We start from the raw sequence: 72,089 nt of genomic DNA on the forward strand, positions 1-72,089 counted from the left end.
GGAGGTGGTTAGAGTTGCTAAAGGATTATGATGTTACTATCTTATACCACCCGGGGAAGGCCAATGTGGTGGCCGATGCATTGAGCAGGAAGTCCGCCAGCATGGGTAGTCTTGCTTATATTCCAGTCAGCCAGAGATCGCTTGCTTTGGATGTTCAGGCCTTGGCCAATCGTCTTGTGAGGTTGGATATTTCTGAGCCTAGCAGAGTGTTAGCTTGCACGGTTGCTCGTTCCTCACTATTAGAGCGTATCCGCGAGCGGCAGTTTGAGGATCCCCATTTGTGTGTCTTGAGAGACACGGTGCAGCGTGGAGGTGCCAAGAAAGTAACCTTAGATGATGATGGTGTATTGAGATTGCAGGGGCGAGTTTGTGTGCCCAATGTTGATGGGATTCGAGAGTTGATCTTAGCGGAGGCCCACAGTTCTCGGTATTCTATTCACCCGGGCGCCGCGAAGATGTATCAGGATCTGAGGCAGCACTATTGGTGGCGTAAGATGAAGAAAGACATCGTTGTGCATGTGGCTCGGTGTTTGAATTGTCAGCAGGTTAAGTACGAGCATCAAAGACCTGGTGGTCTATTTCAGAGGATTGCACTTCCCGAGTGGAAGTGGGAGAGGATTACGATGGATTTCGTTACTGGACTTCCGATGACTCGGAAAAAGTTTGATGCAGTTTGGGTCATTGTTGATAGGCTGACCAAGTCAGCGCATTTTGTTCCTGTTGCAGCCACCTATTCGTCCGAAAGGTTAGCCGAGATTTATATCAGGGAGATTGTTCACCTTCAGGGGTGCCGTTATCTATCATTTCGGATCGGAGTACGCAGTTTACCTCGCATTTCTGGAGAGCGGTTCAGCGAGAGTTGGGCACCCAGGTTGAGTTGAGTACAACATTTCATCCCCAGACGGACGGTCAGTCCGAGAGGACTATTCAGATTCTTGAGGACATGCTCCGAGCCTGTGTCATTGATTTTGGAGGCTCGTGGGACCAGTTTTTGCCTTTAGCAGAGTTCGCCTACAACAACAGCTACCAGTCCAGCATTCAGATGGATCCGTATGAGGCGTTGTATGGTAGGCGATGTCGGTCTCCAGTTGGATGGTTTGAGCCGGGAGAGGCTCGATTATTGGGTACGGATCTGGTTCAGGAAGCCTTGGACAAGGTCAGGATTATTCAGGATAGACTTCGTACAGCTCAGTCCAGATAGAAGAGTTACGCAGACCGCAAGGTCAGAGATGTTGCCTTCATGGTTGGTGAGCGGGTATTGCTCCGTGTATCGCCTATGAAGGGCGTGATGAGATTTGGGAAGAAGGGCAAGCTCAGCCCTAGGTTCATCGGTCCATTTGAGATTCTTGATCGTGTGGGAGAGGTGGCTTATAGACTTGCCTTGCCACCTAGCTTGTCAGCTGTGCATCCCGTGTTTCATGTATCTATGCTCCGGAAGTATCGCGGAGATCCATCGCACGTGTTAGATTTCAGCACTGTCCAATTGGACAAGGATCTGTCATATGAGGAGGAGCCAGTGGCTATTCTAGACCGGCAGGTTCGACAGTTGAGGTCGAAGAGTTTTCCTTCGGTGCGTGTTCAGTGGAGAGGTCAGCCTCCTGAGGCATCGACTTGGGAGTCCGAATCCGATATGCGGAGCCGTTATCCTCAATTATTTCCCGACTCAGGTACTTCTTTCTTTTGTCCGTTCGAGGACGAACGGTTGTTTTAGAGGTGGAGAATGTGGCGACCCGAAGGGTCATCACCGTAGTTCTTCCTTGTTTCGTGCTTTCGAGGCCTTGAAAACCTCGCTTTTAGTTGCCTCGATTGGCGTGCACAGTTCGAGCGCGTAGCCGGAAAGTTTTTATGTTAGAATATGTGAATTATGTGAAACATTTGATGATTTTTGGTATTAATATGCATAATGTTGACTTCGGTCAACATTTTGGGTAAACGGACCCGGACCTGTGATTCGACGGTCCTAGAGGGTCCGTAGAAAATATGGGACTTGGGCGTGTGCCCGGAATTAAATTCCGAGGTCCCAAGCCCGAGAAATAAATTTTTGAAAGAAATTGTTTTTCTGAAATTTGATATGAAAATTTGAAATGAAAAGGGGTTAGAAAATATAGGTATCGGGCTCGTATTTTGGTTCTGACGCCCGGTACAAGTCTTAAATATGTGTTAAGCACTATCTGTAAAGTTTGGCTAAACACGGACGTCATATGACGTGTTTCGGACTTAAAATGGGAAATTTGAGTTTTTATGAAAGTTGAAAGAAAATCATGTGTGTGAGGCTTGATCCTATGTATATGATGTTATTTTGGCGATTTGATCGCACGAGTAAGTCCGTAAGATGTTTTTAAGGTTGTGTGCATGTTTGGTTTGGAGCCCCGAGGGCTCGGGTGAGTTTTGAATGGGGCACGGGAGGTCTTGGACTTAAGAAAATGCAGGTTCAGGTGTTGCAGACACCAGCGCGGCCGCGGTCATTTCCGCGCGGTCCTCGCTGGAGCCGCGTGGCCGTGATGCCTTTCTATGCGGTCCGCGTGGCTGAGTCTGAGGGCTAGGGTTTCAGGTTAACCAGCGCGGCCGCGCACCAAAACAGTGCGGTCCGCGCTGGAAGGGTTCAGAGAAGCCCCAATTTTTCTCCCACTCGGCGCGGCCGCAACACATTTTTGTGCGGTCCGCGCCAGGTCCTCAGAAAGGTATACAAGTTCGGAAAATCTCAGTCATTTTTCACTTTTCAAAAACCCAAAACCTAAGAGGCGATTTTCCAAACAACTTTTCTTCTCCAAAACGATTGGTAAGTGATTTCTAACTTAATTTCTTTATTCCATAACATCTTTTAACATAATTTCAACTTCAAATCAAAGATTTTCAGGGGTGAAATTGGGTGTTTTGGGTAGAACCTAGGTTTGTACAAATTGAGAAGTTGGACCTCAATTTGGGGTCCGATTTCAAAACAAATCATATATTTGGATTCATGGGGGAATGGGTAACCGGGTTTTGGTCCGAACCTCGAGTTTCGACCATGTGGGTCCGGGGGTATTTTTGACCTTTTTGAAAAAAACCTTGAAAAATCTATTTTCATGCATTGGGGATGATTCATTTAGTAATTATTAATGTGATTAAGTAACTTATGACTAGATTCGAGCGTATTAGTGGTGGAATTAAGAGGTAAAGCTATACTTGAAGCGTGAGTTGAGTTTGGAGCATTCGAGGTAAGTGTCTGTTCTAACTTTGGCTTGAGGGATTAGGATTTGGATGTTATTTTCTACGTGTTAACTGTGGAGTACGGTGTATAGGCATGGTGACGGTTATCTATGCACCGGAGTCTAGCATGACCGTGAGTCGTAGTTGCTTTTAAATTCGAAAGATGTGAAACAGTTGAGCTAATTACTTGCTAATATAATTATGAAGTGATAGTTGAGAAGCAGATGAGTTAAAGAAAGAAGTGTGGTATTTTTCCCTTGTCGGGACTTATTGTTGATTTATTTTCCCTTACCGGGATGTTTAATCTTATTGTATATTCCCTTTCCCGATTGGTTGTGACTGATGATTGGGTGAGGAAGAGCGATTATGCACGAAGGGTCTTTCCGTGCCATGTTTTGATAATTATGCACGAAGGGTCTTTCCGTGCCATGTCTCTAATTATTTATGCACGAAGGGTTTTTCTGTGCCATGTCTCTAATTATTTGAGCACGAAGGGTCATTTCGTGCCTTGATGTGAGAGTTATGTGAGGAAAAGCACGAAGGGTGATGCCGTGCACCATATTTGACAGTTTTGGTGAGAATTGAGAGTAAAAGCACGAAGGTTGGTGTCGTGCAGTTGTTGATTCACTTGCTCTCTTTCATAGATGCTAATTATTCAGTTTCCATCTCTCTGTTCGTTGGTCTTATATCTAAATTGTTACACCCCACAACATGTCCCCTCCCTATTATCTATTTAAATTCTGTATATCTTTCCGTTGTTACACATATATCTGTACAGGTTATTGAGGTAGGTCCGGTCTAGCCTCGTCACTACCTCGCCGGGGTTAGGCCAGGCACTTACCAGCTCATGGGGTCGGTTGTGCTGATGCTACACTTCTGTGCCCTTTTTGTGCACAGATTCAGGAGTAGTTTACGGACCGCAGTAGCAGTAGATGGGGAGCGTGCCTTCAGTCTAGAGACTCCTAGGTAGTTCGCTGGCGTGCGTGGGCCCTGAGTCTCATCTATTTCATTTCTGTTTGTTTTTATTGTATCGAAGCAGACTCCTTATGTATTTTCTTTCAAACTCTTATTTGTAGTATCTTATAGTAGTCCGTGAGTATTGTGACACTAAATCTTGGGTAGAGGATGATGTTAATTTTTTCGCATTTTCGTTCATTAAATATTAAATTAAGGCTTCCGCTTGAATTTATTATTTTTATTATTATCTTGTTGAAAATTAGTTGAAAAGGTATGTTAAGGTTGGCTTGCCTAGCTCCGACAGTAGGCGCCATCACGACTCCCAATGGTGGGGAATTCGGGTCGTGACAATTAATTCTTATTGTTATCTTTTAACTGTATTGCTTTATCATATATTGTCATACCTTATGTTTCATTTAATCTTAGTAGGGCCTTGACCTTTTTCGTCACTACCCGACCGAGGTTAGGCTTGGCACTTACTGAGTACCGTTGTGGTGTACTCATGCCCTTTATGTACATATTTTTTATGTGCAGATCCAGGTACCTCCACTCAGACTTATTGCGCTTGAGATGAGGCGCTTGTAGAGACTCAGAGGTATATCTGCCGCGTCCGCAGACCTAAGAGTCCCTTTCTACTCTCTCTTTTAAGTGTTAGCCCTTCTGTATTTTTTTTCCTTTGTTAGATATTCTAGAGTTAGATACTTGTAGACATTCAAAGGCTTGTGATTATGAGATTCCGGGTTTTGAAAAATGTATTTAGTTTTTCGAGAGTTGATATTGTGTATGCCGAGCGTCATTTTAAACACTGTTTTATATCACTATTTCGGTTTTTATTATTTTTCCGCAAATTAATTTATTTTCCGCACTGTTAGCTTAGGTGCTGTCACGATGGTTCATGGAGGGCGAACCGGAGTCGTGACACAAAAATATTATATATGTGGTATTAGTAATTGTTTAAATGTTAATTAATATATCATTCAGTATAAATTAAAAATTTATTTCAAAAATTATTATATAAAAAAGGATCTATTTATGGTGGAGATACCATTCCAAAGAGGATTATAAGAAGGAGACAAAAAATATGTTGGAAATAAAATAGAGAAGAGAGGGATGGTAGAAACAAAAAAAGAAAAGGAAAAAGAACAAGTACAATTAACGAAGGATAATTCGAAAAGTATAAATTTATGATAAAGATATTTTTGTCTTAAAAATAATTCAAAAGTATAAATTTATGATAAAATTTTAATTTTTTGCTTCTTTTTTTGATTCATGGAAGAAGTTAAAATTTTTAGCTTCTTCCCAAAAATAAAAATATTACTTCTACTGTTGCCAGAAAACACTTATCTCTCTGGGTCGGATACCTCAAATATCATTTCTTAACAAATAATTTTTTTTATAAAAAAAAATGCTTTTGGTCTCCCAGAAATTTGTAATAGGCTATCAATACTTTTGTTACTTTCCTAACAAAAGTAATTCCTAATTTCTCTGCTTATGTTGCATTTAAAGAGCATATAAAAGAGGAAAGCAATGTACACAAAAAGATCATCATGTTTTTTATGGTTGTAAATAGAAACATTTTATTAAAATCTAAGTAGCATTACATAGATCATTCTCAGTCATCCTATTGGGATCGAAATTGAGAGAATTTATAAAAGTGCTAGAGTTATGAACTGCATTGATGTTCCCCATACTAGCTAATCTATTACAAGCTTCCTCCGATATTAGCCTAAAGTAGGATTTACCAACAGCGTCATGTTGCATATATATGTCTCTACTATAATTAGTTCATATTAAACCCAGACTGGTTGATCAAGACTGATATTTTAACGGAAAAATAAATTAAAAAAAAGTATATGCTCCTAAAATGTTTATTCTTTGATAATGAATTAAGTTTATTAACTAATTCGTGAACTCGAAATTTGAAAAGAGTTAAACTTTAATGCTACCAAATATCTAGCAATATTAAGGCAATCTTAAGTAAAAATGCAGGTAAAGTCTATACAATTATACAAAGATGAGATAAAGCAGAACTTAATTCCATAAATGCCATGTCTACACTATATATTTGTACTTTTTGTTTTGTCGTTAACTTTGAGGTTTGACCTTTTTTTCCTTTCACATAAACATTCAAGATTTTTACCAGGTTTCTACTACGAGTTCATACTAAACTCGAGTTATTGGCTTAATCACAACTGTATTTTTCTTAATAAACCCAAAAAAAGATGTCTTATCAGGGATGACCCAACGAATTTTGTGGCCTAAAGCCAAACTCTATGAGGGGCCTTAACTTTTTTTTATTATTATTTATTTGACTTTTTTTTTAGATTTTCTTAAATACAAAGTTATTAATAATTTTCTTATAATCAATAACTCCTAATAAGTATTTTTCAATGGACAATATAGCTAATCCATTTAACATTTCTTGTGATATTGTTGTTCTTAGGTAAGATTTTATTAATTTTAATTTTGAAAACTTCTTTCTGCTGAAGCAACGGTAACATGAGTTATGAACATAATTCCATAAGCAATTTAGGCATTTGGAAAAGAATTAAATCTTTTTATTTGATTAAGTGTATCAATTAAACTATTATGTTCTAATTGTATTATTTTTCTTAATACTTTTAATTCAGAAAATAAATCTTTACCATCAATATCGAATTGATTATTATGCTTTAAGGAACATTCAAGATTAAGGCAATACTTTTTCAAATTTCCAACATCTAGTGATCTTAGTTTTTACTGTCAAATAGAAAACCAAAAATATTTTCATATACTTCGAATTGTTCAAATCTATTTTGAAGTGAAAAAAATAGCCTTGTCTATTATGTATAAAAGTAATCAACTCTAAAGGACTCTTCGAAAGATTTTGAGATTACATTATCAACATTCGTATCAAATTGTTACTTCCTATATATCACACGTTTCTTACGAAATTCGGGTTCGATATTCATTTCAAGTGCAATTTCCTTGGTAGAAATCATAGTAGTTGCAAATCTTTCTCCTCAAATTAAAAGAAAGAAATCAAACTTTTTACATTACAAAACTCTTTTTTAAACTTATAAATAGTTTATTAGGTGTAACAAAAAATGGGGCCCCACAAATATGGGGCCTAAAGCGGTTGCTTTATTTGATGGGATTTTTACCTATCTATACCATATATCAAACCTTATTACCCTCAATGTTTAAGGTTTGTGTTTATTACATTTAAGCATACCAAATTACCATTTCTATACCATAATTCAAATTAGGGATATAATTAAGGGTTCATTTATATTAGGCATAATTATAGGACTGTATCTTCCCACTTTCTCTTTCCTTTCATCTCAACTGTTCACAACACATACACAACTCACGATGCTCCTATGCTTCCTCTCGTTGATCATCCCCAACTGCCCACCACCGTCGAAGAATATCATATTTTCAGATTCACAAAAAAATTTTAAATTCTTTGATCCAACCGCTTGAATTCCCACTGGAAATAATAATGGCAGAGAGTTCGAAATTATTTGACCTCTTTTTTTTTGGGCAGTGGTTGAAGGTTACTGGTTAACACAGTCGATTGAAATTCGAAGAAGAAGAAGAAGAAGACATATTTCCGGAATTTGTAGATATTTTGTAGTCAAATTATAGTCAAATTAGAAAAATTGTAGATAAATTGTAGACTATTTTTTGTAGAAGATTTTGTAGAAGCTTTAGTCATTTTGGATTTGTGAAAACAGAAAATAATGCATCTACAATCAGAATACAAATAATCTACAATTTATCTACAAGATATCTACAAAATAGATACATTGAATTTTAATATCCAAATTCTCATTTCAATTGTAGCATAATTGGCATTTTCGACATAATTGTAGAAGATTTGTAGAAGTTTTAGTCTTCCCAATCTACAATTCATCTACAATTTATCTACAATATATCTACAATTCTACAATTTAACTACAATTTATCTACAATTTCTTCTTCTTCTTCTTCTTCTTCTTCTTCTTCTTCTTCTTCTTCTTCTTCTTCTTCTTCTTCGAGTTTCAATCTAAAATTCAGTCAAAACCAAGTCTAATCTTCACCAAAACCCCTCAAAATTGAGATATAAACTCCTAAACATATTTCCGAATTATTTACAACAACACCCAATCCAAACAAATAATGATTTTTGAAAACCCAAATTTGAATTCAAAGCTTTCAAGCTTTTTAATGGCTATCAATGGTGGAAAATATATGGAAGAACAGATGAAGATGAAGATGAAGATGAAGAACAGAAATCTCCTTTCCGTTTGATTACTGGAGCTTCAGTAGCTTGCGTTTTTTGAGAATTGTAGTTGAGTGAGAGAAGAGAGATCTCTTTCCGTTGAGGAAGGAGAGAATTACGCAGCAATTCGAATTTGATGTTGACAGAATCACACGCAGATCTGGTGCCTTCATTTTAGCGCGTTTTTTATGGCAAAATCTACCTATTTTTGGATTGGTATATAATTTGTAGTAAAAGTGTGGACTACACGGGTAAATAACAAATTATGAACATTTTTGGTAATAAAATTTGATATATAGTATAGATAGGTAAAAATCCCTTATTTGATTTATGAAAGGGCCGCCCATGTGTCTTATCATATACGGCCTTAGTATTTCTTCAATTAAACATTTTAAAATAGCACTTATAATTTAATGCTACCAAACGTCCAGCAAGATTGAGGCAATTTTGATTAAATGCAGGTAAATACAAAACAAAGAGGAGATAAAGAAGAATTTAATTCCACAACACCATTCTTCTACCATATAAGCCACTGTTTTATTCATACTTTTTCACCATTGAAGTATCTCTATCACAACTAAGTGATTTACAAAAATGGCCACTTCATATTCACATTTTTCTCTTGTAGTCCTTGGTCTTGTTTTGATGTTTTCTACTCCAACTCTCTCCGTAAGAAGAGACTTCTTTAAAATCTCAAAAATTTCACCTTCTTTTGATGATCTTCCAATTTCCACACCTTCTCCTGAAGAAGCTCCAGCTCCAGATATCTCTTCTACAACCACAAATGCTCCTCTTATATCACCAACTTCTTCAGAAAATATTTCACCTTCTTCTTCAGACGTTGTCTCTAGTAGTACTCCAGCTGTTTCGCCATCTCCTGAAGAAGCCACGATTGGTTCACCTGCACCTTCAGAAGAAACACCAGTTGTCTCACCATCTGCACCACCTACAGCTCCTGAGCATGGTCATGACCACCATCATCATCATCATCATCACCGCCATCATCATCATGGCCATCACCATCATCATTCACACCATCATGGTCATACCGGCCATCATCATCATGATCAACATCACCATGAACATGATCAACCTTCTCATGAACCAGCACAGGCTGCACCAGCTCCTTCTCCTGAAGTTTCAACTCAAGCTCCTGAATCCATGACCTTGGACTATATCATTAATAATTAGTTACTGCCTTGTAAGGCTTAGAATATCAATCAAAATTATAAATAAAAGCGTAAAATATTTTAATTTGCTATACCTTTTGTTCCATAATGTGAACATGCATGCAGCAAGTATGTTTTCAGTTTAGCTGGAATTTGTTTTGGCCTTGTTTTGATTACGTCATGCAAACGTTACAGATATGCCTAGTTTCTCCCTGCATTTCTTCCTTTTGACTTTGTAGTCTGCCTCCTCTCACAAAGAATGACAGAGTATAAATTACCAATAATTAAGCTGACTAATATTTCTTCATCTACATCGTTGTGGACTTGTGGTGGTGATCAAAATCCTACCTGGACTAGGCCTAGATGTGGCAATTTGAGCCCAAAACCAAATCTTACCTCGACTAGGCCTAGATATGGTAATTTGAGCCCAAACCCATTTGACTCACCCAAGGTTGGGATGATCATTGACCAGCCCATTTATTGAACTCAACCCATCTTAATTCAACATATTTCAGTCTATCCAAAGTTGGACTAATTTTTAGCGCAAATTGATCTATGAGTAACATTGCTAAAATATCTTTAATTTTTTTTGTTTGATATGTTATATATAACCATAACAAAAGAAAAGACTTATTTGATAACTAAACAATACATAAGAAATAATACACATTAATTAAAGTTTGGTAAGAGTTGGGCGAGAATCCAAATTTTAGCTCAACTTGACCCAGCCCATCTCAAGCCAAGCTAAATGACCCACCCATTTGACACCCCCCAACTAAGCCCAATATATGCAATAACAAGGGGAGAAATTCAAAAATAGCCAGATTTACAAGTGGTCATTCAAAAATAGCCACAATTTTAAAAGTAATCGAAATTTAACTACTTTTACATGTAAAGATAAATTTGAACGAAAATAGTGTTCAAAATCCGGAAAATACTCTAGTATAATATACTGGAGTTCCAACATAAGTATACTGGAGTTCCAGTATAATAGACCGGTCCAACATAATATGCGGGAAGTTTATACACAGGATCTCCAATCTCTAGTATATTATGTTGGCACTTTCCGCGTGTTGGAGCTCTAGCATAATATGCAGGAAGTTCATACACAGGTGCACCGATCTCCAGTATATTATACTGGAACTTTCCGTGTGCAGTAAAATAGTGGCGATTTTTTAATAATTTTGTAAATGCTGACTATTTTTGATTGACTAGTCCAAAAACTGGCTAACCCGTGCTATTTTTACAATAACAGGTCCAGCCCACAGGAGCCCAAGCCCAGCCCATGTGATGTTCCTTTGCATACGACCTTTAATTTGTCCTCCGGCCAGCCAAGACCAGGCCTTGACCTATCGTCCACTAGTGGATTGTTAGCATCCAAAATTGTGATATTGCATAAATTAAATTCAGATTTTTTTTATTTCTATATACTATTGGAAACTTTATTATCATAAATATTCATGTTTAGTAAATTACCCTACCTACACAAATTTTGTTTATAAAATATATGCATTCCACCTTAAAAGGCTCTCAATCCATTATTAGTGCCTTCAATTAAGGGATTTAGTTACTCCCTTTTCCTTTTTTTCTCCTCTTCTCTTTCCTTATGTTTCCACTCATATGTCACAATTAGGTGGATCTTTCCTCCTCTAATTTTTTGACGTTACGGGAAATAGGGCTTTTCTGACGGAGAAAATGTAAAACAATCGTTATAGCCATTGTCACAAGTATTAACAAAAATCACGTGAATTCGAACTCATACTTCATGGGCAAAAAGACATAAGAAACGAGGAATCTGGAACGAGAACAATCTGGAAGAGTTTTGCTTGCCATTTTTCTTGTTTTTATCTCTAAACATGAAAAAATATCAGCTAAAATTTAATGCGAATAATTTTTTTGTTAATGAATCAATAGCAAATCTACCTTTGTGAACTTGTACACGTAACTTGTTGTCAGTCCCAAATTGAATGAAAGAAGAAGATTTCGACGGCTAGCATAAAACGTAGTACAAGTATGGTTAAATAAGTGAATACTATAGATAGAATGAATACATATTCCTTATTACACGAATACAATTTTTATACAATTTTATAAAATATATCTTTTTTATATTTTGTATCTGATTTATACATAGTAAAAATAAATTTCATACAACTAATTATATATTATACAACTTATCTACAACTTTCACACATTATTTCTATCCATTTAAATACAACTACAATAACATACAACTTAAATATAAATTTTATACAAAATTTATACAATATGTCTTTTGTATATTTTGTATCTGATTTATACATATTAAAAATAAATTTCATACAACTAATTATATATCATATAACTTATCTACAATTTTCATACATTATTTTTACTCAGTTATATACAACTACAATATCATACAACTTAAATATAATTTTTATACAATGTTGTTCAAGTTTCATATAATAGTTAAATAAATAAAAGAAAAATTTATAAACAACAGAATATAATTTTTCTACAATTTTACTATAATTTTGTAAATATAATGTATATCATGCCTCTTCTTCTTCTTCTTCTTCTTCATCTTCTTCTTCTTCTTCTTCTTCTTCTTCTTCTTCTTCTTCTTCTTCGAGTTTCAATCTGATATTCAGCCAAAATCAAGTCTAATCTTCACCAAAACCCCTCAAAATTGAGATATAAACTCCAAACCATATTACAAATTGTTTGCAACAACACCAAATCCAAACAAATAATGATTTTTGAAAACCCAAATTCGAATTCAAAGCTTCAAAGCTTTTTAATGGCTGTCTTTCTTTGCTTTACATTACTGAAATTAGGGATTGAGAGATAGAGAGAGACGTAGAGAGAATTCCCAATTCTTTGCAACAATATCCAATTCAAACAAATAATGTGTTTTAAAAATCCAAATTCGAATTCAAAACTTCAAAGCTTTTTAATGGTTGTCAATGGTGGAATCATGGGTGGGTGCAACATACATGGGGGAGGGGGTGGGATGTGGAGATAGAAACGTGGGGAGTGAAAGATATATTAGAGTAATTTTAGGACACTAATTATTTTCATTAATTCCCTTAAAATGTACATAAATGGTAAATGGGTATATAAAATATAATTATAGTAAAACTTGAGTAGGGAGGAATATAGTTTCATATAGTGTATAGGAAAAAAATTCCAATTAAATTTTGAAAAATAATGTTATCTTGAATTCATAATGTGATGACCCAAAAAGTCATCACTTGTTTTGGAAATAAATTCCGTATCCCGAGGCCTTAAAACCTCCCTTTTGTCTTACCTCGATATGCGTGCGTAATTCGTGCGTGAATCCAAAAAGCTATTATGTGAAAAATCTATAAAAATGATAAGTTTTGCTTTTAAAATTGAATAAAGTTGACTTCAGTCAATATTTTGGGTAAACGGACCTGGACCAGTGATTTGACAGTCCTGAAGGGTTTGTAGGAAAATATGGGACTTGGGCATATGCCCGGGATCGAATTTTGAGGTCCCAAGCCCGAGAAATAAATTTTTGAAGAAAATTGTATAACTGAAATTTTAAGATTTTTTGGAAATTTGAAGGTATAGTAATTTGATGGTATCGAGCCCGCATTTTTGTTCTGGGGCTCGGTACGGGTCTTATATGGTATTTAACTGAGCCTGTAAAATTTAGTAAGAAACGGACTTGAAATGATGTGAATCGGACCCTCGGTTGTTAAAATGGAACTTAAGAGTTCATAAAGTTTTTTTCTTTGATTTTGATGCTAAATTCGTTGTTAAAGGTGTTTATTTGGCGATTTGATCGCACGTGTAAGTCCATATGATGTTTTTGAGTTAGTAAGTCCATATGATGTTTTTGAGTTAGCATGCATGTTTGGTTTGGAACCCCGAGGGCTCCGGTGAGTTTCAGATAGGTTTTAGGGTGTTTTTACACTTAGGAAAAAGTTGCAGGTTCAGAGAAGTTGCAGGTCTTTGAAGCTAGGTCTCGCGGTCCACGGTGGAACCTTTGCGGCCGCGGTGGGGACTTCGCGACTGCAGTGGGATTTATGTGGCCGTGGTGAGCAAGGCCAAGCCTTCGCGGCCGCGCTCAATTTCTTACGATCCGCGGTGGAGCTCCATGGCCGCAGTTCCTTTTATGCGGTTCGCAGAGAGGGTCTGAGAGGAGTATATTTAAACGGGACTTTTAAGTTATTTTTCACTTTTCAAAACCCTAAAACATAAGAGGCGATTTTCCAAACACTCTTTCTTCTCTCAAAACACAAGTAAGTGATTTTTAACTTATTTCTCTCACTCCTTAACTTTTATTAACATGATTTCATCCTAGAATCTAGGGTTTTCATGGTGGAATTAGGAATTTTGGATAAAACCTAAGAATATTGAAATTTGGGGATTTTGACCTCAAATTGAGGTCGGATTTCAAAACCAATTATATATCTGGGCTCGGGGGTGAATGGATAATCGGGTTTTGGTCCGAATTTGGGGTTTAGACCAAGCGCGCCTAGGGTAGATTTTTAAATTTTTGGGAAAATCATTGGAAAACCTATTTTCATGCATTAGAATTGATTCATTTAGCATTTATTGATATCGTTAAGTAAATTGTGGCTAGATATAAGCGAGTTGGTGGTGAAAACAAGAGGTAAAGCAGTAGTTGAGGCTTAAATTGTATTCGTGGCATCGGGGTAGGTGTTTGGTCTAACCTTAGCTTGAGGAATTCGGAGTTGAGTCTTATTTGTTATATGTTAATTGTTGTGTACAACGTATAGGCATGGTAACGAGTATCTATACGTTGGTTTCAAGCATGCCCGTGAGTCTTATTTTATGATTAATGTGACTCCATTTCATATTGTTCCTACTTTATATGATGATTTCCATTGAGGAATATGATTTATGGAGGTATTATTGGTAATTGAACATTGTAGAGCGTTGGCTCAAGTTGAGAATTGAATTGTTGAATATTGTAGAGCGTTGGCTCAAGTTGAGAATTTTGTGAGGTAAATGTGGAAAGGAGAAGAGGTTTATGATATTATCTCCCTTGCCGGAATGCTATTTCTTTTGATATTATCTCCCTTGTCGGGACGTTATTATTCATGAATATTGTTTCCCTTGCCAGGATATTGATGTTGTACTATTGTTCCCTTGCCGGGATTTTATTGTAATCTTATTGATTCCCTTGGCCTTATTGCTTTGTGATTGTTGTTGGGTAAGGAAGAGTGTTAAAGCACGAAGGGTGATGCCGTGCAAGATATTTGTGAGAGAGTGTAAAGTACGAAGGATGATGCCGTGCATAATATTTGTGAGAGAGTGTAAAACACGAAGGGTGATGCCGTGCCAATATTGTGAGGTACAAGCACGAAGGGTGATGTCGTGCCGCACGATGTACAATTTTGTGCAGATTATATTGATTCTTATGGTGAGGACGAGTGTAAAAACATGAAGGGTGATGCCGTGAACTTGTCTTTTTTTCCCGATTCTTGTTGGTAATCGAACTTTGGTGATCCTTATATTTATTTGTTCTTCTTCGGTTATTTTTTTTGATGTTCCCCATAGCATGTTTCCCCTTCCCATCCTTAACTGTATATTTCTGGCTTTATTTCTGTGGTATATGATTTAACTGCATAGGTTTATTTGGTATTCCGGTCCTAGCCTCGTCACTACTTCGCCGAGGTTAGGCTAGACACTTACCAGCACATGGGGTCGGTTGTGCTGATACTACACTCTGCACTGTATGCAGATCCCAGAGCACCAATTTTTGGACCGCAGTGAGGGTGCTATCTTCAGTCCATTCAGGCGACCCGAGGTAACCCTGCAGGCGTCCGCAGGCCCTGGCGTCTTCTTCTATCTTTCTATATTGTTTCTTCTATGTATTTCTGAAACAACTTGTATTTACCTTTTGAACCCTTATTTGTAGTATTCTTAGACAGTCTGTGACATTGTAACACCAAATTTTGGGTAGAGTTGTACTTAGACTTCCGCAGTGTGTATTAATCCAACTGTCAAATTTTGTCTTCCGCACTATTTTTGTTATTATTATTTCTGCTATTTCTGTTATATTATTTTGGAATTTCTAAGGGATTAAAAATAAAAATGGTAAAACAATTGGACTGTTTGGCTTGCCAAGCTTTCACTAGTAGGCGCCATCACGACTCCCGAGGGTAGGAAATTCGGGTCGTGACAAGTTGGTATCAGAGCTCTAGGTTGCTTAGGTCTCACAATTCATAGACAAGCTTAGTAAAGTCTAAGGGATCGGTATGGAGACGTCTGTATTTATCCCCCAAAGGCTACAGAGTTAGGAAAAACTTCACATCTATTCTTTCTTGTCGTGTGGTTTGGTTTCTCAATGCTAATTGAATTTCTGCTCTGTTCTTTCGCAGATGGCGAGAATACGCGCTTCCTCATCCATCGATCAGCAACCCGAGCCCCCAGTAGTAGCTCCTACGAGGGGTAGAGGGTGAGGCCGAGGCCGTGCTAGAGGCCGAGGTAGGGGCAGAGATCAGCCCAGAGCAACAGCACCAGCGGTGGAGCCTCAGGCTGAGTTTGATGATGAGGTTCTGGCCTTGGCAGTTCCGGTGGGCCCAGCTCAGGTCCCAGAGGGGTTCATTGCTACCCTAGTACTCCAGGATGCTATGGTCCGTCTAGTGGGCCTTATGGAGAGTGTCACCCAGGCAGGCTTGCTACCTGTAGCACCAGCCGTCTCTTAGGCTAGAGGAGGAGCCCAGACTCCTGTTACTTGCACTCAGGAGCATATGGCTCCCCAGTTTTAGACTCCAGCAGCTCAGCCAGTTAGAGTAGTTCAGCCGAGTGTGGTAGCTCAGACCGATGATGGAGCAGCTATGTCTGCTGATGCTTTGTGGAGATTGGATAGGTTTACCAAGATCTTTACTACCACTTTCAGTAGTGCATCCTCTGAGGATTCCTAGGATTATTTAGACAACTGTCATGAGGTTCTCAGGAACATGGGGATAGTGGAGACCAATAGGGTCAAATTTTCTACTTTTTGCTTGTTTGGATCCGCCAAGACTTGGTGGAGAGATTATTGTTTGGCTAGACTAGTTGGGTCACCAACTTTGACTTGGGATCAATTTTCTTAGCTACTTCTGGAGAAGTTTCTTCCTATCACTTAGAAGGAGAACTATCGGAGGCAGTTTGAGCCTCTCCAGCAAGGTTCTATGACCGCCACTCAGTACGAGACCAGGTTTATTGATTTGGCCTATTATGCTCTTCTTATGCTCCCCACTGAGAGAGAGAGAGAGAGAGAGAGAGAGAGAGAGAGAGAGAGAGAGAGAGAGAGAGTGAGGAGGTTTATTGAGGGACTCGTTCAGCCTATCGACTTCAGATGGCCAAGGAGATGGGGATCGAGATCAATGTGGCCAGGAGAGTTGAGATGGTTCTATCGTAGGGGGGTGGTCAGGGGTATGATAAGAGACCTTATCATTCTGGTAGGTTTAGTGGAGCCTCGTCTGGAGGAAGGGATTCTTTTGTAGGGGCCATCCTCCCAGGCCGTTTCATTTAGCACTTCAGGCTTCTCACAATACTCTAGGTGATCGTGGTTCTTGTATGCAGTATGCCGATCAGTTGCCCTACAGTGCACCGCCAGCTCCTATTAGTTCACCTCCGCTCCAGAGTTTTTAGAGTGGTTATTCAGGCCGTCAAGGTCAGTAATCTCAGTCACCGAGGGCTTGTTATACATGTGGTGATACGGGGTATTTGCTAGATTTTGCCCTCGAGCACCGAGCATCTCTCAGCATCAGGGTTCCCATGCCATGGTTCGGGCACCGAGTGTTCCACCACCTACTCAGCCAGCTAGAGGTGGAGGTAGAGGTGTTAGAGGTAGAGGTCAGGCAGTATTTGCTAGATTTTGCCCTCGAGCACCGAGCATCTCTCAGCATCAGGGTTACCATGCCATGGTTCGGGCACCGAGTGTTCCACCACTTACTCAGCCAGCTAGAGGTGGAGGTAGAGGTGTTAGAGGTAGAGGTCAGGCAGATAAAGGTGGAGGCCAACCAGCAGGTGGCCGACCTAGAGATGTAGCTCAGAGTGGTGGGACCCAGCCCCAATGTTATGCTCTTCCAGCCAGGCCTGAGGCTGAGGATTCCGATGCAATTATCACAGGTATTGTTCTAGTTTATAGTAGAGATGCTTCAGTTCTATTTAATCTAGGGTCTACATACTCCTATGTGTCATCTTATTTTGCACCATATTTGGTCATGCCTAATGATTCTTTGAATGCCCCTGTATATATGTCTACACCGGTGGGTAATTCTATTATGGTAGATCGTGTCCATCGTTCATGTATAGTGGTGATTAGGGGTCTTGAGACTCGAATAGATTTGTTACTTTTGGACATGGTTGATTTTGATGTCATATTGGGGATGGATTGGTTATCACCTTACCACGCTATCTTGGACTGTCATGCCAAGACTGTAACCTTAGTCTTGCCGGGTTTACCTCATTTAGAGTGGAGAGGGACTCCTGGTCATTCTACTTGTAGTGTTATCTCATATATGAAAGCTCGGCATATGGTCGAGAAAGGGTGTTTGGCTTATTTGGCATATGCTCGTGATTCTATTGTTTAGGTTCCTTCCATGGATTCTGTTCCTGTAGTTTGTGAGTTTCTTGAGGTATTTTCTTCAAACCTGCCAAGTATGCCACCCAACAGGGACATTGACTTTTGCATTGATTTAGCTTCGGGCACTTAATCCATTTCTATTCCTCCGTATCGTATGGCCCTGCTTGAGTTGAAAGAATTGATGGAGCAGTTGCAAGACTTGCTTGTAAGGGATTTATTAGACCCAGTGTCTCACCTTGGGGTGCGCCGGTGTTGTTTGTTAAGAATAAGGATGGATCGATGAGGATGTGTATAGATTACGGGCAGTTAAACAGGGTTACGATCAAGAATAAGTATTCATTGCCGAGGATTGATGATTTGTTTGATCAGCTTCAGGGTGCCAAGGTATTTTCGAAGATTGACTTGAGGTCTGGCTACCATTAGTTGAGGATTAGGACATCTGATGTCCCTAAGACAACTTTTCGCACTCGGTACGAGCATTATGAGTTCTTGGTGATGTCATTTGGATTGACAAATGCCCCAGCAGCTTTTATGGATTTGATGAACCGAGTGTTCAGGCCTTACTTGGATTCATTTGTGATAGTCTTCATTGATGATATTTTGATCTATTCCCGCAGCCGGGAGGAGCATGAGCAGCATCTGAGAGTTGTTCTTCAGACTCTGAGAGATAGTCAATTGAACGCTAAGTTTTCGAAGTGTGAGTTCTGGTTGAGTTCAGTTGCATTATTGGGTTACGTTGTTTCAGCAGAGGGTATTCAAGTGGATCTGAAAAAGATCGAGGCAGTCAAGAACTAGCCTAGATCTGCGTTAGCTATAGATATCCGGAGTTTCTTGAGATTGGCTGGTTATTATTGTCGGTTTGTGGAGGGGTTCTCATTAATTGCAGCCCCGATGATCAGGTTGACCCAGAAGGGTTCCCAGTTCAGGTGGTCGAACGAGTGTGAGGCAAGCTTTCAGAAGCTCAAGACAGCTTTGACTACGGCGCCAGTGTTAGTTCTGCCCGCAGGTTTAGGGCCATATACAGTTTATTGTGATGCATCTCGTATTAGACTTGGTGCGGTGTTGATGCAAGATGGCAAGGTCATTGCTTATGCTTCGCGACAGTTAAAGATTCTTGAGAAAAACTATCTGGTTCATGATTTCGAGTTAGCATCCATTGTTCATGCATTGAAGATTTGGAGGCACTATCTGTATGGGGTGTCATGTGAGGTGTTCATGGATCATAAGAGTCTACAGTATTTGTTCAAGCAGAAGGAGCTAAATTTGAGGCAGAGAAGGTGGTTGGAGCTATTGAAAGACTATGATATCACCATCTTATACCATAATGGGAAGGCCAATGTAGTGGCTGATACTTTGAGTAGGAAGTCAGCTAGTATGGGCAGTCTTGCGTATATTCCGGTCGGTGAGAGACCGTTTGCCTTAGATGTTCAAGCTTTGGCCAATAAGTTCGTGAGGTTGGATATTTCTGAGCCCAGCCGTGTGTTAGCATGCACAGTTGCTCGTTTTTATTTATTTAGAGCGTATTCGAGATCGACAGTATGATGATCCTCATTTGTGTGTACTTAAGGACACGGTGCAGCACGGAGGTGCCAAGCAGGTCACATTAGGAGATGATGGAGTTTTGAGGCTGCAGGGTCAAGTTTGTGTGCCTAAAGTGGATGGACTTCGAGAGTTGATTTTAGAGGAGGCCCATAGTTCCCGGTACTCTATTCATCCGGGTGCCGCTAAGATGTATCAGGAATTGCGGAAGCATTATTGGTGGAGAAGGATGAATAAGGATATTGTTGCACATGTGGCTCGGTGTTTGAATTGTCAGTAGGTAAAGTACGAGCATCAGAGACCTGGTGGTTTATTCCAAAAGATTGAGATTCCTGAGTGTAAGTGGGAGCGTATCACTATGGACTTCATTGTTGGATTCCCACGGACTCAGAGGAAGTCCGATGTAGTGTGGCTTATTGTTGATAGGCTGACCACGTCAGCACATTTCATTTTTGTGGCAGTCTCCTATTCTTCCGAGAGGTTAGCCGAGATCTATATCTGGGAGATTGTTCGTCTTCATGGTGTGCCCGTGTCTATCATTTTGGATCGAGGCATGCATTTATCTCACATTTTTGGAGAGCAGTTCAGCGTGGGTTGTGCACATGGGTCAAGTTGAGCACAACATTTCATCCTCAGACGGGCGGACAATCCGAGCGCACTATCCAGATTTTGGAGGATATGCTCCAAGATTGTGTCATTGACTTTGGAGGCTCGTGGGATCAGTTCTTGCCCTTAACAGAGTTTGCTTACAACAACAGCTACCAGTCGAGCATCTGGATGGCTCCTTATGAGGCTTTATATGATAGGCAGTATCGGTCGCCGGTTGGGTGGCTTGAGCTGGGAGAGACTTGGTTGTTGGGTACGGATCTAGTACAGGATGCCTTGGACAAGGTCAGAATTATTCAGGATAGGCTTCATACAGCTCAGTCCAGGCAAAAGAGTTATGCCGACCGTATGGTTCGTGATGTGGCATTCATGGTCGGCGAGCGGGTGTTGCTTCGAGTGTCGCCTATGAAGGGCGTGATGAGATTTGGGGAGAGGGGCAAACTTAGCCCTAGGTTCAACGGTCCTTTTGAGATTCTTGATTGAGTGGGAGATGTGGCTTACAGACTTGCGTTGCCACAGTTTATCAGCTGTGCATCTAGTGTTTCATGTATCCATGCTTCAGAAGTATCATGGCAATCCATCCCATGTGTTAGACTTCAACACTGTCCAGTTGGACAAGGTCTTGTCCTATGAGGAGGAGCTGGTAGCTATTCTAGACCAGCAAGTTCGTCAGTTGAGATCAAAGTGTTTCCCTTCTGTTCATGTTCAGTGGAGAGGTCAGCCTGTTGAGGCAGTGACCTGGGAGTCCGAGTCCGATATACGGAGCCGATATCACAATCTTTTCTCCGACTCAGGTACTTCTTTCATATGTCTATTCGAGGACGAACAATTGTTTTAGAGGTGGAGAATGTGATGACCCAAAAGGTCATCACTTGTTTTGGAAATAAATTCCGTGTCCTAAAGCCTTAAAACCTCCTTTTTGTCTCACCTCGATATGCATGCGCAGTCCTGGCGTGAATCCGGAAAGCTATTATGTGAAAAATATGTGAAATATGATAATTTTTACTTTTAAAATTGAATAAAGTTGACTTCAGTTAACATTTTGGGTAAACGGACTCGGACTCGTGATTTGATGGTCCCGGAGGGTCTGTAGGAAATTATGGGACCTGGGCGTATACCTGAAATCGAATTCCGAGGTCCCATGCCCGAGAAATGAATTTTTGAAGAAAAGTGTTTAACTAAAATTTTAAGAGTTTTAGAAATTTGAAGGTATGGAAATTTGATGGTATCGGGCCCGTATTTTTGTTCCGCAGCCCGTTACGGGTCTTATATGGTATTTAAGCAGAGCCCGTAAAATTTCATAAGAAACGGACTTAAAATGATGTGAATCAGACCCTCAGTTGTTAAAAATGGAACTTAAGTTTCATGAGGTTTTTTTTCTTTGATTTTGATGCTAAATTCGTTGTTAAAGGTGTTAATTTGGCGATTTGATCGCACGAGTAAGTCCATATGATATTTTTGAGTTAGTATGCATATTTGGTTTGAAGTTCTGGCGGCTCGGGTGAGTTTCGTATAGGTTTCAGGATGTTTTTAAACTTAGGAAAAAGTTGTAGGTTCAGAGAAGTTGCACGTCTCTGAAACCAGGTCTCGCGGTACGCGGTGAAACCTTCACGGCTGCGGTGGGGACTTCGCGACTACGATGGGATTTATGCGGTCCGCGGTGAGCAAGGCCAAGCCTTCACGGCCGCGCTCGATTTCTTGCGGTCCGCGGTGGAGCTCCGCGGCCGTAGTCCCTTTTATGCGGTCCGCGAAGAGGGTCTAAGAGGAGTGTAAGCACGTGATTTTTGCCCTATATGAGAATTACTCCCAAAAAATTCAAAAATAAAATGATTTTCTTTGGTGTGCAATTTTGTGATATTTTGAATAATTATTTGTATTTGTCTATGCGTGTTTATTTGCTAAATTAATAAAAAATACAAAAATATGTCGCATTTTGCATGTAGGATTTAATTCTACAATTGTTAGTAATTAAATTTGTTTTACAAAAATTAAAAAACTACAAAAATAGGCATCGTTTGCATTTTTAGCATTTAATGTCCAAATATACAATTTTATGCTTAATTATTACTTAATTGGGCGTTAATTGATATTGGGAGTTAATTTGCGCTTTTATAACTTAATTTAATTCTTAATAATAGTTTAAGTATTTTTATAATTTAGTTTTAGAGAAATAAAAGAAGAAAAGAGAGCGAAAATATAAAGAAAGTCGGAATTGGGCCTCTTCTTCGATTTCAAGCCATAGGCCCAAAAAATGGCCCAATCTTCCCTACGACCCAGTCCATTTCGAACTGGGTCGACCCAGTCCATAACCCAAAAGACCCAAACCCCTTTGTCTTACATTTTACAAAACAAAACAAAATAAAAAGGAAGAAAAAACCCTAAAAAGACCTAAGTCATCCCCCCCCACTTTTGCTTCTTCTTCTCCAAAGTTTCTCTTTAGCATCAATGGCTTCCCTCTCAAAGCTCAATCATGGCTGCCCTTTCCCCCTCACCCTCATGCCACACACACACGTCAACACATACACACACATATACAACGGAAAAAGCACACACGCAGCGGCTGCTCTTCTTCGTTCTTCACTCCAAACGACTATCGTCGTCATGCCACTGTTGCTTCTTTTCTTCCAGCTGCTGCTGGCACGCGTCGACACTGCTGCTGCTCGACACCCTACTGCTGCTGTTGTTCAACGTCGACCAAACGCCATTGCTTCACCATAGTCCGTTGACAAAGCTCCTTCGTGGCCGCTGCTTCTCCTCCTTCCTCCGCCGCTGCTTCTGCTTCTCGATGTCGTGCTGCTGCTGCTCGTCGCAGCAGGTGTTGGACGGACTGCTTCTGCTGCTCGTCGCGGCAGTAGCTGCGGGCTGCTTCTACTTCTTCTTCGTCTTCGTCGTCCTTCGTTCGAGCTTTGGTCGAGGCTCGGACAGATTTGTTTACAATCAAAGTTCGTCGTTGTTCATCTTAGGTTAGTTGTTCTAAGTTTTATTTTTGTTCATATTTTTGTTGGATATTTTCCGGATCCAAAATCGTTAAATGATAATCCTTGTCTTGTTCGTTGATTCATCGTTGAAATAATTTTCTAGTGTGTTCATGTTGTTTTGTTAAATTAATTTTCAGATTTCAAAATAGAAGTTTAATTAGTTGTTTTCATATTCATTTCATGTTTGTATTATTGTTTAAGTGAATATTTGTTAGTTTGATGTTTGTTAGATTCAAATTGAAATTTAATTAACTATTTCTTCAATTTGTTTCATGAGTTTATGTATTGTTAGAAATTGTTAATATTGTTAAGTTCAAGCTTAAGTTCATAATTGTTTATTCGTCGATCTTGTTATTTGTCTAAAAAGAATTTAGTTGTGTTAAAGGAATATATTGATTTAATCGTTTAATCCGTCATGTTTGTTGTGTTAAAATAGATTCACTCATGTTCATACTTTGTTTGGATGGTCTTGAATCCGAATTTTGTATAGTTTGATTTCTTGTTTATCATTTATGATTATTTCTTGAATTTGTCTCATAATCTTGTTTAAGTTTAATATAGGAATTGTTTGTTGTAATGTTGTTAGAATTGATTTTAAGTTCAATATGATTGAAGTTAGAAATCTAAATATACTTGTTTGTTGTAGTTGTTGAATCCGAAAATAGGATTGTTTGTTGCTAAAATATTGTTCAATCAAATTTTAGTTGTTCTTTGTTGTTCAATTTGTGTTCATGTGATTTGTTGTTGAAATGTTGTTAAAATCGTGTTCATGTGATATTGTTGTTATGATGTTCATCCGTGTTCATATTGTTGTTTGAACATTGTTAGAAATTGATCATATTGTCTATATTTTGGTTAAGTTTGATTAATTGATGTGTTATAACTGATGGGTAGTTTGGTAATTTATAGTACTTTCGGGGGTAAAATAGTAATTTGCAATAGGGTCAGAGGGGTAGTTTAGGAATTGTACATTTTGTAATTGTTTATATGAAGCATGGGGGACAAAATAAAATGGGGTGGGTTGTGATATGGTTATTTAATATAAAGGGGGGACAAGATTTAATTTAAAGGGGGAATCTTGCATTATTTTATGTTAGGCATGAGGGACAAAATGAAATGGGGTGATGTGATATGTTTATTTAATGTAATGGCGATGAGTGGGAAGATAACGGGTTGGGTAGAGAAAAAGTGTTGATTTTAATTAATTGAAAGGTTTATGGGATGAGTTATAAGAAGAAGTCTTGAACACAAGACAAGAGAACAGAGAGAACAGATAAGAGAAAAATACACAGATACGAGAGAGAGAAACAAATCTGAAAATAAGAGATAGAAAAGGGCTGAACATTTAAGAGATAAAAAATTCCGAAAAATATTTAAGCTTTCAAATAAATAAAAAACCTAAAAAAAAACATTCTGCTTTCTTTGTTTGAAATCAGAATTAATTGTTGTTTCATCAAAGCTGGAAGCTTTTGTTTTTTTTGGGGATTACTACTCCACCGGTCTGTTACTGGGTTGTTACTGTTGCTGGGCTATTGTTGCTGTGTTGTACTGATTTTACTGCTGCTGCTGATTCTCATATTCATTTTCTTTTGCTTCCAATATCAGGTACACAACTGAAAAACTGGTTATTGTAATCCGAAATATGAAGCGTGAATACATATGAAGAATGAAAATTTGAAGTTTTAATTTCGTTTTTTTTTCTTTGTTCCTTTTGTTGATTTTATTTAAGCTATTTCATGAATTACTAAATAATAACTGGAATAAGAAAATAATATCATAAGTTAGTCTGTAATAAATCGGTTTGGCAAAATAGGTTAATTCACTAGTTATGAAGGCTTCAAGATTATAGGTTGATCATGAACAAGTAGCTAAATTTAGCTAAGACACGATTTTAAATTAAACATCGTAAATTAGGCATTAAGGCATGACTTGAGCTTAAGCAATATTAGAAGAACGTTTAAGTCTAATAAACTTTCTAATAAGCTTTAGTAATTATGGTTAAATTTAGTTTCAAATGATTGTGAATAATTAATCTCAATAATATTTTTTTAAAAAAAATAACAATGCTGAGTTTTAATCTAGCTATATTTGTTTATTTTGAATATTAGTTGTTGAATTTTTATTTAATTTATAATTTTCGAAATTAAGAATAAAATTCCTTTTTCATCAATATTTGTATTAACCAAGCAATTAGCGTGTCATGTTTTCTTAAATAATAATAATAATAAAAAAACGTAATTAATTAGGATTTTCTTTATTCATTTTAGAGACTAATTTTAAATAGCAAAATGTAGTCGCTTTAAGATTTATCCATTTAGGAAAATAAATGAGATGAGCCTCGCTTAATAAAATGTATAGATTGCGGGGCCCTCAATAAATGTACATTTAATTGCTTAGAATTAAGGAGGAGTCGTTTTAGCAAATTTCACGGCCCTACCCCAAAGTAATAAATCGCTAATTGCTTTAGGCGCGATATAATAATAATACATTCTTAAACACGGGTATGCATTTATGCGACCCAAATCCAAATCCCAAAACATTGAATAAAAATACGTTCCGGATCGTGGATGCATTTTATGTGACCCAATCCAAAGACATGTTTTTAAACGATGTTCACATTCTTTAAAAAATATAATAATGTAAGCGGTAAAAAGATAAAACTTGCACATGAGTCCATATTTGTATAAAATCAGATAATCAAGCCAGATATAACAGTTGAGCGACCGTGCTAGAACCACGGAACTCGGGAATGCCTAACACCTTCTCCCGGGTTAACAGAATTCCTTATCCGGATTTCTGGTGCGCAGACTGTAATACAGAGTCATTCTTTTCCTCGATTCGGGATTAAAATAGGTGACTTGGGACACCCTAAATCTCCCAAGTGGCGACTCTGAAATAAAGAAATAAATCCCGTTTCGACTGTCCTTTAATTGGAAAAAACTCCTGTACCCCCGCGAGGGCGGAAAAAGGAGGTGTGACAGCTCTGGCGACTCTGCTGGGGAGTAGACTGTTGATTCCAGAACCACTGGTTCAGGGTTAGAAATTCGAGCTTAGATAAATTGTTATATTTGGCTTTATCTGATTTTTACATGTTTGAGCCTAATGTGCTAAATGCTGCTTTTACCGCTTTGATATTATTTGACTGTATATATAAAACTGTGCCGAACCCTTCTCTCTTCACCTCCGGGGATGTGCTTACTGGTGGAGACTCCCTATTCTGTTAGTGTCATACCCTGAAATAAGAAAGAGGCTCGGACAAGTTACGAAGCCGGATGGCCTTTTGGTTCCTGGTAAGTTGCCCCCTCCTCGACTTGAGTTGTCCGCTCGGGTACACAGTCTAGAACACTGACCCAGGTTTTGAACATAGAATAACATGACTTCATGCCGGATCCCTAGTAGGAACGCTTATTTGCATCATGTTGCATTTGACTTAGGGGACTCAACACAGGGGTTGGGTCCGTCTAGGACTAGCAACCCGAAATGAAAAGACCATCCTGATGCATCCTACTTGCTCTGTACATATATTTGTTTCGAACCTGCATGTTGACCGATTTCTGAATCTCGGGAATGTTGGAAAATCGAAAAAAAAAATGGGAAAAAAGAAATATCAGTTAGGGAGTTAATTGATTATTTTTAAAATAAAAATCAATGACCAATTACTGGCGAAACTCTGCCGAAATTTTGAGAAAATAAAAAAAAGGAAAATGTTTTATTTTGTTTTACTAAAAAAAAAGGGGCAAAGAAAAACAGAAAAAAAAAGAGTCTTGTATTTTTGGAAAGTTGGTTGTTGAAAAAAAAAGGATAAGAAGAGTCTTTGTTTTAGTTTGAAAAACATAAGTTGTTTCATTATTTGTTGAAAAAGGAAAAGGAAAAAAAAAGAGTCTGTTATTTTTAGCTTGGAAAAATAGGCTGTTTTATTTGTTGAAAAGAAAAAATAAAAAAAGAGTCTTGTTTCTAAAATAGTTTTTATTCGCTTAAGAAATGCCAAAAATGAAAATGGAAAAGAATCATGTTTTAAAATAGTTCGGTTAATTTGCCCGAACTACGCGGGTTTGACTCTCACCGGATGTGAGATACGTAGGCAACCCTCATCGGGTCCAACCCCCCTTTTGCTAAAAAAGCCAAAAAATAAATAAAAAAACAAACAAAAAAAAACATGTCAAGATTTTTAATTTTGTCATAAATAAGTCGGGTGATGTCCAACTTCCCCTTTTACAAAACAAAATAGCAAAAATATATATGTCAAATTTCTAAGAAGTCGGGTGACGCTGTTTTATCAAGACATAGCCGAATGTTCCCGAAGGGGACGCCGGAAGGCTGACTTTGCATAAACAGCCACTTTTGGGGTCATGTTTAGGATTTTTGGTCTAGTTGACCCACACAGCCTTAAAAATCTTCGCCCCCGAGGTGCTGAAGGGCCGTGTTTACAACACCCGGTTTTTATTGTAATTTGAAAAAAAAAACAAAGAGTCAGCGGTTAGGTGAATACCATTTGAATTTTTGGTCAAAATAAAGCCGAGCCAGCTTCGGCCGCGTCTTAAAACCGTTCTTGCAGAAATAGCCTTAGAGTATCTTTCAATCGTCAAAAGGTTATTTTCGTAAAAGAACGGACAAGTTTGTAAAGTGTCAAAATAATCCTCCCCGGCCTCAAAATTCATGTGAGATTTGGAAGGGGGCACATTTGCAAAAATAGCCGTTTGGTTGCATTTGTCAAACGGGGAAAGGAAGCTGGCCTTTTTTTTTGATGTTATAAATCTTTTGGCTAGAATATATGGGTTGTTTGATTTTTGAGTTTGTTGGTCATCTTTCAACCTTTGAAACCCAGTTTATTTTATTATGAAAATTGATAAAAAAAATGTGTCTCATTGTTGTTACCTTTCATTTGGTCCGAACTACGCAAGGTCTGATTCATGCGGGGTCATGATACGTAGGCAATCTCCATAAGATTCGACCACCACTGAAAAAGAAAAAAAAGGGAAGAAAGAAAAATAAAGGAAAGCGCAAGTGCATTGCATCTCTGATAGAACGGTTTAACTGCTTAGGTGCATTGCATCTCTAATATATGATTATCTGTCAAATGCCCTGACACTAACGTGATGGCTTCCCTTTGCTGTGTTCATATATAGAAAAGTGGTTGGTTGTGGTAACTCCTCCCTGCAAAGCAAATGACACAGAACCTCAGAACAGGGTGGGTCGGTACTGATGACCGACAACAATTGGTCGAACAGAACAACGGGTTGGTAGAAGAAGTGAAAATGCTGAGACAACATGTGGCAGACATGTATCAGGCATGGATAACTGGGAAAGCACCACCCCCACCACCGCCAAGCTTTTCAAACTCTGGCATTACCCATCCCCCATACTCTCCATCCCAACCCACTTATGACAGCTTTCCTAGCTACCCGAGTAGCTCCATCACTCGTCCACGCTACTCCCCTCCCCAATGCTACTTCTCTCCACGAGATTCCCAAAGACGGGCTTCACTTTCCAAATACCCAGCTCCACAGAAGGCCTATCCACCCTCACAAGCCTACCGGAAGCCCCCTGGATCAGGTTTCCGGCCCAATCAAGCATTTAGGAACGAAAGGTTGCTGAAACGAGGAAAGGCTCTCACCCCTATCGGAGTATCTTATGCAAGTCTGTTTGAAAGGCTAAAGCATGCTGGCTCGATTGAGCCACTCCCCGCATGTACTCCAAATCCACTTGCAAGGAGCTTTGATCCGGCAGCGCGATGCGCCTACCACTCCAATGTCATAGGGCACAACATTGAGAGCTGTCATAGTTGGAGAAGGGAAGTAGAGAAAATGATCCAAGAAGGGCGGGTTGTGATTAATAACAGTGACATGGTGCACTCGAGCCCCCTCGAGAACTTGCCGACGGATATTGATGATATTGAAGCTGGTAATGGTCTTGACAGTATCGATGCAAAGCTCAGTGGCTAAGATGCCAGTCTTGATAAAGTGGAAGGACGCTCTGTTCCTTGGTTAACAAGAGAGAAGCTTGTGGTGGCTTATTTTGTTGACATTTATGTTGTTTGGATTATTAGGGTTATAAGTCGGATATTGTCTTGTCCAGTTTGTTTTAGGATTTTGTTCTGGATTGTTTTGTTTGTTTTGTTATTTAAACCATTTCACCGGTAGTCTAATACAAAATCCGGTCTTTCTTTATTTCCAGTCATCTCTTTGTTTGGTCCTTTTATCATTTTTGTTCAGTGCCGATTCTAGTGACATGACATGCGCACACAGTTTGGGCTTAACCTTAAAAGTTAATCGTAAAACCCTGGAAAGGCGATCAGACCATTTAAAGGAAATAAGAACGGTTTGGGATTATTTGAAGCCCGAGTCATGTGGAACTGGGGCAAATTAAACACAAAGAAAACCGTTAAAATCAAGATTCTCCAAATTGGCGTGAGGGTCATTCATGATAATGAGAGTGTCGCCCAACGATGTTTTAGAAATAACAAAGGGAAAAGCAAATGTTTAACATAATTGTCAAGCCCAGCACCGTCGGAAGAGACTATAAATCTATTGTTTGTTGTGTTGTTTGCATTTGGCATGTTTTGAAGACTGGAATGACGAAGGCATTTTGTTCTGCTACCTAAACACTTTATCCTTCGTTACCCCTCTTGAGCCTTACTTATTTTTCTTTCAAACCCCTCGTTCGGAATCAGTAAAAACGACTAGAAAACGCGAGCATGGCATGAAAACATGAAAAAAAAGAGAAGAAAAAAGAAAGAAAAAAAAAGAAAAAAAGAAAACAACAAAACAAAAAAGAAAAGAAAAGAAAAATGATAAAAAAACAAAAGAAAGTCAAATGAAAAAAGAGGAATTGGGAACTACGTTTGACCTGATTCCTCAAAGAGGATACGTAGGCGCCTCACGGCTCGGTCATAGGGTGCATAGTGTGCATGGTGTGCATAGTGTAACAAAAAATTTAAAAAATATATATAATAATAAATAATCCCCAAGCAAGAAACTGGGGCAAAGGTTGCGCTTGTTGTAAACAAATATGATTTCGAAGGTTGTAATTTTGAACCCCAAATTTGATTTGTTTTTGAGCCTTTAATACCCTTTCTTTCTAAGCCTATCCAAAAAACCCACATTACGGTCCAAAGAAAGACCTTCTGACCAGTCTGCAAAAGATGCCAAGTCAGACAAATGAGAGTCTTACCGGCGAACATAACATTCTGTCCCACAGCAGAAAGGACTCTAATCTCCAGCAGAGAGAGTCATACCGGCAACACTCCAAATCCCCAGCTGGAAAGTGATACAAATGAGAGAGTCTTATCGGTGAAAATCTTCACGGACACCATAAGGCGATGAAAGCTGAGAGAAAAACCAAAATGAGAGAGACTTGATAGTGAAAACCCTTCGGGCACTACAAGTCGAATAAGATTGAGAATCAGATGGGGAATTGCCAATTGAAGGTCTTGAAAGACGATTGACGACGGAAGATAGGCCACAAATGCATGCCATGACCATTAGAGTCGGTGTCTGCGTTTGATAGGTTTTTATTTATAGTTTCTTTTGTTACAGAGTCATCTTTTTCATTTGTCTTTTATTCTGTTCCTTTTTTTATCTTTTTCCTTTCATAGAAAAACTCCCCAATAGAGTCTGTCTGGTCAAAACAAGTGTGAATTGACTTCAAAATATGCCATCAGCTTTCCAATTATGCAAGATAAGATCTGACTAGTACATCCAAGTGGTATAGTCAGCGAGGAACAAACGCGAGGCCAGTGTCAAAAAAAGATATCCCCAGCAAAAGGGAATTGACAAAAGGATTGACAAGTGTCAAGAGGGATACCCTTGCCGAAATCAAAGGTTATAAACCTCAAGGCCAAGGCCCGTTGAACAAAGCAAGGAGAGCAGTGAGCATGATTTGGGGAAATTCATACTAGACTAAAAGGTCGGGGAAATGCCAGTTTCCGAGCTATGCCACAAAAGAAGAGGGATATCCCCAGCAGAAAGGGATTATCCCCAGCAAATAATATCATCCCCAACAAGTTGTGGAGCGCAGAGCAAGGAAGGAGAAAAGGAAAAGCCATCCCAGTAGGAGTATCACAACCAACCACCACGTTTTAAACTAACAAATTTTGTTTGATTTGAAACAGGTAAAGGAAATGGCATTGATGACAGAAATGCATGCCATAAGGGAGACTGTCAAACTGGGGCAGAAAATTTTCCTTTCATTTGGAAAATTTTCTGGAAGTCAGGTACCCATTCGAGGAAGAATAAAGATAGCACCAGTCTCAAGGGAAGTGGTATTTGAACCAGTGTTGCCCCAACATAATAAGTTTAAATGGAGGAAGTATTCCCCAGCAGACAGAATAAAGGGATGACACTTGTGCTCAGAAAAGCAAAAAGCCATTATCATCCCCAGCAGCTTCCAGAAGAATGAAGCATCGACTTGAAGGGATAAAATTCCCCAGTAGCGTTATCCTCAACAACGTTATCCCGAGAAGATAATACTTTTATCCCCAGCAGTGTTTGAAAAAAAACAAAAAAAAAGGAAAAAAAAAAAGAAAAAAGAAAAAAAATTGAATTTGAAGGAGGGGAAGAAGGGAGACTTCCCTAGTAGTATTATCCCCAGCAATCAGGCGTCCACCTGGAGAACAAGGAAGAGCAGTTGGAGTATTAGCAATCAAGCGTCCACCTGGAGAACAAGGAAGAGCAGTTGAAGTATCAGCAATCAGGAGCCCACCTGGAGAATAAGGGAATACAATGGAAGTATCAGCAATCAGGAGCCCACCTGGAGAATAAGGGAATACAATTCAAATTTTAAGTAATCAGGAGCCCCCCCTGAAAAATAGAATGGTGATTTGTTGGTTGAAGTTGGGAGCCTGCCCATATAACAGAGGAATACATTCAGTCTTTTCATTTAAAAAAAAACGAAAAAAGAAAGAAAAAGGGGGAAGTAGTTTGCAGAGGAATGAAACATCCTACTCAAAAGGAAGTAATTTTGGAAGGAGTAAGATAACATATTTACTCAGCAGAGTTATCCACAGCAGTGTTATCCCCAGTGGATCATCGAGATGTAGAAGCATCCTCGACAGAGTTTCGGGCAACCCAGAGTGGGTAAGGAAGAAAAGGAAAAGTCATCCCCAGCAAAATAATCCCCAGCAGTTTCGAGGGAAGACAACACAGGTAAGTAAATAATTCAGGAAGAAGGAAATGGTTCACGCATAGGAGAGGCATTTCCTCCTAAGTCTAGTTTCACCCATAGGAGATGCATTTCCTCCTAAGTTTACTTTTACCCCATAGGAGATGCATTTCCTCCTAAGTTTAGTTTTTACCCATAGGAGATGCATTTCCTCCTAAGTTTGTTTTAGTTTCACCCATAGGAGATGCATTTCCTCCTAAGTTTGTTTTTACCCATAGGAGATGCATTTCCTCCTAAGTTTGTTTTAGTTTCACCCATAGGAGATGCATTTCCTCCTAAGTTTGTTTTTACCCATAGGAGAGACATTTCCTCCTAAGTTGTTGTTGAACCAATAGGAGACGCATTTCCTCCTAAGTTTAGTTTCACCCATAGGAGAGGCATTTCCTCCTAAGTTTAATTTTTACCCATAGGAGAGGCATTTCCTCCTAAGTTTAGTTTCACCCATAGGAGAGACATTTCCTCATAAGTTGTTGTTGAACCAATAGGAGAGGCATTTCCTCCTAAGTTTAGTTTAACCCATAGGAGAGGCATTTCCTCCTAAGTTTGTTTTCACCCATAGGAGAGGCATTTCCTCCTAAGTTTAGTTTCACCCATAGGAGAGGCATTTCCTCCTAAGTTTGTTTTACCCATAGGAGAGGCATTTCCTCCTAAGTTTATTTTACCCATAGGAGATGCATTTCCTCCTAAGTTTCTTTTAGTTTCACCCCATAGGAGATGCATTTCCTCCTAAGTTTAGTCTTACCCATAGGAGAGGCATTTCCTCCTAAGTTTATTTTACCCATAGGAGAGGCATTTCCTCCTAAGTTGTTGTTGAAATCAGGAGTCCGCCTGGAGAACAGAGACATACTTTTCAAGTTTGACGTCAGGAGCCCGCCTGAAGAGAGGAAAGGCGTTTTTAAAAGTTGTTGAAATCTTGCCAACCTAAAGAAAGGAATGGCGATGTATTGTTTGAAGTCAGGAGCCCGCCTGAAGAGAGGAATGGCGATTATTTTCAAAGTTGTTGTCAGGAGCCCGCCTGAAGAGAGGAAAGGCGTTTTTAAAAGTTGTTGAAATCTTGCCAACCTAAAGAAAGGAATGGCGATGTATTGTTTGAAGTCAGGAGCCCGCCTGAAGAGAGGAATGGCAATTTATTTTCAAAGTTGTTGTTGAAGTCAGGAGCCCGCCTGAAGAGAGGAAAGGAGTTTATTTTAAAAGTTGTGTATTTGAAGTCAGGAGCCCGCCTGAAGAGAGGAATGGCGCTTATTTTTAAAAGTTGTTGTTGATGTGGGGAGCCCGCCCAGATAACAGAGGAATACATTTCAGTCTTTTCATTTCAAGCATTGAAGTTGGGAGCCCGCCCATATAACAGAGGAATACATTTCAGTCTTTTCATTTCAAGCATTGAAGTTGGGAGCCCACCCAGATAACAGAGGCATACATTTCAGTCTTTACATTTCAAGCATTGAAGTTGGGAGCCCGCCCAGATAACAGAGGCATACATTTCAGTCTTTACATTTCAAGAGTTGAAGTTGGGAGCCCGCCCAGATAACAGAGGCATACATTCAGTCTTTAATTTCAAGTGTTGAAGTTGGGAGCCCGCCCATAGAACAAGAGGCATACATTTCAAGATCAAGTCAGAGGACAATAAAACAGAGGGTTACAATAGGAATCCCCAGCAGGAAACAATAATATTCCCCGGCACCAGGAAACAGAAGGTTGCAACAAGAGGTCACAGTACAAACTCAAGTACATGTGTCAAAAGAAGAAAAGCACCGGAAGAAATGCAAGCAGACAAGGAAGCAAGGCAACAAAAACAAATTGTACTCTAGCCTAGCTTCTTGTTTTCTTTTAAGCAAGGTGTAACAAGGAGATCGGAAAGCAGTAGTAATAGCATGCAACAACAGTAACATTCGCAGTCTCACGGTAGTCCCAGCTACCAAAAACTTCCCGAACTACATTGACCTGATTCCTGTTTAGCCCAGGATATGTAGGAAACCTTTGAAGCAAAGGTTCGGTCAAATCTTTTTCAAAAAATGCTTCACACGGAGTACTCGGATGGGCAAAAATCGCTCGCTTTATCTTTGCACGAAAACCCTTCGTGTCTTCGGGCAAAGAGGGGCAGCTGTAAGCACGTGATTTTTGCCCTATATGAGAATTACTCCCAAAAAATTCAAAAATAAAATGATTTTCTTTGGTGTGCAATTTTGTGATATTTTGTGATATTTTGAATAATTATTTGTATTTGTCTATGCGTGTTTATTTGCTAAATTAATAAAAAATACAAAAATATGTCGCATTTTGCATGTAGGATTTAATTCTACAATTGTTAGTAATTAAATTTGTTTTACAAAAATTAAAAAAACTACAAAAATAGGCATCGTTTGCATTTTTAGCATTTAATGTCCAAATATACAATTTTATGCTTAATTATTACTTAATTGGGCGTTAATTGATATTGGGAGTTAATTTGCGCTTTTATAACTTAATTTAATTCTTAATAATAGTTTAAGTATTTTTATAATTTAGTTTTAGAGAAATAAAAGAAGAAAAGAGAGCGAAAATATAAAGAAAGTCGGAATTGGGCCTCTTCTTCGATTTCAAGCCACAGGCCCAAAAAATGGCCCAACCTTCCCTACGACCCAGTCCATTTCGAACTGGGTCAACCCAGTCCATAACCCAACACCCCTATTATTTTACAAACAAAATAAAATAAAATAAAAAGGAAGAAAAAACCCTAAAAAGACCTAAGTCATCCGCCCCCCCCCCCCCACTTTTGCTTCTTCTTCTCCAAAGTTTCTCTTTAGCATCAATGGCTTCCCCCTCAAAGCTCAACCATGGCTGCCCTTTCCCCCTCACCCTCATGCCAAACACACACGTCAACACATACACACACATATACAACGGAAAAAGCACACACGCAGCGGCTGCTCTTCTTCGTTCTTCACTCCAAACGACTATCATCGTCATGCCACTGTTGCTTCGTTTTCTTCCAGCTGCTGCTGGCACGCGTCGACACTGCTGCTGCTCGACACCCCACTGCTGCTGCTGTTCAACGTCGACCAAACGCTATTGCTTCACCATAGTCCGTTGACAAAGCTCCTTCGTCGCCGCTGCTTCTCCTCCTTCCTCCGCCGCTGCTTCTGCTTCTCGATGTCGTGCTGCTGCTGCTCGTCGCAGCAGGTGTTGCACGGACTGCTGCTGCTGCTCGTCGCGGCAGTAGCTGCGGGCTGCTTCTACTTCTTCTTCGTCTTCGTCGTCCTTCGTTCGAGCTTTGGTCGAGGCTCGGACAGATTTGTTTACAATCAAAGTTCGTCGTTGTTCATCTTAGGTTAGTTGTTCTAAGTTTTATTTTTGTTCATATTTTTGTTGGATATTTTCCGGATCCAAAATCGTTAAATGATAATCCTTGTCTTGTTCGTTGATTCATCGTTGAAATAATTTTCTAGTGTGTTCATGTTGTTTTGTTAAATTAATTTTCAGATTTCAAAATAGAAGTTTAATTAGTTGTTTTCATATTCATTTCATGTTTGTATTATTGTTTAAGTGAATATTTGTTAGTTTGATGTTTGTTAGATTCAAATTGAAATTTAATTAACTATTTCTTCAATTTGTTTCATGAGTTTATGTATTGTTAGAAATTGTTAATATTGTTAAGTTCAAGCTTAAGTTCATAATTGTTTATTCGTCGATCTTGTTATTTGTCTAAAAGAATTTAGTTGTGTTAAAGGAAATATATTGATTTAATCGTTTAATCCGTCATGTTTGTTGTGTTAAAATAGATTCATTCATGTTCATACTTTGTTTGGATGGTCTTGAATCCGAATTTTGTATAGTTTGATTTCTTGTTTATCATTTATGATTATTTCTTGAATTTGTCTCATAAAGTTTAATATAGGAATTGTTGGTTGTAATGTTGTTAGAATTGATTTTAAGTTCAATATGATTGAAGTTAGAAATCTAAATATACTTGTTTGTTGTAGTTGTTGAATCCGAAAATAGGATTGTTTGTTGCTAAAATATTGTTCAATCAAATTTTAGTTGTTCTTTGTTGTTCAATTTGTGTTCATGTGATTTGTTGTTGAAATGTTGTTAAAATCGTGTTCATGTGATATTGTTGTTATGATGTTCATCCGTGTTCATATTGTTGTTTGAACATTGTTAGAAATTGATCATATTGTCTATATTTTGGTTAAGTTTGATTAATTGATGTGTTATAGCTGATGGGTAGTTTGGTAATTTATAGTACTTTCGGGGGTAAAATAGTAATTTGCAATAGGGTCAGAGGGGTAGTTTAGGAATTGTACATTTTGTAATTGTTTATATGAAGCATGGGGGACAAAATAAAATGGGGTGGGTTGTGATATGGTTATTTAATATAAAGGGGGGACAAGATTTAATTTAAAGGGGGAATCTTGCATTATTTTATGTTAGGCATGAGGGACAAAATGAAATGGGGTGGTGTGATATGTTTATTTAATGTAATGGCGATGAGTGGGAAGATAACGGGTTGGGTAGAGAAAAAGTGTTGATTTTAATTAATTGAAAGGTTTATGGGATGAGTTATAAGAAGAAGTCTTGAACACAAGACAAGAGAACAGAGAGAACAGATAAGAGAAAAATACACAGATACGAGAGAGAGAAACAAATCTGAAAATAAGAGAGAGAAAAGGGCTGAACATTTAAGAGATAAAAATTCCGAAAAATATTTAAGCTTTCAAATAAAAAAAACCTAAAAAAAACATTCTGCTTTCTTTGTTTGAAATCAGAATTAATTGTTGTTTCATCAAAGCTGGAAGCTTTTATTTTTTTTGGGGATTACTACTCCACCGGTCTGTTACTGGGTTGTTACTGTTGCTGGGCTATTGTTGCTGTGTTGTACTGATTTTACTGCTGCTGCTGATTCTCATATTCATTTTCTTTTGCTTCCAATATCAGGTACACAACTGAAAAGCTGGTTATTGTAATCCGAAATATGAAGCGTGAATACATATGAAGAATGAAAATTTGAAGTTTTAATTTCGTTTTTTTTTCTTTGTTCCTTTTGTTGATTGTATTTAAGCTATTTCATGAATTACTAAATAATAACTGGAATAAGAAAATAATATCATAAGTTAGTCTGTAATAAATCGGTTCGGCAAAATAGGTTAATTCACTAGTTATGAAGGCTTCAAGATTATAGGTTGATCATGAACAAGTAGCTAAATTTAGCTAAGACACGATTTTAAATTAAACATCGTAAATTAGGCATTAAGGCATGACTTGAGCTTAAGCAATATTAGAAGAACGTTTAAGTCTAATAAACTTTCTAATAAGCTTTAGTAATTATGGTTAAATTTAGTTTCAAATGATTGTGAATAATTAATCTCAATAATATTTTTTTAAAAATAACAATGCTGAGTTTTAATCTAGCTATATTTGTTTATTTTGAATATTAGTTGTTGAATTTTTATTTAATTTATAATTTTCGAAATTAAGAATAAAATTCCTTTTTCATCAATATTTGTATTAACCAAGCAATTAGCGTGTCATGTTTTCTTAAATAATAATAATAATAAAAAAAACGTAATTAATTAGGATTTTCTTTATTCATTTTAGAGACTAATTTTAAATAGCAAAATGTAGTCGCTTTAAGATTTATCCATTTAGGAAAATAAATGAGATGAGCCTCGCTTAATAAAATGTATAGATTGCGGGGCCCTCAATAAATGTACATTTAATTGCTTAGAATTAAGGAGGAGTCGTTTTAGCAAATTTCACGGCCCTACCCCAAAGTAATAAATCGCTAATTGCTTTAGGCGCGATATAATAATAATACATTCTTAAACACGGGTATGCATTTATGCGACCCAAATCCAAATCCCAAAACATTGAATAAAAATACGTTCCGGATCGTGGATGCATTTTATGTGACCCAATCCAAAGACATGTTTTTAAACGATGTTCACATTCTTTAAAAAATATAATAATGTAAGCGGTAAAAAGATAAAACTTGCACATGAGTCCATATTTGTATAAAATCAGATAATCAAGCCAGATATAACAGTTGAGCGACCGTGCTAGAACCACGGAACTCGGGAATGCCTAACACCTTCTCCCGGGTTAACAGAATTCCTTATCCGGATTTCTGGTGCACAGACTGTAATACAGAGTCATTCTTTTCCTCGATTCAGGATTAAAATAGGTGACTTGGGACACCCTAAATCTCCCAAGTGGCGACTCTGAAATAAAGAAATAAATCCCGTTTCGACTGTCCTTTAATTGGAAAAAACTCCCACGCACCCTCGCGGGGGCAGAAAAAGGAGGTGTGACAAGGAGTATATTTAAACGAGACTTTTTAGTTATTTTTCACTTTTCAAAACCCTAAAACATAAGAAGAGGCGATTTTTCAAACACTCTTTCTTCTCCCAAAATACTAGTAAGTGATTTTTAACTTATTTCTCTCACTCCTTAACTTCTTTTAATAAGATTTCATCCTAGAATCTAGGGTTTCATGGTGGAATTGGGAATTTCGGGTAAAACTTAAGAATATTGAAATTTGGGGATTTAGATCTCAAATTGACGTCGAATTCCAAAATCAATTATATATTCGGGGTCGTGGGTGAATGGGTAATCGGGTTTTGGTACGAATTTCGGATATGGACCAAGCGGGCCTGAGGTCAATTTTTAACTTTTTGGGGAAATAATTGAAAAACCTATTTTCATGCATTAGAATTGATTCATTTAGAGTTTATTGATATCGTTAAGTAAATTATGGCTAGATACAAGCGAGTTGGCGGTGGAAACAAGAGGTAAAGCGGTAGTTGAGGCTTTTATTGTATTCGTGGCATCGAGGTAAGTGTTTGGTCTAACCTTAACTTGAAGGATTATGAGTTGAGTCTTATTTGCTATGTGTTAATTGTTGAGTACGACGTATAGACATGGTGACGAGTATCTATACGTTGGTTTCAAGCATGTCCGTGAGTCTTATACTATGATTAATGTGACTTTATTTCATATTGTTCCTGCTTTATATGATGATTTCCATTGAGGGATATGATTTGTGGAGGTATTATTGGTAATTGAACATTATAGAGTGTTGGCTCAAGTTGAGAATTGAATTGTTGCATTGTAGAGCGTTGGCTCAAGTTGAGAATTGAATTGTGAGGTAAATGTGGAAAGGAGAAGAGGTTTATGATATTATCTTCCTTGCCGGGATGTTATTTTTTTTGATATTATCTCCCTTGTCGGGATGTTATGATTCATGATATTGTTTCCCTTGCCAGGATATTGTTGTTGTGCTATTGTTCCCTTCCCGGGATTTTATTGTAATCTTATTAATTCCCTTGCCCTTATTGATTTGTGATTGTTGTTTGGGTAAGGAAGAGTGTTAAAGCACGAAGGATGATGCCGTGTATGATATTTGTGAGAGAGTGTAAAGCACGAAGGGTGATACCGTGCCAATATTGTGAGGTAAAGCACGAAGGGTGATGCCTTGCCGCACGATGTACAACTCCGTGCAGATTATATTGATTCTTATGGTGAGGACGAGAGTAAAAGCACGAAGGGTGATGCCGTGAACTTGTCTTTTTTTCCCGATTCTTGTTGGTAATCGAACTTTGGTGATCCTTATATTTATCTGTTGTTCTTCGATTATTTTTTTTGATGTTCCCCGCAACATGTTTCCCCTTCCCATCCTTAACTGTATATTTCTGCCTTTATTTCCGCAGTATATGATTTAACTGCATAGGTTTATTTGGTAGTCTGGTCCTAGCCTCGTCATTACTTCGCCGAGGTTAGGCTAGACACTTACCAGCACATGGGGTTGGTTGTGCTGATACTACACTCTGCACTGTATGCAGATCCCGGAGCACTAGTTTTTGGACCGCAGTGAGGGTGCTGCCTTCAGTCCATTCAGGCGACCCGAGGTAGCCCTGCAGGCGTCCGCAAGCCCTGGCGTCTTCTTCTATCTTTCTATATTGTTTCTTCTATGTATTTCTAAAACAACTTATATTTACCTTTCGAACTCTTATTTGTAGTATTCTTAGACAGTTTGTGACATTGTGACACCAAATTCTGGGTAGAGTTGTACTTAAATTTCCGCAGTGTGTATTAATCTGACTATCAAATTTTGTCTTCCGCACTGTTTTTGTTATTATTATTATTTCCGTTGTTTCTGTTATATTGTTTTGGAATTGCTAAGGGATTAAAAATGAAAATGGTTAAACAATTGGACTATTTGGCTTGCCTAGCTTTCACTAGCAGGCGCCATCACGACTCTCGAGGGTGGAAAATCCGGGTCGTGACACATAATATTCTTGTAATCTACTTTTAATTAACCCATATCAGAAGTCAAATTAAACAAAATACCTGACATTTGTAGTGAATGTTCTGCTGAAAAATTTCCAAATAGGGCATTCAATAATATATCACACAAATTAATAGAGAAATAATTTCATTTATATCAGATTTATTATTATGGTATAATTTTACATGACTACTATGAAAAAATTCAAGTGGCACTATATGGAATTGTATTAACAGTCTCTAATAGTAACTTAATTGTAGCCGTTTAACAATTGGAGGTCGTGAATCTTGTTTAATTTCTTAAAACTTGGTAGATGATGTATTAATTCCAAAAACTTAGAATGAGTGTTAACGTAATTAACTAAGATTTACATTGTTATTTTAATCTAGTATTAATTCCAGTTATTTACGTCTTGTAATTCAATATTCGTCTTCGATCTTGTGACTTAATTAATGTCAAAAAGGAAAAAATTGAATTAAGTTGACATTCTTATAAATCAACATTTGATCCTTAATCCTTAGCTTCATTTATTTACAAAAACAAATACTGGTAATTTATCTTATTAGTAATAAAATTAATTAGCATATATCGATTTCAAAAAGAAAAAAAATAGTCAAATATCCCTTCAGCGCAGCTATAAGATGATCCTGTCATTTTTTGTTTATATTTTTTAAGCATTATTGATTTAATAAAGTAAATAAAAAATATAATAAAGAAAGTATTAGTATAAAATGGATCAAGCCATTGAAACTTCACCTATACACATGGCATCATCTAAGTAGTCCATTAAAAATTACTGGACATCACATAACTGGAGGGGATCCTATCCCGTTTGACAGATATAGTGGCGAGTAATTCTTTTCTTCTTCTTTTCTTTTTACACTCCTTTTATCATTAAATTTTTCAAAGCAGATAATGATTAGTAGTGAAGTCAGAAATTTTACTAAAGTATAGCAAAATATAATGAATTAAACACACAAAAAAATTAAGACGATTTAACATATAATATAATACTAAAATAAAAAAATTTACATAGCCAGAATGTAATTTTCCAGCAAAATGATGTCAATTTACACCCCTTAACGGGCTTAACCTAAGGTGGCTCCTCCACGAAATATGATGTTTGGGAACAAGGGTTGATCTAGTGTAAAGGCTTACGGGTTTATGTGAACGCAGTAACTTTTGCGTAGATCTTGTATATGAAGAAAAAAGTTTATTAAAAATATTAAAATATTTAACTTAAACTCAATTTGTTGATCCAGTTATCATGTATATTAATTTGAGATTATTATAAAAACTCATAAGCTTAAAATTTTAAATCTGCCAATTCGTTTGGAAAGGGTTAATCCAACAATTTCAATGAATTGATTGTAAAAAGAAATTGTCATTAAAATGAAGGACAAATGCAGGATTTAATCGAAAATCGTATAGCCACAAATCCAATGGTCCAGTAGGGGCAAATACTTAAATACATGAGCTAAGTGAATACTCATTTGCACCACTTCCTATGGCCTTATCCTCGCTACTATCCCCTTCACCAACTCATGTTTCTTCAACCTCCACACAATCTATTCCCAAGCTTTACCACTACTGTCATTCCATCTCTTTTTCTTTCCAAAATACTCCTTTCACCTCCTTTCCAAGTCCGCAAAATCAAAAATGGCGGACCAGTGTTTCTTTCTTCCCTGCTTTCTTCAACAAGACCAAAGACCCTACACCCATTAAACAAGAGCTTCTTGAGGCCATTGCCCCTCTTGATCGTGGCGCTGAAGCCACTCCTGAAGACCAGGAAATAATTGATCAGGTTTGCTTAATTACTACTCCCTCCATCCTAATTTATATGACACATTTTACTTCGAAATTCAAATTATACCAAGTTTGACCAATATTTTGAGATGTAATTTTTTTTAAATATATTGATACGAGAAGAAATGCAACTTATACTCCATCTGTTTTGAACTTTTTCGGTACAAATGTCCAATATTGACTAATTTTCCATGAGAATTTGGTCATAAATACTTTTTTGAAATAAAATTTACATATTTAAAAATTAAATAAAAAATACTACTATAAGCTACCATAGTCAGATATTGAAAATATCAAAAACTATTTGTTAAAAAATAGTCAAAAAAATCTTGTTTGACTCTCCAAATAATAATAGGTTCATTCTTTTTCAAATGGAGGGATTAGTACTTTTCATATAGTTTTTAAATATATAAATTTTAATTTCAAAAAATTGAGTCGAACTAATTTAAGTTTGCTTGAAAATTAATCAAATTGACTCTTGATAAGCGAAATGTATCATATAATTGAAACAGAGGGAGAATGTTCCACTGACTTAGCTTGTTGGTGCGGAGATAAATATTCTAAGCCATACGAGCTGATTGTAGTTCCCATGTTTTCTTGATCTATGTTTAGGACTTGTTCAATGTCTATAGGTAGAGACAGAGCTAACTCAGAATTATAGGCGTTTTAAGTTACTGCATTATAAATTAATAACTTACGTATATTTTTTAAGACAAATACATTATATTATTTGAATCAAATTCATTGGGTTCGGCGGAACCCGAGCGGAAGAGTTCGCTCCGCCCCTGTCTATAAGTTCCGGAAAATGTTAATAAGAGTTAGATTAGCAAAGATGATACTGTGAAATTGTGCACATCATTTCATACTCTGTCCCTTAACATTGTTGTTTGATTAGATTGCTCGCAAACTTGAAGCTTGTAATCCAACAAAGGAGCCTCTCAAGTCAAATTTTCTAAATGGAAAATGGGAACTTATATACACAACATCCATGTCAATTTTACAAACTCAAAGACCCAAGATTTTAAGATCTAGAGTAAATTACCAAGCAATAAATGGAGATACACTTCGAGCTCAAAATATGGAAGGATGGCCATTTTTCAACCAAGTTACTGCAGATTTGACCCCATTGAATTCAAGAAAAGTGGCAGTAAAGTTTGATTATTTCAAAATTGGTGGGATTATACCTGTTAAAGCTCCAGGAAGAGGTCGAGGCGAGCTTGAAATTACTTACTTGGATGAAGAATTGAGAGTATCAAGAGGTGATCTTGGCAACTTATTCATTTTGAAAATGGTGGACCCTTCTTATAGGGTCCCGACTTGAGATTGAATACTCGATTCGGTTTCAATTTATGTGAATTTATTTGTCTGGATACGAAGTTTAAGAAAAAAATAAAGATTTGTAAAACTTGTAGTCCTGAGCAAGCCATAGCATTTGTGTGGCTATAATTCTTTTGAAAGTTTAAAAATGTCAGTATTTGTATGACTATATAAAAGTTTTTCATTGAGGGTAGAACTGAATGTTTAAGTTAAATTGTCTCCAAATTTAAAAAGTGATCATTTTTTTACACCAACAAAAAAAAAAAGATTTAAATAAACTGAAACAGAGTGAATAGTTATCTAGTGTCACAACTTATATCATAAAAGTACTAGTTTGTGCAAATTATTTGAAAAAGTTTCTCCATTTTAATCTATACAGAATTGCATTCGAAGCGAGTAACTCTGAAACGCATAACAAATCTACACTAGTACTCCCTCGTCCCTATTTGTTTGATGCATTTCAAATTTTAAGAGTCACGCGAGTTTTTCTTTGACCATTATTTTTGTATACTCCTTTTGAATATTAAGAATGGAGTATTAATTATTGTGACTTATAGTACTTTTAATGTAGTTTTTAATTAAGTATATTTTTTCAAAAAATTAAAGAGTCCATATCTGAATCCGTGGCCAAATTGAAAAATTTGACTCTCAAACTTCGAAATGCATCAAAAACAAATTGGGACAGAGGGAGTAATATTTAACTATGATTTCAATATTCAAAGTTCAAATGCCAAGGACAAAGGATGGTATCAAAGTAACATCAAGGACATTATTCCAGTTCTCACCTGACCATTATATTCTTCCCTTTATAAGTTATCTCTATCACCCACACAAAGCTGTATAAAGTCTCTCAAACATCACAAAATTGACAATAAAACATATCATAAAACAACCAATGAACTCACACTTTTTTAATAAACTAGCACGTACTACTTATTTTTCTAAGACAGCTATTTCTTAATGTTATTTCTTGGGTGCGATCCTTTCTCGAACCCTGCGTGAAAGCAAGATGACTTGTACATCGACTGTCCGTTGTTTGATCTAGGAGAATAATCCTTGAAGTTGTTCCACCATTTTCTTATCCAATTGGAAGGCTTTGGAAAGAACATCTTCAACAAGAGGTGGATTTGATCCAAAGAGTTCACTAGCAACCACAATAAGCCCAGGATTCTGACTATTCAAAGCACCAAAAACAGTTGCATTAGCATGTCCAACATTATACTGAAAGTGAATAAGTCCTTGTGGAAACACAAATACATCTCCTGGATTCAATATTTTGGTAAAAGAACGAGTTTTTAATGGATTAACAGTGTCAGGAGCCAAAAATCCAACATAAAGAGTACCTTCTAAAACAACAATAATCTCAGTACCACGAGGGTGTGTGTGCGGTGGTATAAGGCCAAACGGTGAAAAATCTGCGCGAAGAATAGAAATGCCAAGAGTGTTAAGTCCTCCAAGTCTATTTACATCTACCACATTTACAGCTGATCCCATTCCTGGTAATGGATTTCCACTAATGTTAAGTCCTGGAAGAAAGAAATCATCTGCTGTCGCGAGTTTTGGATCTTTGCATAATTTTCCATTTACGAATACTGCAAAAATAAAATAGAACAAAATTCAAAGTATATATGTATTAGTGTAAACCAAAATTTAAAGAAAATGAAAAGGAAATAGTTTAAATAGTGTAAATGAATGTTTACAGAAGATCAGGTCACCTAACTAATTAATAACTACAGGACATTTTACGAGACAATTATTTTGTTGATTTCCTACTAAAGAAGCTGGGCAACTTCTATCCGGAGTTTGATCATTGGAAAGAGTCACACCTCACTACATGCACCAATTATATTATGAATGAAATGAGTGAAAATTTTCCTTCCCCGGACCTAATTTGGATAGCTGAGTGGTTAATCTAATTTGGATAGCTGAGTGGTTAATCCTGATCCAACCATTGCCATCAGTTTGAAGATGGAAGGTTGTGCTAAGACTCACGTTGCTACCCAAAGTCGGGTGATAGACATTCATATATTCGCCAAGCACAAGATAAAGGGAAATTTAGGTCATGTTAAAATGCGACTTATGGCATCTAATGGTCAAATGCCTACGTTCAGTTTATCTTTGAAAACTCAAACAGATAGAACAAACGAACTCAGGTGTTTGTTACAAAAGGCGAACATTCCCTTTCTAAACATTAACCCAGATCTTTACGTATAACTATTCATAATAAGTGGAGAAATAAAGTAAGTAATCTGCTACAACATGCATGTTAAAAATATCCCGAGAGCATAATAAAATACTACATCATTAAATCCAAAAGCAATATGAATATAAAGGAGAGGTTTTGCTAAACGGTTATATACCTGCAGACTTGGAGTCACTAACTGCAATACAGAAGTCCTGAAAAGGGCTAGGATCAAAGGAAGAACCAAAAGGAAAAATGAAACCAACGGTGACTAAGATAATTGTGAGGAGGCAAAAATCCATTTTGGATCCAAACAACTTAAGTTTTTTTGAATTAAAACTTCGTTTTGCTTGTGAGAATTCTATAACAGATCACAAGTGATGAAGTGCACTGTAAATTAATCTCAGCCTATTTATAGATAGTTGTCATTTGTCAGCATTGTTCTCCTATAACTTAACAGCTTAACTTTAGAATTAAGTTTCCTAGTCGTTTCTTATTGTAATAAACACTGATTCTTTCTTGAAAATAGCCACCTTATTCATAACTTGTTTTTGACATGTAAACCTCATTCATCTGTTTACCCTTTAAGCTCCCTTAAAATAGAAGAAAACTGAGAAGTTGATATATTACCTTAATACAACATCAAGTTATTCTTCTTGGCTATGTCATGTCGGTAGAGAGAATTAATTAAATTTTACTTTAAGTCTTGGATAAGCTCCCGAAGGAGCACAATAGATGAGTTGATAAGGTAAAATTGCTTATCCTTACATGATATTTACACCAAATCAATAAATATAATATACAAACTTTATTATGCTTGGAAATGTAGCCCCGTGCACTAAGCTCCTGCTATGCGCGACGTCTGGGAAAGGGCTGGACCACAAGGGCCTATTGTACGCAGTCTTATCCTGCATTTCTGCAAGAAGCTGTTTCCACGGATTGAACCCATGACCTCCTGGTCACATGCATGGCAGTAACTTTGTCAGTTACGCCAATGCTCCCTTCAATAAGAACTAAGAAGTGAAGATTTAATAAAACATATGGTCATGCCTGCATCTTTATTTTAACAGTTCAACAGAACTAGTAACTAATTAATTGCACACCACAACTTTCACCACACAGTAGTTGACATCCTGCTGTGTGACCGATAGTGGAGGAGAGTCATTAAAAAGTTTTGTTTAGGAGGAGATTTTTCTCTCGATATTTTTCTTCTTTTATATTAGTTTTATCATATGTAGATCAATTGACCAAATCATTATAAACTATTATGCTTAATTTAGTATATTTTTCTTTTGTCGTCTGATTTATCGTCCACCAAACTTTGTATTGTTAGTTTCCGCATACACCATGTTATTTCGATCCCAACACTGCCGCTGCTAGTAGACAACAACAAAAGCACATGAATATCCAGAATATTAAAATATACCCATCACTGGTCCAAGATCGTATAAAGCTAGTCCGGTATTATCAGAAAGGATAGTCGTTATGCCCCTTCATATATGGCCGACGTTTATGACTTGTTGACTTAAAATAGTTTGACAAAAATATGTTTTTTTTTGGGTTTCTTGAGTATTTGATATTCAATTAAAGGAAACAAAATAAAATGAGAGAACATCGACGAGAAAAGTGAATAATAATTCCTAACAATTGGTGCTAGTTCCAAAATGACTCTTTTTAGAAAGTTTAACTTTGTAATAATGACATATTTTCAAAAATCCATTTGGTAATGAAATTCTTTTATGTTTGCCCAAATAAATCATTGGCGACTTTTCATCGGAAGAGAGAGGCAGCACCAAGTTTGCAATTTCTGAATTTATATGCAGTTAAGATGCTTGATTTTGGATCGTGATAAACTTGATATTAGAGCCCTAGGCTTAAAGTTATGTGAGTCAAAGAATAATGTTTTAGTCTCGTTTATGGATGTATTGAATCTCATACATATACGCGAGAGGCACAACGACATTTAAGAAAGTTTCTCTTCATTGATTCTTTCCCTTGTGCTATAGAACTTGAAGTAAGGAATACGATATCCTTCATTTCCGCGCACGCAAGGGTGGGAACACGTTCATCTGATCAAGTACTAGCGGTTAATGATATATGTTAATTCTAATTCCATAAACATATAGGTATTAGGTTAGCTTGAATAGGTGAATACGGACTCAAAATATTCTTATGAGAAATATTAACCTTATTAACCAATAAATCAGATAAATTAATTAGTCAAATTATGTGAAAAACTCAACAGGATTGTTAGCTGATGACTCATAATACTGAAATATTCTCTCTTACTGAATTCAGTCTCTAAGTTTGCCTACTTGTCTTCGTTAATTGCTTTATTTTAGTATGTTATATTATTTGCAGTTAGTTAGAATCAACAACTTGAGAAACCGTTTGAATAAATAATTCGTTTTAGTTTAATTTAGTTGATAGCTAATAACAAGTCCTCGTGAGAACGATTCTCTACGTACTTATCACTTTATTACTCGTCGCCCGTACATACTTGCGGGTGTATTGGCTGCAAAAATGGTCATACAGTTCAACACTAAATATCATTGAACTTTTATTATTTGTGGAATTGTGGTACATTTGAGAGAATCTAGAAGGTAAAGAGACATATATAGATCTTGTTGGGAATAAACCCCTTACCAAAATAATATTCACGGTAATAAAGCGGAATAATAATGTAGCACCGAGATACGGTAATTAACAAGAATAAAAGAGTAACAATGACACCAAGATTTTTACGTGGAAAACCCTTCTGAATAAGGGAAAAACCACGACCCCGAGAGGAGCAACTGATATCACTATAGTAAGGAATTTTACACTTTGTAGGTCGGAGATAAATACTCCAAAGACCACTACAACACTCAAAAGAAATAACCCTCTTTTGATATTCCCACCTCACTACAATATCGCTCACTCTCTATTTTCCTCACAGACTATTTTCTTATACCTTGTCTGTGAAACCTCACTCTTTCTTTCTCTCTTTGTTGGTGTGTAGAAATGAGAGTTGAAGCTCTCCTTTTATAGCCAAAGCTTCACTCTCTAAAGCCTACCATATTTGACAATTTACACACACTTTTCACAATTCAACAAAGTTGGCTACCAAACCAAACTAATTCAACAAGGTTGGCTACCAACCAAACCAAGTCAACAAGGTTGGCTACCAAACCAAAGAAAACTTTTATTAGGCACATGTCTAATACTTCTTCAATGAGATGGACATCATCAATCTCCCCCTCCAGTCTCATTCATCTAGAGGAGGTAGCACTGTCTTCTAGTTTGAGTGCATGCCGACAAGTTCTTTGCATAGCTCGAACTTGTTCCTTGGTACCACCTTGGTCAGCATATCTGCGGGATTCTCACTTGTAGAAATCTTCAAGACTTTTAGAGATTCATTATCTACCATTTCTCGAATCCAATGATATCTCACATCAATGTGTTTGGTCCTTGCATGGTACATAGAGTTCTTGCTAAGGTCTATTGCACTTTGACTGTCACAATAGACGACATACTCCTTCTGATGCAATCCAAGCTCTTGAAGGAACCGTTTGAGCCATACCATCTCCTTGCCAGTTTCTGTAGCGACAATGTACTCTGCTTCAGTTGTTGAAAGTGCAACACACTTCTGCAACTTAGACTGCCATGATATAGCTTCCCCCTGAAAATGTAAACAAATATCCAGTAGTAGATTTTCTGTTGTCAATGTCACCTGCCATATCAGCATCTGTATAGCCCTTCAAGATTGGATCAGATCCTCCAAAGCACAAACAATCTCCCGTGGTACCTCTCAGGTACCTGAGTATCCACTTGACTGCTTCCCAATGTTCCTTTCCAGGATTTTCAAGAAACCTGCTGACAACACCAACTGCGTGAGCAATATCAGGTCTAGTACATACCATTGCATACATCAAGCTTCCGACTGCTGAAGAATAAGGAACTTTAGCCATGTTCCCTTTCTCCTCCACTGTTGTAGGACACATCTTCTTACTCAACTTTAGATGACCAGCAAGAGGTGTGCTGACTGGCTTAGCATTCTTCATGTTGAAGCGTTCTAGTACACGTTCAATGTACTTCTCCTGAGATAGCCACAACTTTCTACTTGTTCTCTCTCGAACTATCTTCATCCCTAGAATTTGTTGTGCTGGGCCCAAGTCCTTCATATCAAATGACTTGGACAGATCTCCTTTCAACTTTGCTATCAACCCCTTGTCTTTTCCTACAATTAACATGTCATCCACATACAACAACAATATAATAAAGTTATTCTCAGAAAATCTTTTGAAGTATACACATGGATCAGAATAGGTCTTTAGGTATGTTTGACTTTTCATAAATGAGTCAAACTTCATGTACCACTGCCTTGGTGCCTGCTTCAATCCATAAAGACTCTTATTCAATTTGCACACCATGTGTTTCTTTCCAGCTACTTCAAATCCTTCTGGCTGCTCCATATAAATCTCCTCTTCCAAATCTCCATGAAGAAATGCAGTTTTCACATCCAACTGCTCCACTTCAAGATCTAGGCTAGCTGCTAAGCTCAAAATTGTTCGAATAGAAGTCATTTTGACAACAGGTGAGAAAATTTCATCAAAATCAATACCTTTCTTTTGTTCGAAGCCTTTAACCACCAATCGAGCTTTGTATCTGACCAGCTTGCCATTTCCATCTTTCTTGAGTTTAAAGACCCATTTGCATTTGAGTGGTCTTTTACCCTTTGGAAGTTCAACCAGCTTGTATGTGCCATTTTTCTGTAGAGATTCCATCTCTTCTTGCATAGCTTTCATCCACTGGTTCTTTTCTGGATGGGACAACACCTCCTTAAGACTTTCTGGCTCCCCCTCATCACTGATGAGGACATACTCTGTGGAAGGGTACCTGCATGACTCTACCCTTGGCCTCTCTGATCTCCTCAGAGGTTGAGGTTGTTCTTCTCCCTGAGTGGGGTGCTCCACTTCCTCGACACCTTCATCAAGTTGCTCCCCCTGCTCAATAACCTCACCAGGTTGCTCCCCCTGCTCGGCAACCTCGTCGGTCGTACTTTCTGCACTTGTGGGATTGTTAGAAGTAGAAGGAATAGTAACAAAGTTAGGAATTATACCATTCTTCGCCTTTTCTGACATATCAGCAGCAGTTCCAACTTCACTTTCTCGGAAGACTACATCTCTGCTTCTGATGACCTTCTTCTTTACAGGATCCCACAGTCTGTACCCGAACTCTTCATCTCCATATCCGATAAATATGCAGGGAACAGATTTATCATCCAGCTTTGTTCTCTGCTCTTTTGGTACATGTGCAAAAGCTCTACAACCGAACACCTTCAGATGCGAGTAGGACACCTCCTTGTTGGTCCAAACTCTCTCTGGGATTTCAAACGCCAACGGAACTGATGGACTCCTATTGATCAGGTAACAGGCTGTCTGAACTGCTTCACCCCAGAATGACTTAGGCAGTTTAGCCATTCTGAGCATGCTTCTCACCTTCTCCACAATGGTGCGGTTCATCCTCTCGGCTACGCCATTGTGCTGTGGGGTTCCAGGAACTGTCTTTTCATGTCTGATCCCATGACTTGAACAATACTCTTCAAATTCCCTTGAAGTGTACTCACCTCCATTGTCACTTCGGAGACGCTTTAGCTTTTCGACCCGTCTCCCTTTCTACTAGAGCATGAAATTTCTGGAAAACTTGAAACACCTGATCTTTGGTTTTCAAAATATAAACCCATAATTTTCGTGAAGCATCATCAATAAAAGTAACAAAATATTTGTTACCGCCCATTGATTCAATTTCCATTGGGCCGCAAACATCAGAATATACTAAATCAAGTATATTCAATTTTCTTTCAGACGATGTCTGAAATGAGACTCTATGCTGCTTACCAAATAAACAGTAGTCACAAGGTTTTACAGTTGTACCTTTGGCATAAGAAATGAGTGATTTCTTGGCAAGAATCTGCAATCCCTTCTCGCTCATATGACCCATTCTTTTGTGCCATAAATCTACAGAAATCTCATCTTGTGCCGCGTTCAATTCACCTTGGCATATTTCTGCATTTGTCCTGTACAACGTGCCACGAGCAACTCCTTTTGCAATCACCAATGATCCCTTAGTGAGTCTCCACTTTTGATTTGCAAAATAACTCTCGTATCCATCTCGGTCTAAAGCAATTCCCGAGATCAAGTTCATCCGCAAATCAGGTACATGCCGCACATCCTTTAGAACCAATGTGCATCCGACATTTGTCTTGATACAAATGTCACCAATCCCCGCAATCTTTGAGTAACTTGTGTTACCCATTTTCACTGTGCCGAAATCACCTGCTACATATCTGCAAAAAAGATCTCTTACCGGTGTGGCATGGTGAGATGCCGCTGTGTCAACCACCCATTCCGACTCTGGACCTGACAGGTGCATGCATTCCTCTTCCTCATTTATAAAGAGGACAACATTATCATTATTTTGCACCATGGCGGCTGTGTTGTCGTCATTCTTCTGGCCACTGGTTTCACCTTTGCCCTTCCTTGGATTTGGGCAATCTCTTTTGAAGTGACCTGGTTGATTACAGTTGTAGCAATTTCTGACTCTTGATTTGGATCGGTTCTTTGACTTCCCACGAGCTCCGGATCTACCATAGTTGTTCGAACTCCTTTGATAACTCCTGCCTCTACCTTCTGTGATGAGAGCCTGTCCTTGATTTTCAGGCTTCTTTCTCATCTTCTCATTGAGTAGAAGAGCCGATGTGACATCTTTCAACTCAATAGTAGTCTTACCGTGCAGGATGGTTGTTGCCAAATTATCGTACGAAGATGGCAACGAGTTCAATAGCAAGATGGCTTTATCTTCTTCCTCGATTTTCACTCCGAGGTTGGCAAGCTGTGTGATTAGTCCGTTAAACACATTTAAATGTGACAAAAAATTCGTACCTTCACTCATGTGTAGGGCGTATAACTGCTTCTTCAGGTACAATTTATTTGTCAGCGTTTTGGACATGTATAGGCTTTCCAACCTTGTCCAAATTCCACGTGCAGTGTCTTCATCAATGATGTTATTTACCACATCATCTGATAAGTGCAACCTGATTGCACTAGCAGCTCTTTCATCCAAGTCAGCCCAATCCTCAGCTTTCATGGTATCAGGCTTTTTGGAATCAACATCTAGAACCTTGTGTAATCCTTGTTGGATGAGCAGATCTCTCATCCTTCTTTGCCATGTTGAGAAACCGTTATCTCCGTTGAATTTTGCTACCTCGTACTTTACTCCGGACATTTTTATTTTTCACCAAGTATAGTACTACCGACAGTGAATAGTATTTCAGTGAACGAGCAGAACCTGTGCTCTGATACCAGTTGTTGGGAATAAACCCCTTACCAAAATAATATTCACGGTAATAAAGCGGAATAATAATGTAGCACCGAGATACGGTAATTAACAAGAATAAAAGAGTAACAATGACACCAAGATTTTTACGTGGAAAACCCTTCTGAATAAGGGAAAAAACCACGACCCCGAGAGGAGCAACTGATATCACTATAGTAAGGAATTTTACACTTTGTAGGTCGGAGATAAATACTCCAAAGACCACTACAACACTCAAAAGAAATAACCCTCTTTTGATATTCCCACCTCACTACAATATCGCTCACTCTCTATTTTCCTCACAGACTATTTTCTTATACCTTGTCTGTGAAACCTCACTCTTTCTTTCTCTCTTTGTTGGTGTGTAGAAATGAGAGTTGAAGCTCTCCTTTTATAGCCAAAGCTTCACTCTCTAAAGCCTACCATATTTGACAATTTACACACACTTTTCACAATTCAACAAAGTTGGCTACCAAACCAAACTAATTCAACAAGGTTGGCTACCAACCAAACCAAGTCAACAAGGTTGGCTACCAAACCAAAGAAAACTTTTATTAGGCACATGTCTAATACTTCTTCAATGAGATGGACATCATCAATCTCCCCCTCCAGTCTCATTCATCTAGAGGAGGTAGCACTGTCTTCTAGTTTGAGTGCATGCCGACAAGTTCTTTGCATAGCTCGAACTTGTTCCTTGGTACCACCTTGGTCAGCATATCTGCGGGATTCTCACTTGTAGAAATCTTCAAGACTTTTAGAGATTCATTATCTACCATTTCTCGAATCCAATGATATCTCACATCAATGTGTTTGGTCCTTGCATGGTACATAGAGTTCTTGCTAAGGTCTATTGCACTTTGACTGTCACAATAGACGACATACTCCTTCTGATGCAATCCAAGCTCTTGAAGGAATCGCTTGAGCCATATCATCTCCTTGCCAGTTTCTGTAGCGGCAATGTACTCTGCTTCAGTTGTTGAAAGTGCAACGCACTTCTGCAACTTAGACTGCCATGATATAGCTCCCCCTGAAAATGTAAATAAATATCCAGTAGTAGATTTTCTGTTGTCAATGTCACCTGCCATATCAGCATCTGTATAGCCCTTCAAGATTGGATCAGATCCTCCAAAGCACAAACAATCTCCCGTGGTACCTCTCAGGTACCTGAGTATCCACTTGACTGCTTCCCAATGTTCCTTTCCAGGATTTTCAAGAAACCTGCTGACAACACCAACTGCGTGAGCAATATCAGGTCTAGTACATACCATTGCATACATCAAGCTTCCGACTGCTGAAGAATAAGGAACTTTAGCCATGTTCCCTTTCTCCTCCACTGTTGTAGGACACATCTTCTTACTCAACTTTAGATGACCAGCAAGAGGTGTGCTGACTGGCTTAGCATTCTTCATGTTGAAGCGTTCTAGTACACGTTCAATGTACTTCTCCTGAGATAGCCACAACTTTCTACTTGTTCTCTCTCGAACTATCTTCATCCCTAGAATTTGTTGTGCTGGGCCCAAGTCCTTCATATCAAATGACTTGGACAGATCTCCTTTCAACTTTGCTATCAACCCCTTGTCTTTTCCTACAATTAACATGTCATCCACATACAACAACAATATAATAAAGTTATTCTCAGAAAATCTTTTGAAGTATACACATGGATCAGAATAGGTCTTTAGGTATGTTTGACTTTTCATGAATGAGTCAAACTTCATGTACCACTGCCTTGGTGCCTGCTTCAATCCATAAAGACTCTTATTCAATTTGCACACCATGTGTTTCTTTCCAGCTACTTCAAATCCTTCTGGCTGCTCCATATAAATCTCCTCTTCCAAATCTCCATGAAGAAATGCAGTTTTCACATCCAACTGCTCCACTTCAAGATCTAGGCTAGCTGCTAAGCTCAAAATTGTTCGAATAGAAGTCATTTTGACAACAGGTGAGAAAATTTCATCAAAATCAATACCTTTCTTTTGTTCGAAGCCTTTAACCACCAATCGAGCTTTGTATCTGACCAGCTTGCCATTTCCATCTTTCTTGAGTTTAAAGACCCATTTGCATTTGAGTGGTCTTTTACCCTTTGGAAGTTCAACCAGCTTGTATGTGCCATTTTTCTGTAGAGATTCCATCTCTTCTTGCATAGCTTTCATCCACTGGTTCTTTTCTGGATGGGACAACACCTCCTTAAGACTTTCTGGCTCCCCCTCATCACTGATGAGGACATACTCTGTGGAAGGGTACCTGCATGACTCTACCCTTGGCCTCTCTGATCTCCTCAGAGGTTGAGGTTGTTCTTCTCCCTGAGTGGGGTGCTCCACTTCCTCGACACCTTCATCAAGTTGCTCCCCCTGCTCAATAACCTCACCAGGTTGCTCCCCCTGCTCGGCAACCTCGTCGGTCGTACTTTCTGCACTTGTGGGATTGTTAGAAGTAGAAGGAATAGTAACAAAGTTAGGAATTATACCATTCTTCGCCTTTTCTGACATATCAGCAGCAGTTCCAACTTCACTTTCTCGGAAGACTACATCTCTGCTTCTGATGACCTTCTTCTTTACAGGATCCCACAGTCTGTACCCGAACTCTTCATCTCCATATCCGATAAATATGCAGGGAACAGATTTATCATCCAGCTTTGTTCTCTGCTCTTTTGGTACATGTGCAAAAGCTCTACAACCGAACACCTTCAGATGCGAGTAGGACACCTCCTTGTTGGTCCAAACTCTCTCTGGGATTTCAAACGCCAACGGAACTGATGGACTCCTATTGATCAGGTAACAGGCTGTCTGAACTGCTTCACCCCAGAATGACTTAGGCAGTTTAGCCATTCTGAGCATGCTTCTCACCTTCTCCACAATGGTGCGGTTCATCCTCTCGGCTACGCCATTGTGCTGTGGGGTTCCAGGAACTGTCTTTTCATGTCTGATCCCATGACTTGAACAATACTCTTCAAATTCCCTTGAAGTGTACTCACCTCCATTGTCACTTCGGAGGCGCTTTAGCTTTCGACCCGTCTCCCTTTCTACTAGAGCATGAAATTTCTGGAAAACTTGAAACACCTGATCTTTGGTTTTCAAAATATAAACCCATAATTTTCGTGAAGCATCATCAATAAAAGTAACAAAATATTTGTTACCGCCCATTGATTCAATTTCCATTGGGCCGCAAACATCAGAATATACTAAATCAAGTATATTCAATTTTCTTTCAGACGATGTCTGAAATGAGACTCTATGCTGCTTACCAAATAAACAGTAGTCACAAGGTTTTACAGTTGTACCTTTGGCATAAGAAATGAGTGATTTCTTGGCAAGAATCTGCAATCCCTTCTCGCTCATATGACCCATTCTTTTGTGCCATAAATCTACAGAAATCTCATCTTGTGCCGCGTTCAATTCACCTTGGCATATTTCTGCATTTGTCCTGTACAACGTGCCACGAGCAACTCCCTTTGCAATCACCAATGATCCCTTAGTGAGTCTCCACTTTTGATTTGCAAAATAACTCTCGTATCCATCTCGGTCTAAAGCAATTCCCGAGATCAAGTTCATCCGCAAATCAGGTACATGCCGCACATCCTTTAGAACCAATGTGCATCCGACATTTGTCTTGATACAAATGTCACCAATCCCCGCAATCTTTGAGTAACTTGTGTTACCCATTTTCACTGTGCCGAAATCACCTGCTACATATCTGCAAAAAAGATCTCTTACCGGTGTGGCATGGTGAGATGCCGCTGTGTCAACCACCCATTCCGACTCTGGACCTGACAGGTGCATGCATTCCTCTTCCTCATTTATAAAGAGGACAACATTATCATTATTTTGCACCATGGCGGCTGTGTTGTCGTCATTCTTCTGGCCACTGGTTTCACCTTTGCCCTTCCTTGGATTTGGGCAATCTCTTTTGAAGTGACCTGGTTGATTACAGTTGTAGCAATTTCTGACTCTTGATTTGGATCGGTTCTTTGACTTCCCACGAGCTCCGGATCTACCATAGTTGTTCGAACTCCTTTGATAACTCCTGCCTCTACCTTCTGTGATGAGAGCCTGTCCTTGATTTTCAGGCTTCTTTCTCATCTTCTCATTGAGTAGAAGAGCCGATGTGACATCTTTCAACTCAATAGTAGTCTTACCGTGCAGGATGGTTGTTGCCAAATTATCGTACGAAGATGGCAACGAGTTCAATAGCAAGATGGCTTTATCTTCTTCCTCGATTTTCACTCCGAGGTTGGCAAGCTGTGTGATTAGTCCGTTAAACACATTTAAATGTGACAAAAAATTCGTACCTTCACTCATGTGTAGGGCGTATAACTGCTTCTTCAGGTACAATTTATTTGTCAGCGTTTTGGACATGTATAGGCTTTCCAACCTTGTCCAAATTCCACGTGCAGTGTCTTCATCAATGATGTTATTTACCACATCATCTGATAAGTGCAACCTGATTGCACTAGCAGCTCTTTCATCCAAGTCAGCCCAATCCTCAGCTTTCATGGTATCAGGCTTTTTGGAATCAACATCTAGAACCTTGTGTAATCCTTGTTGGATGAGCAGATCTCTCATCCTTCTTTGCCATGTTGAGAAACCGTTATCTCCGTTGAATTTTGCTACCTCGTACTTTACTCCGGACATTTTTATTTTTCACCAAGTATAGTACTACCGACAGTGAATAGTATTTCAGTGAACGAGCAGAACCTGTGCTCTGATACCAGTTGTTGGGAATAAACCCCTTACCAAAATAATATTCACGGTAATAAAGCGGAATAATAATGTAGCACCGAGATACGGTAATTAACAAGAATAAAAGAGTAACAATGACACCAAGATTTTTACGTGGAAAACCCTTCTGAATAAGGGAAAAAACCACGACCCCGAGAGGAGCAACTGATATCACTATAGTAAGGAATTTTACACTTTGTAGGTCGGAGATAAATACTCCAAAGACCACTACAACACTCAAAAGAAATAACCCTCTTTTGATATTCCCACCTCACTACAATATCGCTCACTCTCTATTTTCCTCACAGACTATTTTCTTATACCTTGTCTGTGAAACCTCACTCTTTCTTTCTCTCTTTGTTGGTGTGTAGAAATGAGAGTTGAAGCTCTCCTTTTATAGCCAAAGCTTCACTCTCTAAAGCCTACCATATTTGACAATTTACACACACTTTTCACAATTCAACAAAGTTGGCTACCAAACCAAACTAATTCAACAAGGTTGGCTACCAACCAAACCAAGTCAACAAGGTTGGCTACCAAACCAAAGAAAACTTTTATTAGGCACATGTCTAATACTTCTTCAATGAGATGGACCTCATCAGATCTTTCTCAAATTTTACTCTGTAGTGAACGACCTTACAAGTAAGAAGAGAAAATTTATTAAAACTTAAAGGCATCCCTGCATCTTTATTTCATCAGTTCAACAGAACTATTAACTATTTACAAACCACAACTTTCACTACATGATTGACATCCTGCAGGTGAGCGATAGCGGCTCCTGTTTACTAATATACTACTCATCACTGATCAAAGATTATATAAAGCCCGGTATTATCAGAAAGGATAGGCGTCATGTCCCTTCATGAATGCGTTTGTGACATGTCTTACTTAGGAGAATTTCTTCCGAAGATCTTCAATCACCGTCTTATCCAATTTAAAAGCTTTGGCAAGATAATCATCGTTAATAGGAGGATCAGAAGCAAAGATTGAACTAGGAACAATGGCAGATAAATAATTTGCGCCGTTGAAAGCCTGGATTACTGTTGCACTAGTGTTTCCCACAGTATATTGAAAGTGAATATGACCTTGTGGAAAAACAAACACATCACCAGCATTCAAGATTTTCGAAACGAGTTGAGTCTTTTGCAAGTTACTTGAATAAGGAACAAGAAAGCCAACATATAAACTACCCTCTAAGACAGTCAATAGCTCAGAAAATTGAGGATGTGAATGAGGAGGTATAACAGCTAATGGCTTGCATATTAAACGAGCAATAGTAATACCAATAGTGTTGATTGCTGGAATTGTTCTTGCATCTACCACAGATGAATAGATACCATCATAGTTAGCCAATGGCTTCAATTGACTGGGATTAAGCGCTGATGAAGCAAAGAAATCATCTGCATTTACAAGCTTTGAGTCTTTGTATATCTTTTCCTTCTTCAAATCTGCGCGCATAGGTTAAATAAAATCTTTATACTCCTTTCATTTCAATTTATATGACCTAGTTTGACTAGATACGGAATTTAAAGAAAGAAAGACATTTAAAACTTATGGTTTCATAATATTTATGTGACTTTAAATTTTTTGATACTTGCGTTCACGGGTGTACACATGAATTTTTTGAAGCAGTGTTGAAACATATAGAAGAATTTAATCTATTGGTTTTGTTGAATCTTAAAAGTTAGAAAAAATCCTGAATTAAATTCTATTTCATCATAATGTTTAACCATATAGATTCTCTCAAATATTTGCAAAAAAGATGTGCTAGTTGAGGTTCGAGCCTTTAGCCTTTTAGAGTAAAATCAAGCACATAACCAATCTGCAAAGAGATAATTTACATTAAGTGGTGTCATGTTTTTTCTATTTATCCAAAAAGTTCGACCAAGCAGTGTCGTGTGACACCGGTTCAATAAATGTGCATCCACCCCTGCTTGCGATTTTAAACAAATTATAATATTTGTATATCTATAAAAGCTTGTCATTAAGTGTAAAATAGAGAGTTCAAGTTAAACTGTTTTCAAATTTAAAAAAGTATTATAATATTTTGGAACATGCTAATAAAGAAATATGATGACTGAAAGAGTGTCATGAAAACAACATAAATCCAGAAAGTGAGAACTAATATTGTTGGAAAAGGATTGAATTGCCAGCAGCTTCAGGGTCTTTAAGATGATATCCACCAGCAAATGAAGAAAGGAAGATAGTGCTGATTAACAAGCATAGGGTCATTGATATTGCACTAGTACGTTGTTCCCATAGCAAAAACTCTAGCTCTAATTACAATGTTGTTTTGCTTTGAGTTTGCTGTTTGAATTTCTTTCAAACAACTAGAGATGCGTGACTATTTATAGTTTGGATCTTGTTATTTTGTAATAGGAAAAATTGTGGTATTAGTAACTCAAATTATAAGTAAAATCCAATAGATTTCTCATAGTATCTAGTCAAAATATATAATATTTTGACGGTTGTTACCTATTGTATTATATCATATAGTTACTTTAAATACAATATTTATTTTGAACTTTATTTAAATTTTATTGTATCGTATCGTCGTTACAAAACGACAAAAAGTCTCACTTTATGTTTTTTTTTTAAAGTTTCCCAGCTGAATACTGGGTGTGTTGTATTATCTTCAAAAAAAAAAAAAATGAGGGGGGATGGCCTTACCTCCACATATTACAACACAAGGATACAAGTATCCTTCCAAAAAACACAAATGTGAAACCTACAGCTTCACCACCGTGTGGCTATACAAAATAAGTTTAACTTACAAAAAAATTCGCCTTGTCGTATTTCCTAATGCTAGGTACTTGAAATTTGTCCAAAATGAAAGGACCTTTGGCTCTCCTAGGGAGTTGTTGGAAGGATAAGTATATATTACTGTCAGAAGTGGTTGAAGCCAATTTAGCTAAGAAATCCGCCACTTGGTTAGCCTCTCTATAGCAGTGATTAGGGGTGATATTGACTTGGTTCATTAACTGTGTTGCCTCATCAATGATCTTCTTCATTTTGTAGTTATCTGTCCGCCCCTCCTTTAGCATGTTTACCACCAGGAGAGAATCCAATTCAATAATGAAGTCAGAATAACCATGTTTAAGACACCATTTGATTCCAAATATAGCAGCTTGTGCTTCAGCATCATTGTTACTATTGCATTTGGCAGAGATAGAGAAGGCCATTATGAGTTCACCCTGGTCATTTCTCATAATTCCTCCCAAACCTGCGTTACTGTTTCCATGTAAATAACTTCCGTCAGTGTTAAGCTTGAAGGATCCTTGGAGTGGTTTAGTCCAGGCTACGATGATGGCTTCAGGAACAGGTTGTAGTCTCAGCATGGTTTGGAAGGCCCTAAGAATTGTACTTTGAATGTTCCAGGTAATCTGCTGTTTCATTTTGTAGAAGTTGAATCTTTTCTGTTCTCCATATTTGCAAGAGCATCTGCTTTTCCAGATTTCCCAGCAAATGATGATAGGAGTAATCTGCAAGATTTGCTTATGTATGATATTGTTGCTCTTTTGCTGCCACCAATGATTAAGCCATCCTCTAATGGGAATTTGCTTGTATACTATCCCAATGGGGGCACCAATGGCTTTCCAAATGTACCTAGTGGCATCATTTTCCATAAAAACATGTTGTAGACTCATTTAAATGGTTAGTACAACAGACACAACTAGAGACAATTTGTTTTCCAAAACTTAGTATAACATCATCTAAAGGAAGTTTTGCCAACCATAATCTCCAAGCTAAAAAAGAGATCTTAAAAGGGATGCTAGAATGCCATACCTTGCTAAGTAGATGATCTTTAGGCTGAGTGCTTCTGAACAAGTTTAAGATAGTTTTGTTTGAATACTTACCATTTTCTGTGAGGTCCCATATAGCTTGGCCTGGAACGTGTTGATTGCCAATGTTGATATTCACAATACATTGAACAATCTCCTCTGGGAAGGCATCACCTAGTTTTTGAATGTTCCATCTTCCATTGTGTATAAAATCTTTGACAAGTGTTTTGGGATTGTTGATATCTGGAAGAAGTGTTGCCAATGGGCCTTTACCAGTCCAGTTGTCCCACCATATGCTTGAATTACCAGAGTTAATAAGCCATAATATGTGTGGTTCTGCCTTGTCTCTAACCTTCCTCAATTTCTGCCACGCATGTGAATCACTAGAGGCCTTTTTCTTACTCACTAGATGTGATCTTGGGCAATATTTGTGATTCATGAATGTAGCCCACAATTAGGGAATTGTTCTAAATCTCCATCATCTTTTCGAGGCCAGGATATTATCAAACACCTCTATTCTTTTTAGCCCAATGCTTCCCTCCTCTAAGGGGAAACATAAGTTTTTCTAGGATCTCCAATGATATTTCTTTTGATTGTCAGAGTAGCCCCAACAGAAGTTAGCAAAATGCTTCTCAATCAATTTAAAAGTGCCTTGGGGTTGGGGGTGGGGTGGGGGGGGGACATAGCAGATAAAGTATATATAGGGAGGGATTGAAGAACATGCTTGATCAAAATAATCCTTCCTCCATAAGACAACATTTTACCATGCCACCCATTGAGTTTTTTTAACAATTTTGTTTACAAGGCAGTCAAAGTACACTAACTTTTTCCTTCCTATGTAAATAGGACAACCTAGGTAAGTAAAGGGGAAGTTCTTGTCCATGTAACCTGTAGCATTCCTGATTCGATTGATTCTAGTAGCACAAGTATTAGGAGCAGTTAAAAAGAAACTTTTATCATTGTTAACCTTTTGGCCAGAGCTATTCTCATATCTCCTAATGGTGTCCATGATCAGATTAATAGAAGCATTACTACCACTAGTGAATATAATAATATCATCAGCATAAGCTAGGTGATTGATCTGAGGGCCCTTTGTGGCATAGAGAAAGGACTAAAATTATCATCAGAGTATAAATTGTTCAAAGAGCAAGTGAGAACCTCAGCAGCCAGGATGAAAAGGGAAGGCGATAAGGGGTCTCCCTGTTTAAGACCTTGACTTGATGAGAAAAAACATTTCCTATTGCCATTGACTATGATAGAGTACCAAATCCTAGACAATAGATTCATAATTTTATAAATCCATGGTTCAGAGAAACCAAATCTCCTAAGGACAGAGGTTACAAAGCTCCATGACATTCTATCATAGGCTTAGCCATATCCAATTTAAGGACAATATTACCACCTTGATTACCATGGCCAATGGATTGAACTATTTCATGTGCTAGAAGAACATTTTCAGAAATGATTCTATCTTTAACAAAGCCACTTTGATTTGGAGAGATTAGACTAGTCAACAAAGGATTTAGTCTAACTGAAAGAATTTTAGAAACAATTTTGTTAGTGAAATTAGAAAGACTGATAGGTCTAAAATCACTAAATGAGGAAGGAGCATCCAACTTAGGAATTAACACCAAACAAGTATGAGTATAGAATTTGGTTAGAGGAGTACCTTTGAAGAATTCCCAAATGAAAGCGTTGATGTCTTCTTTAATGATGTCCCAGCAGTTGTGGAAGAAGGTGCCATTGTAACCATCTGGACCAGCAACACTAGAGGCAGACAGACTGAAAACTGCCAGTCGGATTTCCTCCTCACCAGGTTCTTCATCTAGCCTGTCTTTATCTTCTTCCGTAATCCTTTTGGTAATACAATTCAGAAGCGTAGAATCCAGTTGAGGAGTAGGGAGGTTGAACATGGAGTTGAAGTGCCTAATAGATGCCTTTGAAATTTTCTCCCTCCTTGAATCCATTTGCCCTTATGATTTTTATCCTGTTCAATTGGAGCCTCCTTTTTTCCCTGAGCCTACTATGAAAGTACTTGGTGTTTCTGTCTCCATCCTCAAACCATTTGGCATTAGCTTTTTGGTTCAGAAGAGAGTCTTGCATATCCAACCATCTGATGTATTCAGCATGAGCCTTGTTGGTTTCTTCCCTATCAATGTCAGTGTTGCTAGATATTTCAATTTTCTCTAAGTGCTGGGTGTTTTCTTCCCACTTGGCAACCTGCTCATGGATATCTCCAATTTCTTCTCTAGACCATTTACTCAACCTCTTGCCAATGATTTAATTTTGATTGAAGCCTCCACATACTGTTACTTTGAATCTTAGTACTCTAAACTTCCTTAACTAGATTGTGAAAACCTTCCTGTGAAGTCCAGAAGTTAAAGGAATTTGAAGTATATAAAGTGAGAGTTAGTAGAGTTTGAAGATTTCATGAGTAGAGGTCTGTGGTCAGAACCAGTCCTCACCAAATGTCTCACATTAGTATTTTGAAATTTCTGAGCCCATTTATCATTAACAAAGACTTTATCAAGCCTCTTCCATATTCTTTTTCTTGGCCCTCTGTTATTGCACCAGGTGAAATTGGGACCTATGTAGCCAATATCAATAGTACCACAGTTATCCATACAATTTTGAAAATCCAAACTCCTATGCATCCTGTGAGGTTTACCACCTAGCTTCTCTCTGGGTCAAGAATAACATTGAAATCACCTCCGATGCACCAAGGACCATGAATAATAAGGCTGGTGTTCTCCAGGCTGCTCCATAGTTGCTTTCTTTCCAAAGCATTACATTTGGCATAAATAGCAGTGATAATGATGGGGTGATTGTCTGAACCGTCCTCAATTTTAATAGAAATTTGCTGCTCATCATTCCAATAACCGTGGTATTGCTGATGTTCTTCCAGAAGCACCATATCTTCCCGTTATCATTAGAAATGCATTCTTGATAGCCCGAGAATTTCCTGTAACCTTCAATTTTTTCCTTGCCAAACATAGGTTCCATGATTGAAATGTAAAGAATGTTGTTACTGTCTATAAGATGTTTTAGCTTGTGAATGGATTTCTTTGACCTCACTCTCCTAATATTCCAAATGATTGTATTAATCATGAGATATTCGGGGAGGAAGTATCCTTCTTTTGTTTCCTCTTGACAGAGGTAGCATATCTATCTTTTATGTCTTTTCTTGAGTTTCTTGCTCTACTTCTTCCCCTTTCTGTTAGGAGATACTCTTCTTCCTCATGATTGCCTTTGTCTTGGTTCCTCTCCTCATTTTGTTCAGTTCTCTGTATACTTTGATGTAATAAAGTATCTTGCATTGGGTGGTTAGTTGTTTTGTGTGTATTTCTTTCGAGAGGTTGTTCCTGATCTGCATATAATTCAACCATTAACTCAATACCAGGTTGTTCAATAATGTTAGTTGGTAGACTTGTTTAGCAATAACCAGAATCCATGTTCTTTTCCTTTCCTTTGTACTCCTTTTCCAACTCAAACTTTTCGTCCCCATTATCCGCCAAGTTGTTAAGAGTAAGTATGCCCTGCCTCTCAGTATTCTTATCCGAAAGGTCCTTATTGCTGGTAGTATCCTGCCTTTTAGAATTATCTTCATGCATTCGATTTTCCTCACTAAGTTCATTTAATGAACTTTCCTTAACCATGGAGTTGGATTGGTTGCTGAGATCATGTTTTTCCTTCGTATTGTTGTTGCTTCTGGCCTATTTCTCTTCAACACTGTTTTGTTCCACTTCCTTGTTACTGTCATTTGTGCTCATGCCATGTGAAATGGCAATATTGTTCTGGGAGGAGGGAGTCTTGGTTATAATTTTTTGCCTGTTGCTCCTTTGTATTAGAACTGGTTTGAAGATCACCTTACTCTTCGTCTTTGGCATTTTTTTTCCTGCTTTCTTTTCTTCTTCTTCTTTCTAAATCTGCTTGTTATAGTAGCTTGATTATCATCTATGGCTAAAGCAATCTTGTTGTCTTGTTCAATCTACGATCTATGTTGAGGCTTGTTAGAGGTACTATGGTCTGACCCTCCTATAGCTTCCTCGCAATTCAACCTCTTGATGTTGAGACTGTTTTGCTGTCGAACATCCTTCTCCTTATCACTCACATTAGGTGGTGGCTCCTTCTTTCTTTTTTTCCCTTTCTCCTCCCCCTTCTCCTTTTGTGATCCTCTAGTTCCCTCTTCACTATGCTTCTGATCATCTTCTTTATTGTTTTTATCGGTTTCTGCAGCCCTTTTCTTTTCCATAACTCTGCAATTGAGTAAGTTATGCCCAAGTTTTTTGCATTTTCTACAATATTTAGGAATATTTTCATACTCGATTTTTTGAGTAAATCCTTTCAAAGGAGCATTGTCATCCTACGATCCAATAAATACACTATGCACCAGAGGTTTTAGAAGATCAATTTCCACTCTAACTTTAGCCATGCTCGGTCTCGTTTTACCAACTGTTGCAACATCTATAGCTAAGGGAGTTCCGATCTCACTACAAATTTGTTTAGCGTAGTGCCATGTGTGCATATTAAAAGGTAAGCCAGGCAGTAATACCCATACCGGCACTATAGGAATGTCCTCGTTCGGTATGAAGTCCGGCGTCCACTTTTGCAGCCACATTTGAAGACCATCGATTTCTACCATTCTTCTATACCACACCGAGTTGAAATCATTCTCATTTGTGAAATCCAGAAAGACGTTGTAATTGTCATACACTCCAATTTTGGCCCTGCCTTTGACTGGAAATCTCTCTCTGAATATGGATCATATTTTCTCAATTTGGGGCCTAGGTTTCAGAAATCGCCCCACGATGGTGAGTCGACACTCATCCGCCATGATTCCATAATAATCCTTGGCTTTGAAAATCACCGCCGGAATACCATTGTGGGTGGTATGTCTTGCAATGACTGTTTTTCTGGATTTTTGAGTATTGATGGCCAGGATTGGGGTAGCAGCAGCTATGGTGTTGGCATAGGTGGTGTGAGCACGTGATTTTTGCTTCACGGAAATTACTCCAAAAGAAATCGAAAATAAAACAAGTTACCTTCGAGTACAATTTTGAGAATTTGCGTGACATTTTTTGTAATTATTTTTGTCCGTAAATGTTTACTTTGTTGTAGTTAATCATAAAATACAAAAAATATATGTTGCGTGTAAATTTAGGATCTTATGCTACTATTAGGAATTAATTAAATCGTATTTGGTTTTTAAATGAATGAAAATCACAAAAATATTATTTTTGGTAATTTTGTCATTTTATTGTTTAATGGTTTGATTTTGTTGAGTTTTGATCTTGTGTGAGTCAATTAATGTCTATTTAATATAATTGTAGTTTTGAAACTTATTTTAGGATTTTTGATAGATTTAGTATTTAGAAAAGGAATTAGAAGAAGAAAAGAAATGAGTTAAAATTGGACAAATCGGAATTGGGCCATTTGAATTGGACCCAAAATCAGGCCCAAAACACTATTTTTGCCCGGTCCAGATCAGCCAATCTCAGAGACGTCCAAACGGCGTCGTTTTGATCATACTTGATCTGGGCTGTTGATCTCAGATTGATCAATGGCCAAGATCACGTCTCCATACTCACGCCTTAACCTGACTCGTCTCACCCAGAGACCACCCGGTCTCACTTAACCCATACGACGTCGTTTCCATTAAGTTGGTCAATTCAGGCCATTGATTTTGAATGATCTAACGGCCCACATCAAATTTCCCCTAACTATATAACCCCAATCCCTTACCCCCACGCCCCCTCCCTCATCCTCGTCTCTCTCAGAGACTGAACCAAACACCTCATGAAACCCTAGCGCCGCCACCTTACCCCATCGCTTGAAACCCGACGGCATCGACGCCGCCGGTCACCAGATTAACACCCCTAAACCATCTGACCACCCCCGTTCCAAATATGTTACTCCCTTGTCTCGAGTCATCCCCTGCCGTCTCGAATCTTCGTTTGAAGATTTGATTGGAACCCTGAAACCACCCCAATCCACCCCCAATTAACACCACACCACTACTAGGTTTCCCTCACCCCTAAACCATCAACAGATTCCCTTGGATCCCGTTGGATCTCCTCGAATCTTTGATCAAAATCTCCCTTCCAAGCCCTAGCTGTCCCCTTGACCCCAGACTAACACCCAATAATCCCCTTTACCTCCTCGTCCTTGATCCCTAGCCAAATTGGTTCCAATATGAGTAAAATCCGTCGAATGACGGATCTAGGGTTTTCAGCAGTTCAAGACGTGTCAAAGTTTCAAGGTCGATTGGTTTCTGTTCAGTATTGTAGGCCTATTTCTCACGAAATAGACGTATAATACTGACTAGGACTCAAGTTCGAAAGAACATATTGTTTGAAATCTGAGAAAAGAACAGTAAGTTCTCCTTAATTCCTTTTGTTGCCTTCTATAGTTTTGTTTGTCTGTTTTAAATTGTATCTTTGTCTTGACTTCTTTCTTGTCTTTGGTTCAGTACTTCTCTTCTTCTCATCAGACCGTTTATTGGGTCCAGTTCCTCTGATTGTTTGTTTACATGTTGTAGATTGTTTGGTCAATTTATTGGCTCGTTATGTGTAAGTCAGTTTAACTTGATAGTTAGTTTTAATCCTGGCTTTGATTTCATAGTCCATTTCAGTACGTTTCGTTTGTGGTTTTGTTTAAATGATGTATGGCATTGGTTCAGTTTGTCCCCTATATGTGATGTGTGTTTTCTTTGTTCTTTGATATTCAACAATCTTCGTTGAGTTCAGTATATTCGCAGGATTTCTTTCACTCTATTTCAACTTAATTTGGAATTATAAATCAATCATTCCCATAATGTGCAGTTGGTGATTTGGAAGTTTGACCTGGATAGTTGGTTAGGCTTGTGTTCTGATTCATGGTAATATTGTTATTGGTTTTTTCTGTTAAGCATCGATGCATTTTGATTTCAGTTTCAGTTTCAGCTTCAATGTTCTGCTAAGCTCTTTTATTTGTTAATGCTGGTTTTGTTTTGAAGTTTCAATTTAGATTTTAGGTGTTTGAATTGGTTATAGCTGCAGTTTTAATATAGATTTCAGAGTTTAGTTTGACTTGATATAGAATTGCTGGCCCTGTTTATTCATTTGAGATTTTGGACAGCATGTGCATTACAGTCCTTTAATGAATTAAAGTTAACTTGATAGCATGTGCTGTCAGGACATAATCATGTTGCACATACTTGTTTAGTTTAATAAAAGGGAAAACCATTTTAATAGTGAAAAGAGGGCTGTCAGGGGAATCTGATGGGAATACTTTTGTTTTTAAACTTTGAGTGGAAAAACAGAAGGGAGAACATGGGAGGGAATCAGTATTTTATTGGACTAAGTGCTCTAAGAGCTGGAAAGAGAAGTCTGTGTGTGAATATAAAGGGAAGAGAGTTGATTCTGAAAAGAAAGGGAGAAAAAGAAGAGAGTTCTGGAGAACAAAAACCTAAAAAAGGCAGAAAGAAAACCCCTGAAAAAACTCTAAAATTCAAGAAAAGGGCACTGTTCCATTGTTCACATTCAGTTTGAGATTTAGGCCCAACCAAAGCTATTCTAGGTTTGTTTGATTTTAGCGGTTTGTTGTCAGAAGTGTCCCAGTTGATTTCAAGTTTGGTGTTTGATCTATTTCCAATTGATTTTGAGACAATCTGTTCAGCTCTTTGGGATTTTCTTTTCTAAAACATTTCTGGATCTCTGAGTTTCACTGGGCTGTATCTTATTTGTCCCACATTGCTGATTCTAGTGCCACTACTATTATTTGTTATCTGCTGCTGCTGATTCACCTCTCCTTCTTCTCACTTTCCAATTCAGGTACACATTTGAATTAAGCTTTGATGTAACTTTGAGTTGAAAGATTGAAAAATGGAAGTACTCATGCTTTGGCCTCCACATCTGTGCTTATGTAGTTTACACCGCATCTGTGTTTTCAAAAATAGATATTAGTTGATGTATAATTAATATAAGTTTATTTTTGTTCGATACCGTTTGGAAAGGTAAACTGTATAATTTGATTTGGTTTTGGTTTGTTAATGAACTATCTAGTTTGCTAAATTTTGTTTAGTCAATAACTTTAATAACGTCATTAGTTTAACTGAAAGTTTTAACTAGTTCTAGAACCGTTATCTTACAATTAATAGTTAAACAATCGAGTAGTGGACTAATTTCGATTTCATCTGTATTTAGTTTTGGATTGTCTTGGGCTGGCGTAATTTGGAATTGGCATTAATACAGTTGTTTAGTATAGTTTAATACGATTCAAGTTCATACAACATTAGATACCTTATTCATTGACAGTGAGTCGTAATTCAATGTGTGCTTAAGGGAATCCATTAATAACTCACGTAGTTTAGTTTAATAGTCATGAGTTGATTTCGAACAAGGTTTGTTAGAGTTCCTTTAAATGTAATAGATTTTCAAAGCGTCGATTAAGTTTAACAAATGTGTTGGTAGTCAAGGTTGGTTCATTTTCAAATAGTTTTAAAAAAATAATTAGTTCCAATGGTTCAATTCGTCTAATAATGTGAAGTCTAAATTAGTTAAAGAATAATTTGTTTGTTTCGACGATAGCGTTTGTCAATTCCGTATTTTATTTATAATTTCATTTTTTTTCTTTTGGTAATGATCAATTATAGAATAAGGCACAAAACAATTTTCTTTCGAGCAAATTCGATCGCAATTAAGTTTAGGTTCGGCAAACATAATAAGGATTCAGTCCGTATTTGTCCAAACCAGCAAAATTCGGCATCATCCTTTTCTTTAAAGATAAATGTAGTAAAGACGTAGTCATTGTAGGGTACCCTTCTAAAATAATGAGACGAGCCTCGCCGAATAAAAAGGCAAATTGCGGGGCCCTCAATAATTGGTCATAATAAATACTTAGAATTTGGGATGGACTGTTTAGTGAATTCCACTGCCTTCCCCAAAGATAATAACGCGTTAGACTTTTTAGGCGCGACTTAATTAAATTACATTCTTAAATTCGGGTGCGCATTTATGTGACCCAAATTCAAATCTCAACGGAGTCGAAATGTGTTAACAACTACGGGTGCATTGATTGTGACGTGGTTCGAGATGCATTTTCACGACGTTGCAATTCTATAAAATAAATGATAATAATAAAAGCGGTTTAAACTTAATAAAAGCACATAAGTCACAACATGTATTTAAATCAGATATTTAGCCATTATAACAATTTAAGCGACCGTGCTAGAACCACGGGATTCGAGGGTGCCTAACACCTTCCCTCGGGTCAACAGAATTCCTTACTTAGAATTTCTGGTTCGCAGACTTCATTTGGAAAGTCGAAAATTTCCTCGATTTGGGATTCAAGATAAACCGGTGACTTGGGACACCAAAAACCAAACCTTTCCCAAGTGGCGACTCTGAAATGAATAAATAATCCCATTTTCGAATAATGTCACTTAAATTGGAAAAACTCCCTAACGCATTTACCCTTCGGGGTAGGCGCGCAAAAAGGAGGTGTGACAGCTCTGGCGACTCTGCTGGGGAATAAGAACCCAGAATCTCTGGTTCAGGATTCAAGAATTCGAGCTTAGATGAATTGTTATATTTGGCTTTATCTGTTATCTGATTTTTACCTGTTGAGCCTAATGTGCTAAATGTTGCTCTTACCGTTTTGATATTATCTGAACTATATATAAACTGTGCTGAAACCCTCCTCTCTCATCATCGGGGATGTTCTTGCTGGGCGAGACTCCCTATTCTGTTAGTGTCATATCCTGAAATAAGAAAGAGGCCGGACAAGTTACAAAGCCGGACGATCTCGCGGGTCCCCGGTACGTAGCCCCTCCTCGACTCGAGTTGTCCACTCGGGTACACAGTCTAGAACAAATACCCAGGTTACGAACCTAGAATAACTCAGCTTCATGCCAGATCCCTAGTAGGAACGTTTGTTTGTATCATGTGCATTTGACTTTGGAGGCCCAACACAGAGGTTGGTTCTGTCTAGGACAGATGTACCAAAATGAAAAGACCATCCTGATGCATCCTACTTATTTTCTGTGCATTTATTTGTTTCGGACTTACATGCTGACCGACTTTGGAGTATTTGGAAAATTAAAAAAGGGGAGAGAAAAAGAGTACAGAGAGTTGATTATCTGTTTTAGAAAAATAACCAATGTCAAAATAGTGTCGAAACTCCGCCAAATTTTTAGAAAAAATGAAAAAAGGGAATTTGTTAAAAAAATGGTTGTTTATTGGCCCGAATAAGAGAAAAGAGAGAAAAGTTTCATTTTTTAAATAGTT

General features: G+C 37.9%; 4 protein-coding genes across 4 annotated transcripts; 1 reads left to right on the plus strand and 3 right to left on the minus strand.

Moving 5' to 3' along the window:
- The first annotated feature begins 42,140 nt into the window (after nt 1–42,140).
- On the plus strand, nt 42,141–43,979 carry LOC104223659 (probable plastid-lipid-associated protein 4, chloroplastic). Its single transcript, XM_009775129.2, has 2 exons — nt 42,141–42,467; nt 43,365–43,979. Exons 1-2 carry the CDS (start codon nt 42,171–42,173, stop codon nt 43,788–43,790), a joined length of 723 nt encoding a protein of 240 aa, XP_009773431.1. The 5' UTR covers nt 42,141–42,170; the 3' UTR covers nt 43,791–43,979.
- Nucleotides 43,980–44,477: 498 nt separating this feature from the next.
- LOC104223658 (germin-like protein subfamily 1 member 17) lies at nt 44,478–46,344 on the minus strand. The gene is made up of 2 exons (XM_009775128.2): nt 46,147–46,344; nt 44,478–45,378 (listed from the first exon to the last, which is right to left on the minus strand). Exons 1-2 carry the CDS (start codon nt 46,268–46,270, stop codon nt 44,828–44,830), a joined length of 675 nt encoding a protein of 224 aa, XP_009773430.1. The 5' UTR covers nt 46,271–46,344; the 3' UTR covers nt 44,478–44,827.
- Nucleotides 46,345–62,584: 16,240 nt separating this feature from the next.
- LOC138891240 (uncharacterized) lies at nt 62,585–63,071 on the minus strand. Its single transcript, XM_070174485.1, has 2 exons — nt 63,036–63,071; nt 62,585–62,935 (listed from the first exon to the last, which is right to left on the minus strand). The coding sequence occupies exons 1-2, from the start codon at nt 63,069–63,071 to the stop codon at nt 62,585–62,587; spliced, it is 387 nt and encodes a 128-aa protein (XP_070030586.1).
- Nucleotides 63,072–64,928: 1,857 nt separating this feature from the next.
- Nucleotides 64,929–65,480, minus strand: LOC138891241 (uncharacterized). The gene is made up of 2 exons (XM_070174491.1): nt 65,267–65,480; nt 64,929–65,191 (listed from the first exon to the last, which is right to left on the minus strand). Exons 1-2 carry the CDS (start codon nt 65,478–65,480, stop codon nt 64,929–64,931), a joined length of 477 nt encoding a protein of 158 aa, XP_070030592.1.
- Nucleotides 65,481–72,089: the final 6,609 nt, after the last annotated feature.

The sequence above is a fragment of the Nicotiana sylvestris genome, chromosome 1 (genome assembly GCF_000393655.2).
Source record: "Nicotiana sylvestris chromosome 1, ASM39365v2, whole genome shotgun sequence".
NCBI classification, from domain to species: Eukaryota; Viridiplantae; Streptophyta; class Magnoliopsida; order Solanales; family Solanaceae; genus Nicotiana; species Nicotiana sylvestris.

What these genes read in the sequence shown, in the direction of transcription:
- LOC104223658 (XM_009775128.2), bottom strand. Translation starts at nt 46,270, where the DNA reads ATGGATTTTTGCCTCCTCACAATTATCTTAGTCACCGTTGGTTTCATT. An exon ending in TAGTGACTCCAAGTCTGCAG is followed by an intron (nt 45,379 to 46,146) that starts GTATATAACCGT and finishes TTATTTTTGCAG; the next exon opens with TATTCGTAAATGGAAAATTA.
- LOC138891240 (XM_070174485.1), bottom strand. Translation starts at nt 63,071, where the DNA reads ATGGCAATAGGAAATGTTTTTTCTCATCAAGTCAAG. An exon ending in TTTTTTCTCATCAAGTCAAG is followed by an intron (nt 62,936 to 63,035) that starts GTCTTAAACAGG and finishes TGATAATTTTAG; the next exon opens with TCCTTTCTCTATGCCACAAA.
- LOC104223659 (XM_009775129.2), top strand. Translation starts at nt 42,171, where the DNA reads ATGGCCTTATCCTCGCTACTATCCCCTTCACCAACTCATGTTTCTTCA. An exon ending in ACCAGGAAATAATTGATCAG is followed by an intron (nt 42,468 to 43,364) that starts GTTTGCTTAATT and finishes TTGTTTGATTAG; the next exon opens with ATTGCTCGCAAACTTGAAGC.
- LOC138891241 (XM_070174491.1), bottom strand. Translation starts at nt 65,480, where the DNA reads ATGGTTAAGGAAAGTTCATTAAATGAACTTAGTGAGGAAAATCGAATG. An exon ending in GGAAAAGAACATGGATTCTG is followed by an intron (nt 65,192 to 65,266) that starts GTTATTGCTAAA and finishes AATTATATGCAG; the next exon opens with ATCAGGAACAACCTCTCGAA.